Source organism: Ruditapes philippinarum, unplaced genomic scaffold (assembly GCF_026571515.1).
Source record: "Ruditapes philippinarum isolate M1 unplaced genomic scaffold, ASM2657151v2 ctg2742_1_1_1_1, whole genome shotgun sequence".
NCBI lineage: Eukaryota > Metazoa > Mollusca > Bivalvia > Venerida > Veneridae > Ruditapes > Ruditapes philippinarum.
The window spans coordinates 7,379-79,467 of record NW_026855240.1 but is presented as its reverse complement, the minus strand read 5'-3'; the positions used below and the strand labels follow the sequence as shown (position 1 = coordinate 79,467).

The window sequence follows — 72,089 nt, the reverse complement described above, 5'->3', positions numbered from 1 at the left end:
TTTATTACTTTTTGAGTTATCACTGGGTCCAGTTTATGCGTCAAATTTGCCATATTTTCAGTCTATTTGTTGCCATGGCAAAGAGAATTTTCAATATAGGAAAAAAAGAAAATGACGTGCATAATTTCCATACTGCCATTTATCCATGTATCAAGTTTCATAAAAATATTTTCAGTACTTTTTGCGATATCGCGGGATCCAGTTTTGTGGACGGACGGACGGACTGTCAGACAGACAGACGGACGGAGGGTAAACCTAAAGTTTCCTCCGGTTAAACCGGTAGGGGACTAATAATCACCCTTCGGATATGTTGCATGCTTTTCAAATTTGTCTTTTGACGTCTTGTCTGTGATACGCAGGCTTCATCACCTCAGATCCCCTTTCAAAATTCCATTTTATTTAGTTCTGCCCATTGTTTTCTCGATTAGTGCACACACATTTTTATACTCGAGGACCATACACCGCTTTTCATAACCTCTAGGGGCGTGGACGGTAGTTTGTACTTGACAGTACCGTCCATGAAACTGGCTCAATTAAACCAAGCCTGCAACAATATTGCCGTGTTGGGCTTTAAATTACAATTAAATTTTAAAATTAAATCTGAATTACGATGGTAGAACATTGAAATATATTTTAGTAATTGCCAGTAATAAATTGCGTTCATTATAATCATCCAAAAGACTTCACACCCTTGCAAATATTTTTAACTTGGAAATATATACAATAACCTTTTCCTAAAACTACAAGATATACCTTCTATATTCATTGTATGAATCATTAAGACAGGGGTGCTTCATAAATTGCCTTATGTCAATTGTCGTCTCTTGAACATAATAGTCGTCTACAGGGAGAGGGTGTTGCCTCAAATCTAAGTTTTAATGTGTGTGCCATAATCGAAGGCACATGCACTTTTTTACTTGGGAACCATACGCTGCTTTTCCTGGAATGGCACTAACGTGTCACATTGAAGGTTCCATGATAACGCCGTATGAACACATCTGCGGATGTTCCAAAATTCTAAATTTTACCAGTTCATGTTAAATGTTGAATTCTACTTAAGCCGGCGCTAGGGGGCGTGGACGGTAGTTTGCACTTTACAGTATCGTCCATGAACAGGCTCAATCAAACCGAGCCTGCAACATTTTCAATTTTGCCGTGTTGGACTTTCTTTAGGGATTTGATTTCTCTCTATTTTAAGACTCTGTTTACATATTATATTCTTTTTGACATATCAAACTAAAACAGATTTGAAAGTCTTGTCTCTCTGATCTACATATTTTTGGCTACAAAAACATAATAATGTGACCAAGACTGACCCTCAGTAAAGATGTGTTGCTCTACCAACTAAGCTTGATGTTGTATGGTAACGGACAAATGTCTACTTACAGTCTTTAGGAAAATGCTTTACAAACATGATTAACCAATTATTTCAAAATTGTGTGGATGGGAAAATAATGTTATACAAAAAATACCGAAACAATTGGATATATTATGTTGATGAAATTATTTAATTCAATTTTGTTCAGTTCCGCCAATTGTTTTCTCATTAAGGACACGCGCATTCTTTTATTTGGAAATCACTCGCCGCTTTTCATGGAATAGATAAATACAGAATCCCTAAAGAAAGCCCAACACGGCAAAATTGAAGTTAGGTGTGTTCGGTTCTACAGCGTAACAATGCAGTTTGGGCGCCGAAACTGGAAATATGACATAGGTTAACATAGGATGTAACAGTCTATAAAACAACACCAAGGGTTAAAAATCCATCACCTGCAGGAGCTCAGAGATACATAGACAAACAATTTCTGGTCATAAATGTAAATGTCTATACTGCAGAAGGGGGCGTAAACGGTATCGTGAAATTGCTACGACTGTATATGGCCATGTTCATTCAATCCAAGCCTGAAAACGTTTCAATTTTGCCGTTTTAAACATTCTTTAGGAATTATACTTCTTTGTCGCTAATTTATTTTTAATTTTAGTGAAAATTAATTTGGTATCATTCCTTGTAATAATACAACATCATAATATTGTAAATGATTCCTCGAATGTAGTTTTGATATTGTTTACCATGCATAATGAACTTGGTTTTGACAGAGAAATAAATGTCCCAAAATTTAAAGACTTAAACTAAGCTATTTAGATGCATGCCAGACTTTTTCAAATTTGAAGGGACTCCACTGAGGTTTAAATGTCTAAAAACATAACATTTGAATTTCTTACTTAAATGAGCTGGGGCACTTTAAACAGTAATATATGCAAAGATAGTTAAGAAACGTACTTTGAAATAAATTGATAATCGTATTTTTATGCTTTTCTTAGCCTAATTTGAGTAAAAAGCGTTTGAACGCTTTTCAGTTTGGGTCAGTTTTTTACAATTTGAATATTAATTCCGGAAAAACGGAGTGCGCGAATGATCTGAAATTTTGTACAAAGATTAGTGGTCTAAACCTTCATCAAATGGTACAATTATCTGGAAAAAATATTTTCAGTCCCATCATGTCAAAAAAACCTCAGTGGAGTCCATTTAAGACCTCAATGATTATGAAATTGGTCACATCATTGAATCAAAAGTGTAATGTGCGTAACTAAGAATTACTATTGTACATATACTCGTATTTTGAGAAAACATGGTTTCTTTTGTTTAGACAAAATGAGTGCCCTATTGTATTATTTTAATCATAAGTTTTACCGATTGGTATTAATCTTTAAAGAATCTTTAGTGAACATTACACCTTATTTATGTTATTTCTGATTCAAAATATCGATAGGAAAGCTTGAAAGTGGGATCTTACAATTTACTTAGTCGTACAGAATTTTTAGTTCTCATAACCCTACACATTTTAACACTTTCGGCTACATTATTCGACCAACACTACAACACATTCCTACAAACCATATTTTACTTTCGAAATACGACCCTTTCATGTTTTATTTTTTAAAACGCCAATTTCATCGCGCAAAATTGTAAATTGGAGTTCAATTTTTGTAAATTGATAAGTTTTCAAGTTTATAACATAAAAGTTAGCATTAAATACCACGTACATGTAATGCAATGACATTTTTGGAAGTCCATGTATATATATATAATTCAGCGGAAAATTCACATCTTACAAATCGCCTTCCAACATCTATCATATTAAAATGAATGGGTGATTTTGTTGCTGTTTCAGCAAAAAAAAACTTGTTTGAGCTTTTTAAAATTTCTGGTTGTGTGTTTATATTTCAGTATGTATTTGATTATGAATTTAAATTTTTAATTCACATTTTTATTTTTAAGGCCGTTGTTTTGTATTCCTTAACAGCTCTGCATGCCTCAAGATGAGGCAAAATATTTTAAGAAAATTAAAAATATTTATCAATAAGATAAAAAAAAATCCGTTTAAGCGCAATAAATTACCGATTTTGCAGTATTACTCACAATATTTTACTGCGTTACTAACGCAGTGTTCTATGTTTTGCACTTTTACACCTCTTATCGGAAAGGCCAAAAAAAAGTTTTGTTTCTGGCCTCCTGCCAAAAACAGTAGGGTAGGTAGGTATTTTGTTTATGTTGATAATTTCAGTGGACAGTAAAGTTATAAAAGCAGCAAAGTCTCAAATGTTCCCAAACATTCGGTAATGTGAAATCAATGACTTAAATCCAAAAGGTACCTTGATACCACATTTGTTTTTGAAAAAAGGGGGAAAACGCAACAAACAAACAAAAACAATTACATTTGTCAACAATATGAAATATTATTTTCGTATTAATTAACAAGCATATTTCTGTCTGTTTCGTGTATCTCTGAAACAGAACAATCCAGCAGGTTGTCTTTTCTAGTATTTTTTGTTTGTATTTTTTATTACAAATGCAGATTTTTTATTTAGTCATATTTTAAAGAAACAAACAGTATTGCATTGATATTTGAAAATAAGGCCAAAAGTAAATTGGCTGAAAGTCAGATGATATGTCTTTTATAAAAAATTATAATGTCCAAAAAAAGTTATTCTCCGTTTATCCTTTGTTGTTGTTTTTGTTGTTGTATCGAGCCATTTACTTGTGCTCCTGTCGTGTATTAATGTATATGCAAGTAAATTTCCCGCTCGATGTGACGTTGCGTGTTGTTACTGTCAAATCAAAGGGGTACGGATTCTAAGTTTATTCTCATTTCATGAGAGAAAAGAAGTTTTACCTTGGTTCGATAGATAAATTATTAGGCTACACATTGCATAATATCTTTTTATTAATTCTGAATTATTTTTAAAAACTGCGAGGCGAAAACTCTGATTGGGCATAAACACCCTCCTATGGGGGTTGTTACCCTTCTTTATAACTTGGTATATATAGTGTAATTGAACTACTTCTTTGTGTCAAATTATCTCAAATATGGTTTAAACTCGCTGATTGAAAAAGTGAAAGATGTCGAATAGATTATGCTCAACTTATTACGATGTCGTACATGTACAGAGGCGACTCCATAAAATTATGGTGTATATATTGAGGCCCAGTCAGGTTTCAGGCAAAAAATGGGCACGGTAGATAAATATATTTGTTTTGCATGGTTTGATTTCTCATATGATTAATAATGGTAAAAAAAATATATTTTCTGATTTTACTGATTTTAGCAAAGCCTTTGATAATGTTGTTAGAGACAACTAACTACTAAAATTTTGATGACACTCAAACTTAAATACCTTATAACTTTAACAGAAAAACTTTTTTGAAGGTATGGTTTGAAATTTTTAATGACGAAATGTTGACGTTTACGAATCGTATGAAAAAAAGGATTAATTATCATGAGAAAATATAAGTTTGTGTGACTTCAAACTAAAAATACCGCATCTCATCGGATAGTGTGGTTATTTTCAGTCGAAATTCATGTGAAGTAAAGCTTGCACAGGGCCCGAAATTTGTTAGCATGCTCCTTGGGATGTTGACTATGAATCCATAACATTGATTTACTCGAATACAGTTGGGATATGTTAAAATAGATGAATACTTACCGTACTTCAATTGTATTCCCCGCGCCGACATGTATATACTGGTACAGCTGTGGACGCTGGAACAGCTGTCTGCCCATTTGATTGTACGGTGTTTATAAACATAGTGGTATGCAAGGTATAAATGTCAATATGTTTAAAATATGTCTTATTTAAAATGCGGATGATATTTTTTAAATTGCAAACACTGAAAATTAATAATAATGGAATTGTCTAGATATGTTATATAAATATTGTAATAAGTGGAAATTAGTTGTTAACACTGATAAAACTGATTTATCGTTGAGGCGGCCGATTGTCTACTGATACTATGTTTTATTATAATAACTGTCCTGTTTAAGTTGTAAATAAATTTACATACCAAGGTATTGTATTCACTACTGGAGGTTCTTTCTTCGGGTCAAGCGCAAAATGAACAAGTACTTATATATAAATTTACAAATATCTCTGTGCAACATAGATTAGAACTATTTGATAAATTAGTAGTACCAATTTTGAATAATAGCAGCGAAGCGTGGGGTTTTATACACGGTTATGCTATAGAAAGGACTCGTTTGTTATTTTGTAAACAGTTACATAGAGTTAAAAATTCAACACAAAATATTTTCATATACGGTAAACTGGGAAGACTCAGTCCAGTCATTACGTTATTTCAACATATTGGACAAAAATTATATGTACAAATGAAAACACATATATAGCAAAGGTATATCTAATGTTGAGAAATGATTACGACCAATTTCCTTATAGGAAAAACTGGTGTTCGTTGGTAAGAGATTTATTATGTAACCTTTGTCTTAATGATGCATGGTTTTATCAAAATGTCGGAAACGCAAATGAATTTCTTAGTTTAATTAAACATTAGACCTTAAAGAATAATTTATTCAAAATTGGAAACTGGTAGGACTAAATGATTCCCATCCAGAGTTTATTTAAACCAGATGTAATTTGCCGATTTCAACTACAGCCATATTTTAAATGTATAATGTGTAAGAAAATTCCCTGTAACAGTATTGGACAAAAATTTCGAATGCTCCTCGCATAGATTATTGTATTGAAAACAGGAAGAATGGGCAAGACCGTCAGTGTACCTAATAAATGCAGGCACAAATCTCATTTGCAATGTTTTATAAAGATGAATATTCCCCATTTTGTATTACAAATGTAGAATTTGTACTGTTTAAATTTAAGATTCAACAATAATTCCAGTTTGTCTCTGGAGGTCTCCAAATCGTTTAAATTTTAATAGGGAAGTAAATGAATATTGAATCAATTGTTAAAATTAGAAAACTAGGTATACTTATAATATATTATATCAAAGCATTCGTGTGCGCTCAGATTTTTTAAAAATGGGGCTGATTCCCACGGGGGAGATCACCGCCGTTCGTTAAACCCCAAAAACAAACAAGATGGCGGATGCAGCCAAAAAAGTAGGTGTTCCCTTTTTTTCTCGCTGAAATTCGTGAATGTTCTGAATGTTAAAGTACAATATAAAACCTTCTCCACAATTTTCCTGGCCCACAGGATTTTTTTCATTGATGTTTCGTCCCGTTTTTCACATCTTGAAATACGCGTCCACCCGAGATTCTGAGCGGAGAATTTTTTCCACCCGGTTTGATCGGGGACGTAACGGCTTTTTTTCCTAAAATTTCACTGTTTCGTTTACAATTATATGTATAATTAACTGAACCCTGAAAGTTGTAATATTCGTTCATCTAAAGCATTCATGCCCATTTCTTGGGCTAGAATTTAAACGTGAAAATATTAATTTATCCAGGGGCATTTTCTGGAAATGATAAATATTGGCGCACAAATATCAATGATAACGTAACGGCGCCTTTTTTTTCCTGATTAACTGAGTTTTTTCTTTTATAATAAAAAAATTTATGTTAAACAAGAAACCTAAGGGGGAATGTTAGAAACCAAATTAAGAAACTGAAATAAATAATTTAGGTCCGCTTTTAAGTCATCCAATTGAAAAAGCGTTGTATTTCTTAAAATTTTTTTTGGAATTTTTTTTTAGAAAAAAACAAAAAAGTCGTAATATATCAAATTCGTTATAGCCAGCCCTTTTATTTTTCATAGGCTTTCATTAATAGGACCGGCGGTTTGTGGGATTGGACTGGTAAAAGTGACCGAAATTTAAAGTTAAATAATTATGGGAAGGGTTTGACACTGGAGTATGTTCCGTATTCATCCCTGAAAAAAGAGATATTATTCTCCAGTCCCGCTATCCGCTTCCCAGTCGAATTTCTAATTTCTGTAAGAAAACACGGTTAACACTTAACATTATACTTCGTTTAAACAAATAGTTTAAGAGTAGCGTTAAATTTTTTAAAACCCGGTTCTTTCATAAAATTACGCATGAGCGCCATGAGCGGTTCTGGCATTAAAAGGTTTCAGACGGGTTTTTCCGGCATGGATTAAAACATCGAAATCCAAAATCCGATTTGGAAACCTTTTATAAGTAAACTGAGAATTAGCAAATTTTCCCAATGTTCCACTTTTTAATTGACTGATTTTTTTTAAAAATAGAAAATTTATTGTTTTTTGGGGCGTTCCTGTGGAAAAAAAACACGCCCCAAATATGATAGGGCATATTCTTTGCATGGTAATTGTTTTAAATTTATGGATCCAAATTATGAGTTCTTCCTTTCATTTGCCCAATTTATGGGGGAAATCCGGCAGTTCGATGCGAAGGGATTTATTTTTATAGGTATATGTGGCATTTAAACATACGGTAATTGCGTTTATGTGTGTTAAAAATCCGATTTATTAAAACAACAAATTTTGCCATTTTTTAATGTATGTTTTTGTAATGTTGTACATGTATATTATGTATGTATATGGTATATAACAAGAAGACCATAAGTTACTGGGTTTAAAGATCAATTTTGAAAATTGTTCATTTAAAATTTCGGCTGGTATTTTACTTTTAATCAAATCAAATTTGATCTTCTCCAAACCTTTTCATAATTTTTGATATTATGTTTATACGAACTGTTCGTTATAGTGCATGTTTTATGTCCTCATCGGCTTTAAAGCCTATTGGAATGAAATAAAATGTATACTGTCTACTAAAAAAAAAAAAAAAAAACTGTAAGGCTATATCCCCCGCGTTAAAATATCTGACGTCATAGTGGCACAACGTCACGGTAAATGGTAGCGGGTTCATATTAACCCGCCCGTCAAATAAAAACAGAAAATCTTTTTATTTACTAAATTCATTGAAGTTTTCGGATAACATTATTTTCTAAGTCAATTCAATAAATTCATTATAGAAACCTACACTCATTCATTTTTCCTCTGTGTATGTATTTTTCTGTCAATGAGCGACCAGATTGAATTTAACACACAGGCTTATCTCATCTGGGTGTAAGCTAGTCACAATTTCAATTTCGTTTTTGTAAATGTTTGACGGGTTCAAAATATTAAAGATTTTCCTTTATCAGAAATTTGTTAGGAATGATTTAGACTTTTTCTTTTTGGGAACAAGCCGTACGTACCTTTTTAACATTTTTGTCTGTTGAATGCGTATCTTTCTTTCCGATTAAAGGGATAAGGACCATAATTATCGCACAACACTGGCGATATTTTAATGTGGAAGACCCAACACTAACACAAATGTTTCCTGAAATTGGGAGGCTTTTCTTTCCATTCTGCATTTGGATACAAAATATTCTCAAACTAATACACGTGTGTTTTAAACTTGGTATATTAACAACGGATATCTATTATGCACCAGCTAGAAAGATATTTATTTCCGATGGTTTACACCATTGTTCAATTAATTTATTTTCTGACCTTGACCAACATTTTTTTTTCAGATATCTATCATTTCCCCACCCTTTAAAAATTTAAATTTATTTTTAAACTTTTTTGGAAAAAAATGGGGAAACCCCCAAATAGTAAAATATTTATTTTATATTTTAGGGGCCCATACGTTATCATTTCCCCGAAAAAAGCCCCATGTTTTAAAAATTTTACAGCAAAAAAATCTTTGTTCCCAAGGGGGTGATTGCTTAATGACACATTTTTTACAAATTTTTAAAAAATTTAGTGGTTTCAGTTAATATAAAATATGTAAACGAAACCCCTGAATTTTAGAGAAAAAAACCCTACGTTTCCCCGAAACCCCAACCCACGGAAAATTTTTTTTCTCGGGTTTTGAAATCTGGGGACCCCCGCATTTCAGAAAAATAAGGGGGCGAAAAAAAACATGGAAAAAAAATTCCCGAGTGCCAGGAAAATTGTGGGAAGGTTGTTTTTATGGGAAATTTTTATTTGAAAATCAAGAAAATTTTAGGAAAAAAAAAGGAAAAAATACTTTTTTGGCTGCATCCGCCATCTTGTTTGTTTGGGTAACGAACGGCGTGCTTCTCCCCCGTGTGATTAGTATAATATTGATTTTTATATCTGTCTATATTTTTGTTAAAGCTATACTTATAGTACTACAGCGTATTTTTCTCTTATTATATCATTGTTCTAATTTACATGTTAGTCAATATAAGTTAGTCATATAAATACGTGATATTTCTTCTATATCAGTCATGTAAATGTGTTATACATCCTATATAATATAATTTTGACAGCTCAAATATATGTATTGTTTGGTTTTATTAACCTGTCAATTACATACTGATTACACGGTCGATGCACACAGTATATTAATCTTCGGTAGATGTTCGGTAAGTTTTCCGTGAGACTGTACGCTGTACGATGGAATTTAATTTAATGTGTATCTCTAAACTAAGTGTATTTCAGCGTTATAGCGCAATAGGGTAAAATCACGAGTTTTATAATCATAGTGCCACACATGTTTTGAGTTCGAGGCCGCGTTGGTCCATGTTTTTTTTCTTTATTAATAGTTTTTCAAACATTATTTATTCTATATATGATTATTTTATGTTGTTCGTTTTGTTTGATTATGTTTTACTTAATTTTGTTATGTATAAACTCTTTTTAAATAACATGATTTTTTTAAGAATTCATGTTTAAAATTAAAACGGATTAAAATCAATAATTGTCTTTTCAATGCCGTAAAACACACTACAAATCTGTTCCATTAAAATACTGCAAGAATAAAGAAAGAGTATTAAAACAATGGCAACAGTAAGGATCGAACCACAGACCTCTCAGTTATCAGGCATTCTCTTTACCGACTGTCCTATTATGAATTAACGAAAACCTTCACATTAAGCTGGCGTGACTTTCAATCCATGACTAATATACTCCACATTAATTCTCGTAAACTACACGGACCAAACCGAAGTGGGATCGAATATTTAAATGAGTCCTATAATGTATTCATAATTGACAGGTCAATAAAATCAGACTATACGAGTATATCTATATGCTATTGTTGTTTAATGCGTTTATTTAAGGTCGCCGCCGGAAAGCCCATATGGGCGACCGTACACTCAAGTCGGGCCATCCTAGAGCGTCCCGCGTCGATTTTTTTTCCAGCTTTATTGATGGAGGAAGACCCCAGGTGCCCCTCCGGGCATTATTTCAGGCACGAGCGGGCACCTGGGTAGAACCACCGACCTTCCGTTAGCCAGCTGGATGGCTTCCTCACATGAAAGATTTCGACCCGAGTGAGGATCGAACCTACAGCGGTGAGGGACCTGTGATCTCAAGTCAGCGACCTTAAACACTCGGCCACGGAGGCCCCTATATGCTATTTTACAAGCGAAACTGCTGTTATCTAATTGTTCCTCCACATATCTTGTCAATGATGGCAAGATCTGGGAATCAGAAAATACATAAATAAACATACATCTTTAGACTATAGATCAATTTACCGGGTGATTAATCTTGTATTTCGCTTTTAACAAGATTATGCCCCTTAAGTTTTCATACAAAGTAGTTCAGTAACATCATAAACATTTGTTTGGACAATGCACATAAATATAGCAGTTTAATCCATTTCATTATGATATGTCAGTGAATCCAGTTAAGAAATATATCATATTCCATCATATCGGTATAGCAGTGTCTATATCTATACTTTCACAACTGGATGATATGACATATTGATTATTTCCCAAAATATCGCACAACGCACAATATGTAAAGTTCGCTATCAGTAAGGACAATACACATTTATATACAAATTTGCTCCATTTTATTAGATAACTGCAGTTAATTTTGTTAAGAAATTATATTGTATGTCAATATATTGTTAAAGCTATAGTGCGGTGGATGCTACATAACTCGATATACTGGTCGAGCGATAAGGCCATAGCAATGATCTCCCGTGCACAATCAAATAAATGTTTTAAATATTACTATTGTCAAAATAGTGTATGCAGTATGTAAAAAGGTATGTAAAATTAACACTTTCGTTATCAACATGATTTAATAAATTATTTGAATACGTAATTGTGTATTTCTACGTAAATAAAGGCTTGACTTGCAAAAAAAAACAATCTGAAAGTAATTTAAGACCCTTTGTCTAGGTCTAAAGTAACAAAACACACCTCAGCTAGCAGGTCACATATTGTAGTGACTGCGACGTAAGAAAAAACATGTAGCAGCAAACCTGTATATTCAATTTTGTTATTTACCTAAAAAGAAATATTGAGAAAAATTGATGATATTTTAATGCGTATTTTCATATTCCGTATTTTCAATTAAAACAATATTTTCACTGCAGTGAAAAATATTTTCCGTATTTTCACTGATGTTTTCCGGACTTTGTTCTTCTAAATTCAACCAGTAAACAAATATAAGTGGAAGTAACGAGAAAAATGTATGTAATAAACAGAAAATATTGTGCTATAAAAATTATCATATTTCACTGTGGCTACCCCACTCATAAAATATTTATTTTCATATCACTCACACAATTTGAATATCCTCTTATTATTTTATATAAAAAATTGATATATGAAGCATAAAATATATTTGTTATAATATTGAGAGGCTTTGTTCAACTTTAATATATTTGAAATATGCAATTTCATGAAATTGTATTATTTTTTTTCAGGGTACTGCCGTATAGTGACTACGTTTCTATTTACATATACCACGATAGGTTATATATATTGCATATTTGTGAAGGGCATATTTAAGATAGATTGTCATAAATCAGCACTATCAGGTGAAACCACTTTGGTTTATATAAGAGTATTTTATTTACGACGTAGTTTGATAATAAGGTATTTTTCAACATTTTAAACTCCCTTTCATATCAGTCAAAAGTCAATTGTACATGTTAACTATCAGAGCAGTGTTTTAAAGACACATTCGATAATTTTTTAGGTTTATCTGAATGTAAGTTGAGTTAATCTGATTTTAACTTGAGATAATCTGATTGTCACTTGAGTTAATCTGATAGTTACTTTATTTTATCTGATGGTTACTTGATTTTATCGGATTATTTCTTGAGCTCATTTGACAGTTAATTGACCTACTCTGATTGTTACTTGCGCTAATCTGATGGTTACTTGAGCTAATTTGATAGTAACTTAGGATAATCTGATAATAACCTGGGTTATTTGAATGTTTCTTGAGTTAATCTGATGGTTACATGAGTTAATATGACAGTAATTTGAGCTTATCTGAGAGTTATTTGACTTTATCTGACAGTTACTTGAGCTCAGTCGATAGTTACTTGAGTTTATTTGATGGTTACTTGAGCTAACTTGACAGTTACCTGACTTTATGTGATAGTAACTTGAGATAGTTTTTGGGACCTTTCTTTTGAAAATGTGTCAGAGTTAAATCGTATACATATACATACACAGTGCGTTAACTGGAGTGCAGGTATTAGCTACCCACATTCCAGAGCATGTCCATTGATTGGCAGAGAAAGGAAAAGCGATAGAAATATCATATTCAGTTGTCCGTTCATTGGTTACTTTAACCTGGGGTTCCATATTGTGATAACAGGGAATGTGTTGTTATGTTACAAAAGGGAACATCAAACAATTGGCAATCAACACCCTCCTCGTACAAATCAGATAGCCTCGTGTTTTTTGGGGTTTTTTTATAATTTCAGAACCTCTGATCCCTTTTCAAAGTTCCACTTTACTTGGTTTCGCGTTTAGGGCACACGAATCTTTTTACTTTGGGACCATATGCCGCTTTTCATGGAATGACACTTGCGTGTCACATTAAAGGTTCCATGATAACCGACATGTGAACACATTTGCGGACGTTTTAAAATTCAAAATTGTACCAGTTCATGTTAAATGTTGAATTATCCTCAAGCTGGTGCTAGGGGGCATGGACGGTAGTTTGCACTTGACAGTACCGTCCATGAACATACTCAATCGAACCAAGCCCGCGACATTTTCAATTTTGTCGTGTTGGGCTTTCTCTATCACTTATACTATGATCTAATAGTCACTCAAGTTTATCTAAACGTTACTTCACTTCAGTGTTGTTATATTTTCTGGTCCTTCGGGATCATTGATGTCAGCACTATTAAGTGTTGAGAATTGAGTACCGCTCAAGCCGCTGCTAGGGGGCGTGAGGGATGTTGCACTTATTCATTATCCCTCATGTACAGACTCAATCAAACCGAGTCTGCATTTTTTATGTAATTTTGTTGCGATTAATGCTTCCGAGGGGTCACTTTCTTTCCAGATTTTGAAATTACCTTATTGTTACTTGAGCTTATTTGATAGTAACTTGTGTGTATCTGATAATTATTTAGTGTATCTATAGTTAATTGCGTTTATCTAAGAGTTGCATGAGTTTGTCTAATAGTTACATTAATTTATATGATAGTAACTGGAGTTTAACGGATAGTTTCTTCAACTTATCTGCTAGTTGCATGGGCTTATCTGAAGTTAACTTGAGTTTATCTGATAGTTACATGAGTATATCTGACAGTTATGTTAGTTTATCTGACAGTTATGTTAGTTTATCTGACAGTTATGTTAGTTTATCTGACAGTTATGTTAGTTTATCTGACAGTTATGTTAGTTTATCTGACAGTTATTTTAGTTTATCTGACAGTTATGTTAGTTTATCTGACAGTTATGTTAGTTTATCTGACAGTTATGTTAGTTTATCTGACAGTTATGTTAGTTTATCTGACAGTTATTTTAGTTTATCGAATAGTAACTTGAGTTTGTCTGATAGTTACTTAATTTTATGTGATCGTTACATGAGTTTTACAATAGGAGAGCAATGTAACATTTTTCTTCTTTGCAAACTTGAAAGCTCAAAATAAAGGAAAAGGAAACCTAAACTTGTTGGAATCGACTTTTTCGTTATTTCATTTTCAGTCCTAGAGGACCACTCAAGATATATCTCTACCGTATATGAAAGATATCAGTATTTACATTTTGTTTTATGAACAAGTTTAAACAAATAAGTACTTGTAACCTTGACCTTGATCCCACTGCCCTTAAAGTCCATTTAAATATATAGGACCACCCGAGATATATTTCTAAAACATCTTTAAAAACATCAGTTGAAAAAACAAAATCTGAATGCGCAAAGGTATTTGGACTATTTTAGCATGCATGACCATAACCTTGAGCCGACCAAATTTCACTTTATAATAAAAACCGTTCTCATACAATGTAAATCTAACTCGTTGTGAAGACATTAAAGCCTTTTTTATTGTTCGACAGTGTCGAAATGAAAATAAGAATTATCATACTCAAAATTTGCATTACGTCCATTTATCCCGACTAAACTTGATCTTCATATATATTTTAAGGGTATTTTCTGCTATGATGTCTGATTCTTGTGAAAAGAATTGATGTTGCATTTGAAGCAAATAAAAGTAAATTTATGCATGCCTTTCAATGAGTATGTATTGAACTGATTTTTCATATGTATCGCCATTATCTTCTTACCATTTGATATCAAAACATATCGTAAATATCTTGATGATTATAACAGTTCTATAAAGTTAGTAAGTATTATTATTTTACGTTCTTAAAACCGTAATAAAATGACATATTGATATGTTTTTCATTCGATCTTTCCTTGTAAAATTATTTCCTGTAAGATTAGTTGTACTTTGAACGCACATAATCGACTTTTCCCTTATATTTCTTTATATGGACGTTATCGGAATAACACGTGTAGTATGCAATTCTTAAAGCTATTCTTTTAAGATAAGCAAGTTTTTTTATTAATGGTATTACAATATATGTTATGCATATATGTTGATTAAAAATGAAAATGTATTTTATAGCTTCCTAGAAGTCCTGAGGTATTTTTGTCATTTTACTCAGTGATTTTGAAATGGTACCACCAATAGATTGCAAACCCCTATTGATGAAGCATAGAACATGTGTGATATTCAAGATAGGGTCCAAGAGGACTAAGACGACCTCCAAGAAAGTTATCATTTCAACCTAAGACATTAAAAGCGACTGTTTTGAAATAGATTTGTTTATCTATTTGAACAAACAATCATCGCAAATGTTTACAGACATTGATGTCCTTTGGAGGAAATATTTTATTATGGTGCGAAATGAATATTTTTGTCTTTCATACCGTTATTTTACTTGTGTTTCATTTTATTATTAAGTAGTAATTTTAGAAACTTCTGTGAGTAAAATTTGCTAATATTTTGCTAAATTTTATCGATTTGTACATGTAATCCCTGTTAGTTATACGCTCCGTTGCGTCCGATTTGACCACTGCTTACATGGTGTGTAAAACATTATTGCATAACAGCGGCGATAAAAAGGAAAAAGTATCGAAGCAAGTGGGGACCAACAACGTAACTCGTCATTCTTATACTTGGTCCACTGTGCGCAGGAATAAGTATGGATGTTGATTTAATTATATATAGAGAACGTACTGGTTTATATCAAACTGGTCGCAAGCAAGTATTGAAAAAAGAGCGGTATAGGACATACACTACTTCATCCAGTTCTGATATACACTACAGAATGTATATTAATTGTTATTATATGTATATGGTGTGTAAACTTGATGCTATCGGTATTTAATTGTTATATTAACACAGAAGAAAATTGTTCACTGCTGGAAGATCAAATTATTGTAGGCTCACAGAAAATACCAATTTTTATAGAAATATTCTTCCTTGGCGAGTTGATTTCGGCACATACTCCAGTCCATACACAGCTTGGTCACTATTCCAAGGTATACAGAGAAAACCTTTACTGATTTTTGGTAACATTGAAATAAACCCTGCTCCAGTTTCTGATGACAGCGGGACGAGAATATTAGAAGCCATTAGTGCTCTTGATCATCGTTTAATGAGAGAGCTGCGTGATGTTAAGGATGTTAAGTAAAAATTATTGTTCATAAACTTTGATGTAGCTTTAACAAAAAGTGAATGTATCGAAAATAACAAAGAATCATCTAAACTTAAATTGTATTACAGTGTGTTTGAAAAAGAAGTGTCAGAATTAAAAGGTGAGGCCGATTTTTTTAGAGGGACCAGAGAAAATCTACAGTTACATGTTAAATTCCTTAGTGATAAAATTGATCGGAAAAATGGAAGAGTTTGAAAAAATTGGTAATGATATTGATTATGTTGAACACGAAGCAAAGAAGAGCAATAGAATTTTTGGCTTAAGCGAAACCAGGTAGTCTCAAATCAAAAGTTATTAAAGAAGGGCTCCATGTTGAAGTCCTGGTGAATCTTGGATACCTGATTATCTGCAATTTGTTTGAAGAAAAGGTAATAAAGCGGATGGAGTTTGTCGCATGGTGTTAGTCACTTTCAGGTTTGATGATGATAAGTTTACAATTTTCAAAGGAAGAGATATGCTTCGGAATAATGGGATGATTTGACGAGAAGGCAGATTATATACTCGGAGCTATGTAGACGCTTTCCATCATCAATGTGGAGGCAGATTCAAGCGTCTGTATGATACTGAGTAAATTAGTCTCAGAAATATAGCCCCTAATTAGTTTAACGCCCGCATAAGATGGCTGCGTAAGAGTGATCAGCTTTGCACTGGATACCTTTAGAAGAACCGGAGACGAATGTCTGTTTAGATGTGCGCAGTTGTTGAAGTTAAAGAGGAAGTGTGACGACACGAAGCTTTCATCATATCGTACTAGTAGTTACTCGTTTAAACTGCAACATGACGGATACGCTTTAGTCAATGTCGTATTATGCTAAGAATCTAACACTGAGTATCTTATTTATATATAGACAGAGCTGACACGCTCGTAATGGTTTATCCTAATGCCCTGGACGTTATTTTTATCCAAAATAAACGATATATAACTTCTAATAAGCAAATGACCATTAATAAAACTTCAAGTGTTGGCAGAAAACATAAGTATATATGTATAAGACATTAAAGGCATCAGACCCGTTACCAAATCTAACCAAAATTATAAAAAAAACAGCACACTAGTGGCATCAATTTACTACATTAAAGGAAGCTATCAACGTTTTTGACGCTGCAAATCACTATCCAAACCATCTCAAAAGAAAATACAAAACTTAAAAACTTATATATTTATATTTATCTAAAATTCTTCTAAACGTACTTGATTCCTTATTTCTTAAAGTAAACAAACGGATAGATAGAAACATCAGATGTTGTATTAAAATGCAATGCAACAGCTGTTACACAAATGCCTTGTGATTGCCTTTTCATTTTAAGAAAGTGTAGATAAACATGCTTTTAAACAAAAATGAATACTTATTGAAACATTAACATAGTTGCTGAGTTTATAATAACCAGTGAATGGAAATCATTAAAAGTTATTTCCAAGTATTTCGATTACTAACTTTATTGATAGGGGTGAGCAAGAATCTACTAATTGACCTGTCACCAAAGTCAGCGCGTGATCACGTGATTTTAGTTGGACAACCTCTTAGACGGTCCAGTGATACCCGTCTTAAGGGACATCGCAAAAGAGAGCAAGTAAATTTTGGCAGTAAATTATTCCATAATCCGGACATAAAGGGCTATTTGAAAAAAAATGCACTAAAAATGCAAATTACTATTCCCCTAACACAAGTTTTCACTTAAAGTGAAGATGTTCTGAAAGCTGTCGTTTTTTTTTTTCATGAAATGATGACGAATGGAAATACTTATCTTTCATACAAACATATTTCCTGTCCCATGTTTTCCAAGAGGAATCCCCATCAAATTTGTACAAATTTGCAAAAGAAGCATTTTCGCCATTGCTCTGGTGTTACCCAAATGTAATACATTTTCATTCCTTATCATTATCACTCTACATTTGTAAAACAGTTTGCAAAATATGTAAATAAATATATTAAAATAGATACATGTACCATTATTGAACAATTTTTAATAGAATTTGCTTCTCTTGCAATGAATGTGACTTATTTGTCTCTATATGACAAAGGATGACACATCTCGTTTTGTTCAGCTCGCGTTAAACCGAGCACATCATGCTGTCTCCCGGCAATAAATCTTACCATGTATATCATGTATATGATCACATATATATATTCTTATTTGACGTGTACCTTTCATAGATAAGTTCAACTCAAGTTGATTCAGATCTTAAAAACAAAACAAAATATGATTATTTTTTTTGAAAGTGACGATATCAATACATATGGTAGAAATATTACTGAAACCTTATATATGACAGAGCTAAAAAATCAAATAATATAGAACACTGGAACAAATACAAAACATTAAGAAACAAAACAACTCACCTACTTAGAAATGCAAAAACGGATTATACTAAACAATTATCAGAAAAAATAAAAGGAGAAAATTTAAATACAACAGATTACTGGAAAATTCTCAAACAATTCATTAAACCAACATTAAATAGTAAAATTAAGATTTTGAATGATAATGGCACCATATTGACTTCTGACACTGAAAAAAACAAATTTACTTAACCAATTTTTCCAGTGACAATCCTCACTTGATGATAAAAACAAGTCTTTACCAAACTTTCATGTACATCAAAATGTTAATAAACTTGACACAATAAATGTAACTTATGATGAGGTACGTGATACTCTTAAAACTCTCAATGTTGTTAAAGCATCAAGACCTGAAAATATCAACAATAGGATACTGAAGGAATTGTCAGAAGAACTCTCTGTACCTCTCTGTCATCTTTTCAGAAAATCATTAACAACTTGTAAAGTCCCTTCACAATGGAAGCATGCCAATGTATGTGCAATCTACAATAAAGGTGACCTCTCATTTTTTCTAATTACAGACCTATTTCACTTCTTAGCACGATCAGCAAATCTTTAGAAAAAATTATACATAAGCATATATTCAATTTCTTTGTTGCTAATAACACAATAACTTCATTACAATTTGGGTTTGTTCCCAATTACTCAACAACCAATCAACTTGTTTCTATATATTATACATTTTGCAAAGCCCTTGATGATGGAAAAGAAGTGAGAGCTGTCTTTTGCGATATTTCAAAAGCCTTTGATCGTGTTTGGCATAAAGGTCTCGTATTCAAGCTTCAGTCTGCTGGAATAAATGGTGGGCTTTTAAATTGGTTTAGTGACTATCTCAGTGATAGAAAACAAAAGGTGTTTTTTCCAGGCGGTTCCTCTCAAACCGTTTTTATTTCAGTCGGAGTTTTTCAAGGGTCCATTCTAGGCCCTCTTTTCTTTTTAATCTATATGAATGACATTGTTCTTGTCATTAACTCATATATCAGACTCTTTGCAGACGATACAAGTTTATATATTATTGTTGATAATCCACTTCATGCTGCGGAGACTCTTAATTCTGATCTGAAAAAATACAGAATGGGCAAATGGTTGGCTAGTATATTTCAACCCAAGTCAAACGGAATCAGTAAAAATCTCTCGTAAAGTACACAAACCATATCATCCCCCATTGACAATGAACGGAGTGCAAATAAATGAAGTGACCTCACACAAACATCTTGGAGTAACATTTTCAAATGATGGAAATTGGCATTCCCACATACAAAATATTACCAAAAAAGCCTGGCAAAGAATTTATATTATGAGATCTTTGAAATTCATTCTTGATCGTAAGTCAGTTGAAACTATTTATCTCTCTTTCATTCGGCCCCTTCTGGAATACTCGGATGTTGTTTGGGACAACATAACTCAACAAGATGAATTTGAACTTGAAAAAATCCAACTTGAAGCCTGCAGAATAATAACCGGTACAACAAAACTAGTTTATACATGTATCTCTAATCTTTATGAAGATACTTGCATCCAACCCCTTAAGGTAAGACGCTTCAAACACAAACAATTTGTTCTTGATAAAATGTTCAATTCTCTTTCTCCTCATTACCACTCTTCATTAGTTCCCGATACAGAAGTAGAATCTTCAGATTATAATTTACGAAATGCAGACAACACTAGAAATATATTTTGTCACACACAACTTTATTCTCATTCATTTTTCCATCATCAATTAAAGACTGGAACAAAATTCCTGTTAATTACTGAAATTCACCATCCATTTCAATTTTAAAAAATGACTTAATGAAGATGTCCAAAGTGTGCCTTCTCATTATTATGTAGGTGAGAGAAAATACCAGATTATACACACAAGACTTAGAACACATTGTAGTTCTCTAAAAGAACATTTGTTTTCAAAAAACATAATAGAAAGTCCCCTATGTGAATGTGGCGACATAGAAAACACATCTCATTATTTCTTCTCGTGTCCAAGGTACAAAGATGAACGAAATGTCATCCTTAACAATTTAAGTGAAAAAACAACTGTCACACTTAACGTTTTACTCTATGGTGATAATTCAATTGTTGAAGATTTAAATGAAGCAATAGTCCTTCATATAAACTCAAATTTACACAGAACAAAACGTTTTGAAATGTAATAGAAAGTTATTATTTCGACTAATATGAAATAGAGATTTAAATGCATAATATCTTTGTGTTTTCTTTCTTTTTCTTTCTCTCAAATCTGTCTCTAACTTCCTACCTCCTATTACCCAACAGTTTCAAAAATTAACTTACGTTTCCATATCTATATTTTTCTTTAATTTTATTAAACATGTTTAAATGTTACATTATTTTTCTTGATAAGTTTAAACGTGCTAATTTGTGCATTTATCACTTACGTGTATTCACGCTATAGAGTTATTGGGTTTTCCTTCACATTATTATGTCTATATTTCATTATTAAGGTCGTTTCGATTAAGGAAAAGCATAGTGCAAATTGCTAACTTTTTTGTACATGTAAAGAAGCAAGTTTATAGTGAAAATGTTATGTATATTTAACACAAAAATGCATATAATTGTTACCATTTTACATACTCTTTGAGATAGTGATTACGGAAAGAAATTCTAAAAACGCTTTTCAAGCTTCCTACTCAATCCGTACTGTGTATTATTTGTCAATTATCATATAAAAGTAATGCTTATAAATAAAACATTGTTTAAACTAAAAATGCAAAGTGTTATAATTAAATAATAAAACATATATGACCTGCACAGCCAATTAAATTATAATGCAGTGTTTTTCTATTTGAAAGACCTTGCATAATCGTATGACCGATTAATATTATTAATTATCGCCGTTTCTATGACAAATTGAATCATAAGATTACATTATATGATATCGTAAGGTATCAATATTATAAGAAAAATATTTGTAACAAACTTTACAGAAAAGAGTAATATTGGATACTTTCTAGATCTAGGTAAACAAAAATCAGTGTTTGAGGTAGTTTGATCCATAGTAAATTCTGAAAACAAAATATCTATATGAAGATGGGAATCGGACCAGAGAGAAAGAAGCCTTTGTTGGACTTCCATAGTTTACCTGTGTTTCTAATAACTGATTGGTCAAAATCTACCGTGTTGAAAATTACGTCATGTGTAAGATTGATACAGGTAATAGTCAGTTTAAAGTGTGTTATTTGAGCAGACGCTCGTGTTTACATTTTATGGGTAGAAGAGTTACAATTACAATTTATATTATTATTTAATATGGACCGTACATTGTCAAACATTAATAAGCTTTAGAGGATGACAGAATGTCAGGCACATACTTGGAAGATAGGTGAGTTTATTGCTCATGTATTGTTTATCATTTTGATAAAAAAAAGAACAACCAAAAACGAAACAAAAACAGTTATTTAAAGAAATAAAGGGGGGATTTTTCTTTAGTAATTATGCCATTATTCTGACATGAGACATTACATGTTTTATGTGTAAAATATGATGGGGAAAAACAACAATATTCAAGTGTTATTTCAAAATTAAAAGTAAAAATGTACATCATAACTGAAAACTTGTGTTAAGGAAATAGATATCAATTCTGAGTGCATTGTTGTAGAATAATACACGGTTTGAGTTCAAATGCGCAGTAATATATAATCACGAAGGCCGATAAGCCTGAGTGATTTATTACAAAAGCATTTGAACGAAAAACGTGCGTTATTATACAATAATACACGAAGAATTAATATCTATTTCCATTCTAAAACGTCAAGAAAAAATAAAATTATTATTATAAAATTGGACTTTATGTTTGGTGGTTAAATTTGTTTTTGCCTCAGAGTTTCCAATAGAAACGTTCTTTAAAGGTTGTTCCAGTGGGTTGAAAAAAACTGTCATTAAATCTTCCGTTTGTAGAAACATTTTGAGAATATCGAATTTTGAAAACGTTGATAATACTTTGTGTGTTTATTTTATTCCACTCTATAATTTTCAAGCGAAATACAAATTATCAAAAGTGAAATAAATGTAAAACTTAACTCGTTTCCGACAATAAAATAGCGTTCTTGATTTGATCGTTTCGCTCGTGCTTTTTGGCGCTACATGGTGACGTCACGTTAACAACACTTTAAACGTCTTTACAGCGTTAACGACTGAATTAAAGATATTGGTGTTCGGATTCATTTTCTTAGTTAGACCATTTTCATTCATTCTACATAGTTTTCACAACAACATTCGACAAAAAATTGCTTTTTATTTAAACAAAATGGCGCCCTCAATGTGAAAATACACAGGGAGATAATAAGAAAAGCGAGTGCATATGTTGTAGAATAATGCACGCTTCGGACCTTCTATGTTTAAATAGAAACATTTCCGATAGTGTTAGAATTTAGTTTTTAGATTGGTCGCAATGTAATTATACGAGTACAAACGCTTAAACTGTAACAATACTTGTATACATTGACAAACATAGGCACAATAGTTATTTTAGTGACATGTAATTGGACTTAAAGTTACAACTCTTAATCAAAAAGAAATATTAAGAGTTATTTAATGTATCATTTCTTGTAAACATTGACAAACATATACATATTTAATTGTTTATTATTTGATTTGCCATGGGACTAAAACTCTTAATAAAAAAACAATTATTTAGAACTATTTAATGGCAGGTACAGGGGATAAATTCATGGAAGGGTTTACATTTGATTTTTTTATTTATATATCCGTATATACTTCTGGTATCAGTCTTCCTTGGTATAGTTGCTGCTAGTTTTAAATTTGTCATATCTAGCAACGCTTAGCTTGTCTTATAAATATTTCCAAAATATATATATGGCATATAATGGCACATAATTATATTAATTCGTTCAAATCATTATTGTTAAAAAGCCTATTCAACTTGGGGATGTTTGGATGTTGTTGATAAAATATTTATATGTGTTTATGTCTTGTTTCGTTGGTTGCATTCAAGCACATAGTGGAACTCATTTCAAGTTTGATTTTCATTACATAAAGTCCTTTTCTATCATTAATGTGGGTACTATTCCATCTTGATTTATAGTTCTAAAGGCCATACATATTCAACTAAAACTATGTGGTAAAATGTGAAAATATTTACTAATGATAAAGTTAGGTTTAAATATTCTGTAGTTTTATATGCTGCTAGTAGATTTTTAGTTACTTTATTCCAAGGCTGTATATATTGATCATTTACTCTCTGTTTGAATGACAAAGCAAACCATTTACCATTTATATTTTTAGATCAGTCCAAAATTACTGTATCCATTTTTACAAATAACTTCTTTTACAATATGTATCAATTTTGAATTAAGAGGCCCTTGTTCTTGAAGATTTAAGCTGATCCTGTATGATATTATTTTTGTTTTAATTTATATATCCTAATTCACCATAATGCATATGTGAGGGTGTTGATTTTTTAATTGCAAACAAGTTTATAATATTTTAGCTGTACCCTTCCACGGTGTCAATATTTCCTACTCCCCAAATTTTATATCCATATATAATAATAGAATTCGTTTTATAATTTCATTGATCGATTTTTAGGTCATATGGTAAATCCAGGTGGCCTATTTTTTTTCAGAAGTGAGAACATAGTCTTATAAGCTTGTTATACAATGTATTTTTTGCCTGTAGAAAACGTTCAAGCTTTTTTGGAGAACATCACTATCATTACTAATTAGGACAGTATCATCAGCATATAGAATAATAAAAAGTTTAAAAAGAATTGACATATCCATATGATATCCATATGATTAATTTTTCATTCATTACCATATAGGCCACTTGCTTCAAAATAGATTTTTAAATAATTCAAAATAATCAGAACAGAAAAGGTTATGAATTTTCACCTAATCTTACGCTATTTAAACATGAAAAATATGCAGATGTTCCGTATAAAAGGCATTTTCCATTGATTTTACTATTAAACATTTTCATCCATTATCACATATATCTAGAGATAATAAAATGTCTACAACAAAATGATATTTTTCATCATATTAACAAATTTATCATCATTTTTGTGTCAAGCAACAATTATAAGAATATCCAAATGATACATTTCTATGGTTTGTATAAATATATAAAACTGCCCATTGTATTTGTATCCACCTAAATATTCAATTACCCTTTTTTCTAAAAAACAACAACACAAATAATACGGGGTTGTAAAGCATGGCGAAACGGTATATATTTAAAGTTTCAATGTTAAGGTAATATTCGAATCACAATGATATATTACCTTAAACATTTTATACTCTCATCATTTGCGAAAGTTGACTTCTATTATGTTTGCATGAAATTGCATCGTACGACTTACAATATCCAAATTAACGAAAAATTATATTGTAAACAAATACGAAATTGAAAAAATAAATTAGACAACCAGAGTAATGAAAAAAACCTATTTGTTGCGCGCGACTTTCAAAAGACCTTGTATTTCCTGATGCTAAGGCAGAAAGACGGACAGATATATCTGCATGTTTTTATCTTTACACGTGTTTATACTCGTATAGTCTTTATTTCCGCTTTTCAACGATTACCACGCATACAACATAAAAACAAACATGTGATTAACATATGATACATTATATGACACATGTACATTTATATAAAGTCAAACAGATATAATTAAGATCAAGTTAAAAAAAGTTTCATATACATGTATAAGCTTCTATAATTATGATTATATTTCTATACAATTATATTAACAATATATCTAAGGTTATCTTCGACAATAATAATTTAAGCATAACATCACAAACGCATTTATACATGTATATTTGTTTACATATTTCAATTTAATCGAGCTATCATACTGATAATGGTTAAGATGTCTCAGTATTTAACCCAGTATCAAACAAAATATAAGCTTTGTTAATTTGGCAATGCTGCCTAAACATGTCATTGAAGTTTTTGTGTTTATTTAGATAAAACGTTTAATTATTAAAGACTTGACAATCGTATATAAATTTACAAGCACTTTTTTGGAAAATTCATCAATGCCATATATACCCAGAACACGAGGACTTAAGATAGTTCTTTAAAACTACTCGCTGTCACGTCCATTCAGAAAGTGGTTCGCGACTATTTTGTCTTTCAAAACTATTAAGGAAAGGTGTTCGAGTCTTTTTATGTGAAATACAATTTTAGATTACATGGAAATTTAGGTCACTTGTTTGAGAACCACATTTTTTGCGTGTTATTACATCACTGCTTTGCTTCAACAACAACTTTAGCAGTACATAATGCATGTTTTGTTGAATTTAGAGAGTCGGAATTTCTCCATAATATTGATAGGCTTTTATTTGTATGTAAAAGTTTGAAGTGCACAAAATCATGATCGCTGTTAATTCTTTCTGACCATTGATGTGTATGATATTTGCGTATAGTGTTAAAAACTGTTCGTTTCCATAGTAACTTGTTAGGAAAGATTGCTATTTGTAAGTAGGATTCAATTATATAGACAAGGTTATATTTTTTCTAAGAATTCTACAGACGTCAGGTAGATATCCGCTTTGTTCACTAAACTGTCTGTTTGCATATAGGTGTTATCATGTAACGAGTAGACATAATAAGAAATGCAAATAATCTTTAAGAATGGAGACATTGAGATTTCAAAAATGTAAAACAATTTTAAAACATCAGTTGAAAAATGTATGATTTTACACGAGTCGTACTGTCTGAGATAACTTTAAAACGATGCATGAAGCTCAAGATCTAGTTACACTGTTCAAACTTGAGTAAACAGGAGGTATGTGGTAACATTTAAAACTCACACATCAAAATGATGGTCGTACATAAGTCTAAAAATATGCCGATGTTTGCTTATAGTTTGAACGCACAGTAGGATATGTTTTATTAGTACGAAAGTGATTTATACGAGTCCTAGTAACAATCAGAGATAAGACACCTGGGATAATGTTATCAGCGGTTTGACAAAATTTACGAGCAATTTGATATTATTTGAAGAGATATTTACGATACAGACACAGACGATTTTGAAAAAGAGTTGGCCTTCGACATGTATCCTACAAAAGAAGAATCATGATACGTCAATGACAGTGTGATTTTTTCAACAAAGTCGTATACTTTTGATTTAAACGTCCGTTGGTATAGGCACGTTGCTTACAAACTTCGTTATAATGTGACCAATCATAATCTGCAAATTATTGGCTAGCGTTACAGTACCGGAATAAGCAGCGTACTGCCCGGGAGCCTTCTGAAGCACAAAAAGTGTTTTTATGCCCGGGCATATAGTGATTGAACCGTCCGTCCGTCCGTCTGTCCGTACGAGGTTAACCTAGAACGGCAAGTTGGATTTTTATTAAGTTCTACCTGAACCAATGGCTTCTAAGTTTACACACTTACTAATCAATACAAAGTACACGATCTTGGCAAGTTTCATAACTCTGGCTTTCATATTTACCAAGTAATTGCCCTTTTCAGCACTTAGAAAATGAATAATGGTTAACCTAAAACGGCAAGTTGGAAATATCTTAAGTTCTATCTATACTAATGGCTTTATAATTTCCACACTTACTTATCAATACAAAGCACATGATATTGCCTAGTTATATAACTGTGTCATCCATATTTCCCAGTTATTTCCCTTTTTTCACTTTGAAAATAGGGCCTTGTCTGGTTAACCTATTTCGGCAAGTTGGATTTATCTTAAATTTCTCCCAATTGCTTAATTTCTTTACTGATATCTTTCATATTTAGTAGGTGGATACCTTTGATGGTCCTCTAATTTTTTTTAGAGTAAGCGGTCTCGAGGGTCAAGGTCAAGGTCACTGGTTTAAAAAATAAATATAAACCTTTTTGCTCATACAGCCTTTATTTTTTAGTTAATGTCATAGTATAATACAAACACCTCCTTCTTTGGGTGTAGTATGGGTTCATTTGGGTCAAGGTCAATGTTACTAATGTCAAGGGCAGCAATGTTGAAAATAGATTTTTACATTTTTACAGGTGTATTGACCTTATTCTATAGACAGATGTTTTTTTATAATTGATAGAAACATAAACTTTGATGGAGTTAGTGGTCAGTTGGGTCAATGTCACCAGTGCTAAAAAAAAGATTTTTACACATTTGCTCATACAGCCTTCATTAAGTGACATGTATATTCTGTATTTGGTAGGAAGATAACTTGCATGGTATTCATCCTTTTGATTGGGGTAGGGATCAGTGGGTCAAGGTCACTTGTGCTAAAAATAGATTCTTACACTTTTGCCCATACAGCTTTTAATTATTGACAGTTGTATTTCATATTTGGTAGGAAGATAACTTGCATGGTATTCTTCCTTCGGATGGAGTAAGGGTCAGTTGGGTCAAGGTCACAAGTGCTAAAATAGATTTTTAAACTTTTGCCCATACAGCCTTTATTGATTGACAGATGTATTTCATATCTGGTAGGAAGATAACTTACATGGTATTCTTCTTTTGGATAGAGTTAGGGGTCAGTTTGGTCAAGGTCACCAGTGCTCAAAATAGATTTTTACACTTTGCACATACAGCCTTTATTTAATGACAGATATATTTCGTATTTGGTAGGAAGATAACTTGCATGAAGTTGAATATTTTTCAACTTCACAAGTCAGAGCAATGACTTGGCAACTTATATTTTTCACAATTATAAAATGCCATGACTTTGTCAAGCTATAAAACTTGTGTTTACAATTTTTTGGTGATTTTCTGTCCATAACTGAGTGAATGGGTAAACATTTATGAAGTATTGCTACTGACAAGAATCTGAGCCGGGGGCATTTGTGTTTAACAAACACGTTCTTGTTTTTTTTTATATCATTCTTATTTATTATAAATCTTGTTGCAAAATAAGAAAAAAAATGAACACATTATGTCAAGGTTTCTGGACAGTACGAAGATCAAATTTTGTATTCAACGAGGTGTTGTCTGGGACCAGACATTAGAGTCAATGTGGGTCTCCCTATTTACCGACAAGAACCGACAAAAACCGATAAGAACCTATATATTGCAAAACACATATAGATGTTATTTATAATATGTAGTACATGCAGAGCATTTTTTATATTTGAGAAGTTTTTTTTTTCTTTTTTATATAGAAAATTAAAAATATGAGTACCGACATATATACCGACAATAAATCAATCGGGTGCAACGCGTATACTGAACGTTGAAACCGACAAGAAAAGATTTGTTGTTATACATTATCTGTTTGTGCTGAAAATATCCTATGAATTATTTGTAGTTTCTTTAACATATTGAAGCCATAGCTTAAATATTTATGACTTCCGACCAGACAAAAAAAAACAGGTATCCTTTGTAACAAATATTTACCCACAATAACCTTTTAAAACGAGCTGTAGAAAGAACAAGGAACACATTTTTGTATTTTTATAACTTTAAGAGGAGCACAGAGGCCACATCGCTTCAAACCAGACAACATTTAAACAAATGAACGGACTAATTTTCACAGCATACAGACAGAAAATCTGAAGGAATTCATTAATTAAGATGAACAGAAATCTACTGAACTACTGAATACTCAGAAATGATTACTTCATCTACGTCGACAATCTTTTTTTAAAGTTATTACTTGTTATATTTGTGTGTGTACACCAATATAATCAAATATTATGGACAGATATTCAGGCCTTTCGTCAATTGATACTTACATTTGCCACTAATATATGTAGACCTTATGATTCATTAAGTCATAGTTTGAACTGAAATGATACCATGCAAATTGATAATGTTCTCATTTTCCCTTGACAAGAGTTTTCGCGTTTTATTCGTGTCATGGATCAATTATTCCTTTCATTACTACCAATCGTATAATGATATCTCTCAGTTCTCGTATGTTTTGTTACCACTTGTCTTCTATATTATCATTGTGGCGCCGTTATAAGTCGCAACACCGCTTAATGTCGCATTAGCCACTGAATGTCGCACCTGTGCTGCTAAATGTCGCAACCGCCGATATATGTCGCAAAATCATGTTGAAAATGAGCACAATGTAAATTACCCACTTTAAATTAACGGGTAACATGGCCTTTTGTCCAGGTGCGAAGTGATCTAGCTTACAGCGGCCAAAGGAAAACGTTTTCATTCTGACTCGGATATAAGAAAATATAAAGCTACAAATGTGAAGACTTAATTAAAGAAAGAAATATGATACAACGCATTCATATATTTTATTATGGAGAAAATGATTTATGAAACATAAAATCATCAAAATTATAAAGAAAATAGCAAATGTATATTAAATTAAATGTAAAGTACTGCCAACGTTTCTATTTACGTGCATCATGTATGTAGCTGATTTAAGTGATTTAGTGAAGAACATGTTTAAGTTGAATTATCACAATTGTCGTAAATCAGCACTATCAAGTGTTACCCTGTTAGATTAAATTATTTTACTTACATCGTTATTGCTGATGTTTCAGTGCTTTGGCATAAATCTTTTTTATCTTGAGTTTCAGTTATATTAAGGTATACAAAGGTTATCAAATTTGACTGAGGACACAAAGTGGAATGTACTAGATACCAAACCACATAAATAGCCCATAGTTTTAATAATAAACAATCTTATTGAACAAAAGGCAAATGCCTGTGAGTACATACATATAATATAGGGGGTTTTTTTACAAAATAATCAGTTGCGGTCCAATTCTATATAAATCATCATAAATGTATGTAATCGTAAAATAAGATCAATCATCACAGCATGCAATAGAAATATGAAATAAATTTTATCAAGAATGATAAATATTATCATGAAAATAATAAATATCATACTCATGACCACATCGTATCATTTTGCAAACTATAAGAGGCAATTGGTGAAACGTCAGGAATATTAATGCTTTCATGTAAATGTTCTCATTTAAAATATTTAATTTGACTGTTGTAGTATTTTCAAATAGTTATACACCTATAATAGACATCTTAAATAAGTTTTTGAAAAAAAGTAAACGTAAGTATTCACACACAAAATAATAATATGTATATCAAAATATCTTCCACAAGAGAAAGATGTAAAATTATACTATTATGTGGAGGAAAGTGACCCGTGTTTAATAAAAAATATATGCTACGGCGTTCCATGGCTTTAAATAGTATATCGCAAGATTGGTATTTATTTGATTTTGGTCGCTGGAAGAAGTTCAACAACTTTGGTATGTTCGGCCTTTTTCGAAAATACTAACCTATCTTAAATATAAGGTACAAAGAAATAAATAATTCTTCAAAATAGTTTTAAAAGTTTAAATCATAATTGTGAAAACACCTTTAGTGTTACTTTAGTGTTTCTTTCTGATGCATCCGTAACAACTTCATTTTCAGCCGGTGGCTCTTTACACATGTTGCCCTCTCGCGCTGAGCTCGACTGAGTCGCAACGTTTGGCGTATATTTCGGTGTATGTGCGTCCGTGATTCCGCCCGGATTTGTCAAGTCTATATCTTGCTCGTTCCCTGAAGGATCACAAAATAATTTGTGACAAATGTTCACCATGATACGGTGGTACACACGCGTTCAACACGTGTGGCTCACAAAACCCGGGTCCGCCGCTCAAAATCACAGGGTTCAGCGCAAAATCCGTGTCCGAAGCGTAATTTCTTCATGCATGTTCTTCATTTAGAAAACGGAGTTTCGTGCAAAACATCAGGTGCCTGTGGTAAAGGTGAATGTCACACTTAGGGGTCAAATGTCAAATAACAAATAAAAAAAAAAATTGTAGTCAACACTGTATCTTGCTTATACTTTGAAGTATTATGCTCAGTGGTCAAAGGATTTTTGTCAAACCCGCTTTTGCTGGGCTCGACATAGTTGTCAAATGGCTGTTCAGTGTTAGTGTGTGCGTGCGTGTATCCAAACTTGTCCATGCCATAACTTTTTTGTGCGCACACCGCCCAAATATGGAACAATCTTGTTAACACTCTAGTGGTCACAGTTTTGACTCAATTGTCATCAAACAGACTTGCAATTTTGACCAGAAATGTAACTTCTGATGCCGAACACATCTTTGAAGAAACGACTGATTGATAGCAAGAAAAAAGGTAAACGTTTATACATGTCGACTGTTTCCGATTGTATTTGTATGCGTATAGTTTATTACTTTTTATCATATTTATGAGTGTACCTTGGTCTTATTTTTAAAATGTTAGGAAATAGAACGACTTTGAAGGTGAAATTGATTGCAAAAGAAATTTATGATATGTGTCCAAGAGCTTTACAATTCACTGTAAAATTATCATTTCAGTGGAGGTAAAGTAAGGTATTTGAAATGGCTGGAATTCACTTTGATAAACAACTTGTTTACTCACGTAGATCTTTATTTCCTAATAAAGCGTTTGTGCTCATGTTTTTGATAAGAGACATCGTTTCTATCTGAGACAGGGTACTTGAAATGAAGTGTTTGTTAGAAGCCTTTTGGAAAAATTTACGATCAATTTGAAAGTACTTGTACACGAACGTGGATATATTTTGTTTAGCTTAGGAAATGAAAAATATCTTACAAAAACACCTGAATGAGAATTGCAGTGTTGGTTTTGATATTTTAAAATTTGGTTTCAATTTCCAAACAACAAAATTAGATTCATCTCGTGCAATGCACTTAGTAACGGATCAAAAATGTTGTACATAAAAAAACAACAAACTGAAAATGAAATGAAATTGCAAACTTGGGTTGACATTCTTACATTTGACTCTATACATTAGGAATGACTAGATGAACGTCCTCCTATACTTTTATTGTTTAGCTAGTCATAACTGGGACCAACAGTATACTAACTTTTAGTTCCAGGTCATAATTAGAAAGTATCCGTGGACAATAGTGCCTACTAAAACCATGTGGACACATATCAACTTTATGAATTCTAAATATCATTTTCGTTAATTCAAATTATAACTTAGTGAATTTAAGTTGTTCAACATACAGAATTATTTATGAATTCACGATTTCATCTTTCAAAAAGTTGTAATAGTGTATTCGTAAAGTTGAAATGAAGTTTAAATCGTGAATTCGTGAAATTGAATTCGTAAATTCGCGAAGTTGAAATCGTGAATTCGTGAAGTTAAAATCGTGAATTCGTAAAATTGAAATGAAATTGAAAACGTCAATTAATGAAGATGAAATCTTGAATTCACGAACTTGAGATTGTGAATTCATGAGGCTGAAATTTTGAATTCGTGAAGTTGAAGTGAAGTTGAAAACGTCAAGAAATAAAGTTGAAATCGTGAATTCGTGAAACTGAAATCGTGAATTCAAGAAGTTGAAATAGTGAATTCGTGAAATTGAAATCTTGAATTCACGAACTTGAAATTGTGAATGCATGAGGCTGAAATCGTGAATTCGTAAAATTGAAATGAAGTTGAAAACGCCAATTAATGAAGTTGAAATCATGAATTCGTGAAATTGAAATCGTGAATTCAAGAAATTGAAATTGTGAATTCGTGAAGATGAAATGAAGTTGAAATCTTTAATTCATGAAGTTAAAGTCGTGAATTTGTGAAATTGAAATCGTGAATTCCTGAAGTTGAAATCGTGATTTCACGAAACTGAAATGAACCCGATAATTTCAAAAGTTTAAATGTCACCACCTGTCTTTCGTAGGGTTCCCTTTCATTACTAACAACTGAGTGTCACAGGTTCAATTACACGCATTTGTTGATTTTGTTGTGTAACATTGTCGATCTTTTTGTTGTTACTTGTCTTCCATGGTTGTCTTGCATTTATTGTGATTTTGTCGCATACAGTATCAAATGGCCTTTTTAAACATACGATTTATTCATCCTTATTCAAGCAAACATACAAACTGCTGTAAAGGGGCTTCTCTTGTGACTGATTACCTATACAACAGGTACCAGGTAAAAGCCTTTGATTGCAAGAGCTGCAATAAATTATTTGAATACGTAATTGTGTATTTCTACGTAAATTAAGGCTTGACTTGCAAAGAAAAACACAACATGAAAGTAATTTAAGACCCTTTTTCTAGGTCTAAAGTAAATAACACACCTCGGCTGGCAGGTCACATATTGTAGTGACTGCGACTAAGAAAAACATGTAGCAGCAAACCTGTATATTCAATTTTATTATTTACCTAAAAAGAAATATTGAGAAAAATTGATGGAATTAAATTGGTATTTAGATTTTCCGTATTTTCACTTTAAAAAAATTATTTTCACTGCAGTGAAAAATATTTTCCGTATTTTCATTGGTGTCTTTCCGGACTTTGTTCTTCTAAATTTAACCAGCAAACAAAATATAAGGGGAAGTCACTCAAATGCCAAAAATGAGATAAATGTATATAATAAACAGAACATATTGTGCTATGAAAAATATTATATTTCAATGTGGCTACCGCCACTAATAAAATATTTATTTTCATACCACTCACACAATTTGAATATCCTCTTATTATTTTTATATAAAGAATAAAAGATTAAAATATGAAGCATAAAATATATTTGTTTTAGTATTGAGAGGCTTGGTTCAACTTGAATATATTTGAAATATGCAATTTCATGAAAGGTATACGGTTTTTGCAGAGTACTGCCCTATAGTGTCTACGTTTCTATTTACATATTCCACGATAGGTTATATATTATATCTGTGAAGAGCATATTAAAGATAGATTGTCCTTAATCAGCACTATCAAGTGTACAGCCATTTTGGCTGATATAAGAGTATTTTATTTACGACGTAGTAGTTTGATATAAGGTATATTTCAACATTTTACTTTTGCGGCGGAAACTCCCTTTCATATCAGTCATAAGTCAATTGTACATGTTAACTATCAGAGCAGTGTTTTAAAGACACATTCGATAATCTTTTAGGTTTATCTGAATGTAAGCTGAGTTTATCTGATGGTAACTTGAGATAATCTGATTGTTACTTAATTTTATGTGATAGTTACTTGATTTTATCGGATTATTTCTTGAGCTTATTTGACAGTAACTTGACCTAATCCGATTGTTACTTGCGCTAATCTGATGGTTACTGGAGCTATTTTGATAGTACCTTAGGATAATCTGATAATAACCTTGGTTATTTGAAAGTTTCTTGAGTTTATCTGATAGTTACATGAGTTAATATGACAGTTATTTGAGCTTGTCTGAGAGTTATTTGACTTTATCTGACAGTTCCTTGAGCTAATTCGAAAGTAACTTGAGTTTATCTGATGGTTACTTGAGCTAACTTGACAGTTTCCTGAGTTTATCCGTTAGTAACTTGAGTTTATCTGACGTTTACTTGAGTTTGTATCATAGTTTTAGGACCTTTCTGTTGAAAATGTGTCAGTATCGTATCGTATACATATAACTACACAGTGCGTTAACTGGAGTGCAGTCATTAGTTACCCGCACTCCAGAGCATGTCCATTGATTGGCTCATTTTTGCTGATGTTTACTTATTGTGACTGCAGACTTTATCTTAACGTTACTTGAAATTACCTTATAGTTACTTGAGCTAATTTGATAGTAACGTGTGTGTATCTGATAGCTAACTAGTGTATCTACTTAGTCGCCGGTAGAAACCGGCGACTATATTTGTAACAGCTTAATATTATACCTATGGTAGGAGAAGCCCTTAAAATCTGAAAATAAAAGCATATCAATTATTGAACAGTTAAAGACCACAACTATTTTTCAGTAATCTCAAAAATTCAAACATATGATAACTTTGCTAAATGAAATGAAATATACACATATTGACATCTTAAAAAGCAACATTACAATTTTCATAAAATGAATTAATAATGTATCCCTAAGGATCAGTCATTGAATATTTGGGTTACTTTTACTTTTTTCTATATGTCAAGCGTTGCTATTTTATGATATATAAATCATGAATGATATTTGAAATGACACTTTTAAATTATTTGGTTGTTTATATTTTATGAGAGTCATATATTTCATTATTTTATCTAATTTTAAACAAATTCTCCTTGTACTTTTGTAAGAATCACGTGACTTCATGTTGTAAGGTATCGTTATAAAATCTATTAATAGTAACAGTTTGCTGATAAGACATACAGGCAACTTGTTAATGGTTGGCAAAAGGTATGGCAGCTGATAAGACGCAAATCATTGTAATTTTGTATAGATAATTTAAATGTACATAAGTTATTTTTCATTAATCAGTTTCAAATTTTATATCATTAGAAAAACCTGTATACTCATATTTTACACATTAAAATAAATTTTCAAAACCTTTTCCTTTTTCTTGGTAAAGGGTTAAACTTGGCCCTTTCTGTCAAGCTTTTGACAAGAAGGTTCAATAGTTTAGTTTAGGTTGAACATCACAAAATAATTTTATGCTTAAGAGGCATATATTGAAATATCGTTGATTTCGTTATGTTCGTCGGTTTCCATCGGGCAGGTTTCCAAAACGGTTTGACACTAGGGGTCCGGAATCGTATTAGATACATAGAAAAAAAAACTATCTTTGTGTTGATAGTTTATCACACTGAAAGGCAATTAAACGTTAATTTTATATATCGTATGTAACGATGGGAATACATGTATTGATTTCAACTAACTTATATATATTTCGATAGCGCATAATACTTTTACAGTAGAATTGCATTGTTTCATGCAATTATTAAACATATATATTTTCATACTCACTTTGCAAATATTCGATGATCGGTAATTATTTGTCGGTAATTATCGGAATCTGAACTAGTAACTCGTATGTTACAACAGTATATGTATAAAGTACAATTACAAGAAGAATTACCAGCATATCACTTGCCTCAGTGGCAAACATTTCTCAACTTTTTGTTCCTCTTATTTTTATACTTGAACCATTAAACTGATATTTTCTTATGTTTATGATAATACAATCCGGCGGCGACTTGATGCTTTAGCATCAAAATCCCTTCTTGTAGTTAATTGTGTTTACCTAATAGTTGCATGAGATTGTCTAATAGTTACATAGTAACTGGAGTTTAACGGATAGTTTCTTGAACTTATCTGCTAGTTGCATGGGCTTATCTGAAGTTAACTTGAGTTTATCTGATTGTTACTTTAGCTTATCTGATAGTTACATGAGTATATCTGACGGTTATGTTAGTTTATCGAATAGTAATTTGAGTTTGTCTGATAGTTACTTAATTTTATGTGATCGTTACATGAGTTTTACAAGGAAATAGGAGAGCAATGTAAACTCTTCGTAAGAACATTTCTCTTCTTTGCAAACTTGAAAGCTCCAAATAAAGGAAAGGGAAACCTAAATTTGTTGGAATTGACTTTTTCGTTATTTCATTTTCAGTCCTAGAGGACCACTCAAGATATATATCTACCGTATATGAAAGATATCAGTAACTAAATTTTGTTTTACGAACAAGTTTAAACAAATAAGTACTTGTAACCCAGTGCCCTTAAACTCCATTTAAATATATATGACCAACCGAGGTATATTTCTTTAACATCTTAAAAAAACATTAGTCGAAAAAACAAATTTCTGAATGCGCAAAAGTGTTTAAACTAATGTAGCATGCATGGTTATGACATTGAGCCGACAACTTTTCATTTTATAATGAAAACCTTTCTTATACAATGTAAATCTAACTCTTTGTGAAGACATTAAAGCCTTTTATATTATTTGACAGTGTCGAAATGAAAATGTGAATTATCATACTACGTTCTAGTCATCAAAATTTGCATTACGTCCATTTATGCCGACTAAACTTGATCTTCAATATAATTTAAGGGTATTTGCTGCTAAGATGTCTAATTCTTGTGAAAATATTTGATGTTGCATCTGAAGCAAATAAAAGTAAATTTGTTCATGCGTTGTAATGAGTATGTATTGAACTGATGTTTCGTGTGTATCGCCATGATCTTCTTTCCATTTGATATCAAAACATATCGTAAATATTTTGCTGATCGTAACAGTTCTATAAGGTTTGTAAGAGTTATTAAAGGCCGGCATTTTACGTTCTTGAAACCGTAATACAATTATATATTGATATGTTTTTCATTCGAGCTTTCCTTGTAAAATTATTTCCTGTAAGATTAGTTGTACTCTGAACGCAGATAACCGACTTTTCCATATATTTCCTTATATGAGCGTTATCGGAATAACACGTGTAGTATGCAATTCTGAAAGCTATTCTTTTAGGATAAGCTAGTTTTTTTTATTAATGGTATTACATTATATTTTATGCTTATAGGTGGATTAAAAATCAAAATGTATTTTATAGCTTCACAGTTGTCCTGAGCTATGTTTGTCATTTTCCCCAGTGATTTTGAAATGGTACAACCAATAGATTGAAAACCCCTATTGATGAGACATAGAACATGTGTGATATTCAAAATAGGGTCCAAGACAACTTCCAAGAAAGTTATCATTTAAACCTAAGACATCAAAAGAGACAGTTTTGAAATACATTTGTTTATCTATTTGTACAAAAAATCATCGCAAATGTTTACAGATATTGATGTCTTTTGGATAAAAATAAAACATCTAAAATTTGTACTTTACGGTACAATAACCAACCCGTTACCTTTGAAAATCAATTCATATACTCCAAAAAGGAATAACATATTTCTTTTTACTAACGACCAGTTTCAATACTTGAACACTTGAACAAAATTTGATCTTCATCTGGTGGATATGCAGTCAGTGCATTTTTTCCAAATGCATGTTCGAAGATGTTTTCATTTCAAATTTATTGGAAAAATTCTGGTGTTGTTCTTAACGTACACAACTAAGGTGCAGCAAAAAGTGATTTCCCAACCTTTGACTACCAAACACGTCACCGAGTATTAGACAACATACCAGTGTCTGCATTAACACTATACCATCCCCTGCATTATTAAGAACCACATCGACTGTTTTGAATTCAATACAAATATCTACAGTTGACTCACAGTGGAACAGTTCCTTTTCCGATTCCAAAGTAGCCGACAGTTGTGACAACACCTGATAATAAATAGGCAAATAGAATATTAGGTATAATGTCTTCATTGGCCTATCCTGTCCCAGTAAAGTAGATAACAGCTATCTTCTGAACATGAGATTCCATAATATTTTTTTTCACAAAATGGTCAGTAAATGGTACAAGGACAACAGAAAAACATCGGTGTCATCCGATATTTCTGAAATGTCTTTTGTGGTGTCTGTCTTTGGCGATGCGAAAACTTCGTTTATCAAGGATGTTACTGCCTTTTAGTGTTCTCAAATCATGTCGATAGACTTTGATAGGCATTTCATTTACCCCCATCCACAACAAGTTTTCATGAGGGGTTGCATTGTCTAGAATGGCTAGGTTTGTTGTGAGGTGCTCATCAACTAATAAGCTGTGTTTTGCTGACAGGTACTTAGAAGAAATTTTTCGTGATTGTAAAGTGTCATGACGAACAATTGATGTATGCTCAAATGTTACGAGCGGTCCCGTTTGTCCCGGGCGGCAGACTTTGTGCCGAAAAGTTGTCAAATATTTAAAAATAGAAACTATTACCTTTTATAACTGGTAGCCGGTTGACACGCTTTTATGTACTCTTAGTGTAATTCAAAATTTTAAGTTTCATTCGAGTTGGAGGAAATATTTTATTATGGTGTTAAATTTTGAACTTTCATACCGTTATTTAGTGTTTCAATTTATTACTGGATTTTAGTCAATTCTGTGTGAAAAATTTGCTAATATTTTGCTAAATTTATCGATTTGTAATCCTTGATAGTTATAACTCCTTTGCGTCCGATTTGACCACTGCTTACATGGTGTGTAAAACATTATTGCATAACAGCGGCGATAAAAAGGAAAAAGTACCAAAGCAAGTGGGGACCAACAACATAACTCGTCATTATTATACTTGGTCAACTGTGCGCAGGAATAAGTATGGGTGTTGATTTAATTACATACTAGAATATATAGAACGTATTGGTTTATATCAACCTGTTTGCAAGCGAGTATTGAAAAAGGAGCAATACAGAACATACACCACTTTATCCAGTTCAGAATACACTACAGAATGTATGTTAACTGTTATTCATACATGTGTATTGTGTGATGCTATCGGTATTTAATAGTTATATTAACACGGATGAAATTGTTCACTGCTCGAAGATCAAATTATTGTAGGCTCACAGAAAATTCCATTTTTTCATGGAACTATTATTCCTTGGGCAAGTAATTTCGGCACATATTCCAGTCCATTCACAGTTTGGTCACTATTCCAAGGTATACAGAGAAAACTTTTACTGATTTCTGGTGACATTGAAAACAGCCCTGGTCCAGTTTCTGATGACAGCGAGACGAGAATATTAGAAAAATATGAAAAACAAGATCAACAAGGAAAGGCGGCGTTCAATGAACGCAACCCCCATATGACCCAGCAACAAGAACCAATGGCAAGGAGCCCAGGCGGACCCCAAACATAAAAAGGACAGGGCAACGACACGTTAATCATTAAGTGATAAATAATTTGTAACTGATTAGGAATTCAAAGAAAATAATAATAGGCCCACAAAGGGGAAGGGGACAGGAGACCGGGCGAAGGGGGGGGGGGGTTAATCAAAGAAATAAAAACTAGAGGCAATGGGGAAGATACTTACCGTAGACGAGAAAACAACAAGGGACACAAACAAAAGTGTCACCAAAACAGTATGAAACAACATAGACATACATCTGAGGAACACAGTGGGGCGCCGCCTTGGAACGGTCAGCAGCATAACAATGACTGCTGGGGAGTTTAAACCGGTTAGAAGCCATTAGTGCTCTTGATCATCGTTTAATGAGAGAGTTGCATGATGTCAGAAATGTTGTCAATGAACTCTGATGTAGCTTAAACAAAAAGTGAATGTATCGAAAATAACAAAGAATTATCTAAATTTAAACGGTGTTACAGTGTGTATGAAAAAGTAGTATCAGAATTAAAAGGTGATGCCAATTTTTTAGAGAGACCAGAAAAAATCTACAGTTACATGTTGAATTCCCTTAGTGATAATTTATCGGAAAATGGCATAGTTTGAAGGAATTGGTAATTATATTGATTTATCTTGAAAGAAGAGCAATTTAAGATTTTTTTGGCTTAAGCTAAACCAACGGTAGTATGAAATAGTGAAAAACAAAATTCCTAAAGAACGCACAACACGGAAAAATTAATTTGTTGCAGGCTCGGTTTGATTGAGCGTGTTCATAGTCAGTAGTTGTAATTGCAAGCAACCGTCAACGCCTTGATCCCTAGCACCGGCTTAAGCAGAATTCAACATTTAAACACAAAATGGTGAATTTTGAATTTAGAAACATCCGCAGACGTGTTCATACGGCGGTTATCATGGAACCTTCAATGTGATACAGAAGTGTCATTCCATAAAAAGCGGCGAATGGTCACAAAGTTAAAGAATGCGTGTGCCCTAAACGAGAAAACACAATGGGCGGAACTGAATAAAATGTAATTTTGAAAGGGGATCTGAGGTTATGAAGCCTGCATATCACAGACCAGACGTCAAAAGACAAATTTAAAAAGCAGGCAACATATCCTAAGGGTGATTATACAGTATTCAAAACCACCCAAATTGAAAAAGGCCAAATACAAGAAACTAAAAATACCATCTAATATGTATACACAACAATAATGTCGTGCTGAACGATCTTCAAGGATCGAAAATATAGCATCATTTATTAAATGTACGGGAAGACTTTTTACAGCCGCCACACGGCACAAATAACACGGGTGTGACAATGAAATAGTGAAAAACAGAATCCCTAAAGAAAGCCAAACACGGCAAAATTGTAAAATGTTGCAGGTTCGGTATGATTGAGCCTGTTCATGGACGGTACTGGAAAGTGCAAGTTACTGTCCACGCCCCTTAGCACCGGCTTAAGCAGAACTCCACATTTAAACACAAAATTGTGAATTTTGAATTTAGAAACATCCACAGATATGTCCATACGGCGATTATCAAGAAGAAGAAGAAGAAGAAAATTTTATTTAACTTATACATTTACATGTATCTCGTTATACATCAATACATATAAAACATTTTGTCACGGTTGGTATTCAAATGAAAGAGAATAATTAATGTTTCAGTTTATACAATATGGAGAATAAGCTCTAATAAACATGAATTAGATATTGAATAACAGCAATTGTTCACTAATAAAGTGTTTAACAGTGAATATAATTAATATAGTTATAGTATTAAAGTCTAGGATATGAATTCAATAAATCATTTCTTTTCTTATTGGCTAAATAAATAAATTTGCTAAGATTGTTAAGAACAGATTTATTGTTTGTCTTTAGCATTTCTATGAATTTGTACATACTGGGTCTATTATAAAAATAACGTTTAATTAATCGAAATCTTAATTCATGGTAAACACTGCATATAAGAATAAAATGATACAATTTCAGAGCATTGACACACTTGGCATAATCTTTCCTGTCTATCTATTCTATTCCTACCATATCTACCTGTTTGAATTCTAAGATTATGCGAAGAAATTCTTAAACGCGTAATACTACTCCTTACATATTTAGATTTGATAGTATTTAAATAATTTTCAAAATTTAAATATGTTTTTAGATGAATATAATGAGTGTTTAAAACACTATTATTGTTTAAATCTGCTTGCCATTTTTGTTTAAAGCAATCCAAAACTCTTTGTTTAAAATGTACCAAAAATGCATTTATATTTATTTCATTTGGTTTCAAAAATACATCTGCAAAACCATAATTTTCTAATATTAGTTTAACATTGAATGTCCAATTTGACACCATTTAAACATTGTTTTTAATGAGTTATTATATATCGTTTTTAAAATAATATTATTTGTATTTGAAATTTTCAACCAATATTTTATCATTTGAACATATCTGTTTATATATAAAGGGTATCTTCCTAATTCTCCGTATACAGCACTATTGCTGGAACTTTTCTTAACGCCTAAAATATACTTGCAAAATTTGAGATGTACACTTTCAATATCTTTTGACTTAGAAAATCCCCATACAGGGCATGCATAATTCAGAATAGAGCCAACAAAAGAATCAAATAATTGTAAAGAAATATATGGTGATAATTCTACCTTATTAATATTATTTTGTAGAACGTTACATGCTTTTATGGCTTTTCCAATAATATATTGATTATGTAAAACAAATGAACCCGTATAATTTAAAACTACTCCTAAATAGTTGAAATCATTAACTATGTCTAATTGTTCATTATTATAAAAAAGTTTTTCGTTCTGTCTCAAGGGGCCCCTTTTTCTAAATATAACGACTTTTGTTTTTGAAGTATTAACTTGTAAACCCCAGTATGTACAATATTCATATAATAAGTTTAGACTGGATTGTAAATCTTCTATAAAATGTCCTACTAACACCATATCATCAGCAAAGAGTAAAATAATGATACAAAGTTCAAAAATTGACAAACCACAATCTATTCTGTTTTGTAAATATAGTTCTAAGTCCTCTAAAAAATGCAAACATAACCGGAGAATTATTCAGGTCTTGACGAAGACCAATTGAAATTTCAAAAAAGTCTGAGAATGTGTTGCAATACTTAATACATGATTTAACAACAGTATACATAGCCTGGAACATTTTTAAATTTTTTCCATCAAAACCCATGTTAAACAATTTGAACCATAAAGCGTTTCTATAAACAGAGTCAAACGCTTTCGTGAGATCTATAAAAGCGACCAGAATCAAATATCTTATTGAATAAATCTGTAATATGCCCAAGAAGTATATCAGCCGTAGAGATAAAATATTCGTTTAACAAATTATCGCTTGGGCAAGATGATTTGTTACTTTTAAGACGTTTAATTGCTGACAGTACCTCATTACATGTAATAGGAGTATTTAATTCCTCGAAAGTTGCATTATTGATATTGAAATCATTGTTGCTATTGAAATTTTCTACTTGTTCGATAAATGTGCTTTGAATGTCAGTAAAAATCCCTTTAAAATAATCGCGGAAATCATCAATAGGAATTTGTGAGTCAGTAGTCTCTCGCTTGTTTTTAAAATGCTTCCAAAAATCTTTAAGTTTACTGTTTTTCAGACGGGTAAGTTCATCTGCCATTTTAATTTTATATGCGCGTTTCTTTTTACGTATCAAATTTTTATAAGATTTCTTTTTATTGCAAAGTGAAAACCTAGATTCAGTCGATTTATTATTATTAAATATAGCTAATGCATCTTTATATATATGTTTCGCCTGAGCGCACTCAGAATCAAACCATTTGCTCTCTGGATATGAACGGTTGTTACCATTACTAAACATATGCTTAAATAATGGATCTGCTACATCGGACACTAAATTTGAAAAATCAAGAACCATTTGTTCTATTTCAATAGAATTTGCAATCAAGGAACCTTCAATGTGACACAGTAGTGTCATTCTTTTAAAAGCGGCGTATGGTCACAAAGTTAAAGAATGCGTGTGCCCTAAACGAGAAAACAATGGGCGGAACTGAATAAAATGGAATTTTGAAAGGGGATCTTAGGTTATAAAGCCTGCATATCACAGACAAGACGTCAAAAAACAAACTTTAAAAAACAGGCAACATATCCTAAGGGTGATTATACAGTATTCAAGTAGGAATACTGGAACCACCCAAATTGAAAAAGGCCAAATACAAGAAACTAAAAATACCATCTTATATGTATACACAACAATAATGTCGTGCTGAACGATCTTCAAGGATCTAAAATATAACATAATTGATTAAATGTACGGAGAGACTTTTTACAGCCGCCACACGGCACAAATAACACGGATGTGACAATGAAATAGTGAAAAACAAAATCCCTAAAGAAAGCCCAACACGGCAAAATTGTAAAATGTTGCAGGCTCGGTTTGATTGAGCCTGTTCATGGACGGTACTGGAAAGTGCAAGTTACCGTCCACGTCCCCTAGCACCTGCTTAAGCAGAATTCAACATTTAAACACAAAATTGTGAATTTTGAATTTAGAAACATCCGCAGATGTGTTCGTATGAAATCAAAAGTTATTAAAGAAGTGCTTATCAGTGTAGAGGCAGGTTCACGCGTCTGCATGGTACTGAGTAAATTAGTCTAAGAAATATAGCCCGTAATTAGTTTTACGCAAGCTGTGCACTGGATACCTTTAGAAGAACCGGAGACGAATGTCTGTTTAGATGTGCGCAGTTGTTGAAATTAAAGGTGACGACACCTCGTACTAGTAGTTACTCGTTTTAAACTGTTACATGATACGCCTTAGTTAATGTCGTATTGTGTTAAGAATCTGACACTAGGTATCTTATTTATATACGAGTATATGCTCGTAATGGTTTATCCTAATTGCCCTGAACGTTAATTTTATCCCAAATAAACGATATACGAGGGATGATCAAAAATTTACAGAATTTTGTACACGATTCTGTACCTGTTAAAAGTATTTACATAAAAATACTTGGAACATAATTCAGAATCTATCCCCTACATGATAACAAAAATACCAACAAAAAATATTAACAAATAAAAAGGTTATGATGTTATTGACATGTACATGTAAAGCAATGCAGCGCACGGTAAAACTTTAAAATCGACGTTAACGACGTCACAAGCGTACTGTCTTTAGCGGAGCAGCTTTTTACTCATTCCCAAAGTAGGTCAATACATGCTCCACGTGTTGATGGCGAAGTAGGCCAATACATGCTCCACGTGTTGATGGCGAAGTAGGCCAATACATGCTCCACGTGTTGATGGCGAAGTAGGCCAATACATGCTCCACGTGTTGATGGCGAAGTTGGCCAATACATGCTCCACGTGTTGATGGCGAAGTAGGCCAATACATGCTCCACGTGTTGATGGCGAAGTAGGCCAATACATGCTCCACTTGTTGATGGCGAAGTAGGCCAATACATGCTCCACGTGTTGATGGCGGCGGATTCATGTTGTATTGTAATAGAATGAATGATGATAAAGAGCTCCTGTAATGACGCAAACTTCCGTTTTTTACTTCTGTAACTTAATTGCTGGACAAATCGCACATGCAATCAACTATATTATGCCTTGCATTCATATAATGTTGCTGAATGATTATGCATCATACATACGAGAAAAACACAACTATGAACAAAATTGTTCTTATTTTGAAATAAATAAAACGCATAGCCGATTTTGAACCGTGACTATTAAATTGTTGACATATTTTCCCCATAAAATTACTACAAAAAGTAATAAAATAATTACTAATTAGTTAGAGTTGACTAAACCGTCACGTAGCTACTGTCGAACATCGTTGACAATGTCGGCAGTCAATCAACTTTCATTTTCCAACGTCTCGGCGATTGACGTCCCTAACGTCCTTGAAAATTTCTTCTTTCTACTCTCCCTTACTTGGTTTCCATTTCTCTATTACCCTTCTAATAGTTTATGCAAATCAAAAATATGTCGTTGCTTCCTGAAACTTTTTCCTTGATAGCCTTATTTTGTGTTTACGTTTTAAACAGTTTCTTGCCTTACTTTTGACAAACTTTTCTTATTGATCGATTTTCGAGACGTTCGACGACATAGTTTTAACGCAAGTATTTCTTTAACAAGTGACATTTGAATTGTGATTGCAAATATAAATATGGTTTAAATGAAGTCATTTTTTCTAACAACGTCAAGGATATAGCTCCTGCCTTTTTGGCAAACTTTGAAATCTAAATGTACCATATTGCAAAATATACAAATCATAAAGTGCCCGATGTCAGCGTAAATGTATGCACTGCGCCGTGTGTACGTTACCACGGTTTTTAAATTCGCTGTTACGGACAAGCTATTTGCGTTATCAAATTAGATATAGCATCAGTTTGCAGGTATTGTTTTCTGATTAAGTGTGATATATAACAATGAGTGATAGGTTGAAAATTCTTGAATTGACAATCCCATTCCGGTTTATTTGTATAAACTTCACCTATGATAATACTTCAAGTGTTGGCAGAAACATAAGTATACATGTATATTACATTAAGGCGTCAGATCCGTTACCGAATTGATTTGAGAAAACTTTAGAGATATTTTAAATAAGGCCCTCCAAGTTGAAAAATGATCAAAAGGGTAACATTTATATACATATTAAAAATCATTTATGTTTGTCTGTCCATCATGGCATGTATGCTTCTTATATAAACTACAGTTGCAAATATATAAATTATTATTTTTTAACAAAGGTAACATTTTGACAGTTTTTTGTGTCTAGAAAAAAAGGCCAACACAACCTTTATATGATTGAAGAAACAGTGCACAAGAACCCAAATCCTTTTTATTGAGAGATCAGGTTGACAGTGTGAAGATGTAAGCTCAATTTTGTGTAAACGATATTCTGACATGATTCACACTATTACAGTATCAAACAGCAGTGCATTATTACACAATATATGCATACCACAAATATGACGTCAATAAATTACTTCTACGCTTAATGATTTCAGCATGCATATTTTTACACATTCAGCACAACATTCAGCTCGACATTCGTTTTTTGTCTTCTTTTTGAATGTCTAGTTAGGATGTAAAGGTGGCTGGTCATTCAGCACAACATTCAGCTCGATATTCGTCTTTTTTTTTTTGAATGTCTAGTTAGGATGTGAAGCTGGCTGGGCGTTAAGCACATTATTCAGCTCGACATTCGTTTTTTGTTTTCTTTTTGGATTGCAAGTTAGGATGTGAAGCTGGCTGGACATTCAGGACAACATTCAGCTCGATATTCGTTTATTGTTTTCTTTTGGACTGTCAAGTTAGGATGTGAAGCTGGCTAAACATTCAGCAAAACATTCAGCTCGACATTCGTTTACGATTTTTTCTTTAATGTCAAGCTTGGATGTCAGGCTGGCTAGACATTCAGCACAACATTCAGCCCGACATTTGCTTTTTGTCTATATTTCGATGTCAACCTTAGATGGGAAGCTGGCTAGAACTCCAGCTTCACATTGCAGCTTGACATTCAAAAAGTAGACAAAAACGAATGTTGAGCTGAATCTGGGACTGAATGTGAAGCTGAATGTCTAGCCAGGTTCATATTCAGTTCGACATTCGTTTTTTGTCTTCTTTTTGAATGTCGAGCTGGAATGTGAAGCTGTATAGACATTTAGCTCAACATTCAGCTCAACATTCAGCACGACATTCGTTTTTGCCTTCTTTCTGAATGTCAAGCTGGGTTGTGAAGCTCGCTAAACATTCAGCATATAATTCAGCTCCACATTCGTTTTTTTTTTGTCATGTTTCTGTATGTCGCGCTGGGATGTGAAACTGGCTAGTCATTCAGCACAACATTCAACTCGACATTCGTTTTTTTTGTCTATTATTTATGTCGACATTGGATGTGAAGCTGGCTAGACATTTTCCCCATAACTCGTAAACCATACGGTAAACTTTGTTTAAATTTTGCATGATTGTGTCTTTTATCTATGTTATCAATTTCGGTTGATCAATTTCAAAATAGTCGCCGGTTTAAAAAAGGGCGACTATATTTTTAACAGGTTAATAGTATATCTGTGGTAGGAGAATTCCTTAAAATCGGACAATAGCAAATTAATTATTAAACAAAGACCACAATTATTTTAATTAATCTTATAAATTCAAACATATAATAACGTTGCTTAATGAAATGAAATATAGAAATATTGAATTATAAAAAGGAAACATGAGTCACCTTACAATTTTTTATGAAATTATTTAATAATGTATCCCTATGGATAAATCATTGAACGGGATACTTTTCTCTTAGTGACAAACGTTGCTCTTTATGATATTAAATAAATTATGAATGATATATGAAATGGCACTGTTAAATCATTTTGTTGTTATTATCTTATAAGACCTATTTATTTCATTATTTTTGTTAATTTCTTCCTGTTCTTTTTGTAAGAATCACGTGACTGCCATTAGGCACATTACATTGAAGTGCTATGAAATCCCATTTATAGTTACCTATTGCTGATAAGAAATACAGGTAAATTCAGGCGTTGATATTTTTGCTTATTCATAACATTTGCGCTATTTCATACACGTTCGTGTTTTTGATAATGTCCCCTTACAGGATTAGATCTCTGCAATCACAACAAAATCGTCAAGAATTTTGATGATATGTTTTTTTTTTAATTTTAATATTTATTTTAAAAAGTAAACACGGTTGGGCTAATTTTTCGAGACCGTAAGGTGTTATATGTTTACTGTAATAAAACAAACTTTCGAAAAAGAAATTATTCAAGTAATTAATAACTTCGATTCTACACTTTCTAAATATGAAATGTGTCCAATCATATCGGCATACTTGACAAAAGAGCTCAAGTTAACATGCCACTGTTTCTTACAGATAAAACAATTTTCAAAGATTTCTTTGACTGATCTGCAAAATTGACACAAACATGTGATAAGACCATTATCACGTGATTTGTGTCACGGTTTGCCGGTTAGCGTGTAATGGCATTTGCATAGTATTTTAACAATAAAGGTATTACAGCATATAATTAAAAATGGTGATGACCGCAAGTATTTAAAATTAAGTTAGTAAACCAGTGCTATCAGCAAATCTAGTATTTGTAACTTAAATGAACGGCGGTGAAAAGATAAATTTTAACTAATTGAGCCGAAGGTGAGACTTCAAAGAACGGTTAAACAAAAAGACAAAGGGCGTCAGTGGCCGAGTGGATAATGACGCTGACTTTAAACCACTTGCCCCTCACTACTGTAGGTTTGAAGTTCGTCATGTTTCTTTCAGGTGGTGAAGCTATTTTCTTACCTCTCTGCCCCATCCCATACACACATCATTTTGTTGGCTTTCTTTAATATCCTTGTCGGTTTCTATAATTACCTATTTTGTATAATTTATAATAACTCCCTGTCCGTGCTTTGTCCTTTTGCCCTTCCCTGTCCTTGTTTGTTGTCCTGTATTGCTGAATTGTTTAAATGTCGAATTCTAATTAAGCCGGTGCTACGGGACGTGGACAGTTTTTTGTACTTTTCTGTTTTTTACATTTACAGGCTCATTTAAACCGAGCCTGCAACATTTGGAACATTGCCGTTTTGGAACTCTTTAAGGATTCTAGTTCACACTTCTGTGTTGGAGGATGCGTTTATTGAATGCTACCCGTCCTTGTAGATCTTATGGGATTTTGTTTTCTGGCATTAAACACAGGCACTCTTTTATGTGAATTTACTTACGTATTGTGGTCAACGAAAGGCAAATAACTGCGGACTGATTTTCGCAACAATCGTAGACTTGTTACAAGTATTAGCCGGGTATTCGATTTTTTTTTGTTAATTAGACTGTTTCTGAAAAATAGATCTAGAGTAAATGTTTCTTATTTAATGGGAAAAAATCCATATATTGTTTACCCTGTATGAGCCTACTACACACTGGTTTCGATTTCGAATAGAAAAAAGTGTCTCATCTCAATATATATAGGTACATGTAACCGGACAAAAAACCATTGCGGATGGCGTGCCCCCCTAGGCGCCCCTTTTTGAAGTCTTTGTTCGTCCATTATGTTATTAAATTGTCCATTTTGATCGGCTTAAGCAGGGTGGTTTCTTGTTAATTGTATATGTCGCATATTTCTTTTCCCTTTTTTCTTATTTAAATCTGATTAACATTAAATGGGCAAGTGAAGTTTTGAAGATTTTGGTTATTTCTTAGAAGGTTTTAAAGTATTATTTTATCAAGAAAAGTTTTCTGAGGGAATTATTTGGACGTACAGTATACTAGTAAAAGCCTATAACGTTTGGTTTTTTTTTTTGTTTTTTTTTCATAATAGATTTTCGGAAAACCTCGTTGCGTAGTGTAGTCCGAAGTTATCTGTTTATGCGCACGACACTACTTAATTTGCTAAGGTTTGTGCAAAATTACATAGCATATGATTAAAGCCGTGATTATATTACGGATATTTAAGATTCAAAGTCATTTTTCAAATAGCTTGGATGTTCAAATCATTATTTATATCAATATGTAAAACATTTAAAAGGCTGGAGAATGTAGTAAACATTCAGTGAGTATCTCCTTTTTTTAAGTGTTCTCGAGCCAGAACTTTTATGTTAAGTCCTGTGTCGGTTATTCATTATAAAAGTGTAATTAATAATTCATTTTTCGAAATGATTGTTTCTTTATCAGGGTACTTACTAAAGTTCCCTTAAAAGATGGAGATAGTCAAGCGACTGCCGGGCTGTTGTGCAAGGGAAGCCGACCAGGGAAACGATAATACGAGTTAACCATTAAAAAAGAGTAAGTGCAAAATTTACATAATTCGTGTTTTTTGTAAAAATTGTTTTGATACAAAAAATTAAGTGTTTGATTTACCTTAATGTACATTGAGAAGACCTAAATTTTGAAATTTATAATAGTGTTTTCGTATAACTGTCTTCAATAGGGCGTATTTAACCGTTTGTTCACACGTTGCATCTTTCTTAGATGCATACGAAAAGTAGGACAACTAAATAGTTTGACGTTAATAAGAAACATTGAAGCGTTTTAAATAGCTACCGTCGCAAACAAGTTGCTCCATTTGAGCTAGTTTAATCATCGATATTATTCTTAACGTCTCACTGTTACATAGATGTAGCTTATAGATGAAGTTAACGAATAGAAAGTCATAGCTCTGAGTGTCTGCCAAAAGCAAAAGTTAAAAGTGTGAAGCATATGAAAATGTGTCGTATTTTCACACACAAAACATACTTTATCAGATACTTTAACTTTAACAGAAATTCAACTTAAAATTACTTGTCTTAAAATATTTTGCCGGTAAATCTTCCATTTTATCGGTAACCAAATACTGTCAAAAATATTAATAAAACCATATCTTCCAGTATGCATTTAGAAGGGGATGGTATAAAGGTTTGTGTAGGTTCTTGACTATTATTGTCTTTATATATGGAGGATCATATTTTCGTTAATAAGTAATGGTGAGAGAAGTTACGAATTTTCAAAACTTAGTAAACGTTCATCTTTTTTTTTGGGGGGGGGGGTTGTTTGTTTGTTTGTTTTTCTTGGGTGTTTTTTGTTGTTGTTGTTTTTGTTTTAATTAAAGAAAATAACTTTGGCATGTGCTCAGTTGACTACAAATTGGACAATATTTTCACGTTGAATGTTGTTATTGTGAAAGCGGAAACTGCCGTGAGTGTATTACATTACAATAGATGGCATCCTGGGATTTGTTATACAAGCATCACTCAAATCAGCGTCAGTGATTTTCCTCATTTTTGGATTCAAATATTATGTTTCGGTGATTGCATAACATATACATGTATTATATTGGATAATAATACTTGTATATTTGACAATGTGATTTGAATTACAAAAGATTGTTTTTTTTTATTCTTCAAATTCTTTAAAATTTCATTATTTGTGATATTAAAGAAAACATATGAACTATTTCAGCAGGTATGTCTCATCTTGAAGACCCACTCTACAAGGACTGGGTGCGTTCTGCCCTGAGTCTTAATTACCTTAAAGAAGGCATATATGGCTTTGTTGACCAATTTGCTAAACAACATCATAGCAACCTTCTTCAAAGTTACATAAAGGGTACCGGGTCCCCTGCGACCAGTTGCACTGAATGTACATCCGAAAATCTCATGCCAGATCATCCAAGACATCGATGTATTCAAAAATTTAGATCAAAGTGTTTCTGTAACAATCCTGTTGGACGACGAAAATGTCCTAACAACTTCTGCAGCAGATTGTATGACTTAATTGTCATTGCTCATGACGAAAGAAACCCTTTATGGATCAATACGGACCCAAGAAAATGGTATAGTGATCATTGGGAAATCGCTAAGTGTTATCTATCAACTACTGGTTATTCAGAACAAGGGACAGCTGCAAACACAGACGCTGCTGGCCTATTGTCAATTATTGTGAATAATATTGAAATCCGTAATTATGTTGGTTGCGTAGATAATATAAGAAAGGTATTTTTGTATACTGTTTAATTGTATTTCTATTTATATTTATGATAAAAATATGTTTATGCGAGAGTCCATAAAATGTCACACTCTGATTCATATCAATACCTGATTTTCTTTACGTCCTATTCTTAGCTGTTTATGCCGTCGCTAGTTCTTAGTTTTTATTTTCCAATTTGTTGTCGTTCTTAAACAGTCTTATTTCCAACAAATTCGCCATTTACTTCGATTTTGTCAAAATTCATCCTCAGTAAATAAATTTGAACTTAAAGGAGCTCCACACTGTTTTGACAAGAGTTAACTGAAAATATTTTTTTTCAAAATAAGTGTAAAATTTGATAGCAGTAAAACATATATGCAAAATTAAAGATTACGATTTAAAATTTGCTGATTATATTTTGCAGAAAGAGTATTATAAATGTGCAAAATAAGCCACACATGAAAGCTTAAAGCAAAAACATCAGGCTAGTAACGTCACAAAAATATTGAATTCATTTGTGAGACTATGTTTTAATCAACTGTTGCATTTTTTCCGTTTACATTTGCCCAAATTAATCGATACAACACTTTTAAAGTTTATGTTTATAAGCTTTTGGGCCTCAGCGGAATCTTTTGAACGTGTTTGGTGTTAACACTTTAAATGGATCTGTTTCAACATAATTTTTAATATGAATGCACAAAGTACCTGTAGACTTAACGATACATTTTATATTACTTTGAATCATAATCACTTCATTTTATTTAAAGGCTCGGGATATCCGCAATGATATTATGCATTCAAAATCCTTCCAAGTGGATCAAAGTTCTTTATATCAATATATCGATCAGATGATTTTAGTTCTTCAAGATCCCAAAACATTAGTCACAGACGTAGCTTCTCAAAATGCCGTTTTAAAATTGGAAAAGGTCACTATTATATTAATTCATTCTGTTAATTTATCTTTATAAATTACTTCTGTTTATCAGTTATTACACGGTTATAATCCTACATATTTCTTTTAATATTTACGTGTTATATTCCTATAAATATTTAAAATAATCTTCTCTTTGTCATTTTAGAATAAATTATTGTAAAAAAGCAACCTCCAGGTTAAGGCGCATTTTATAAAACAATAAAATGAAAAGCCTTCAGTCATATATTTGAAGTAATTATAGTAAAAACGTGACTAGATATTGATATAACCTAAATTTAACTAATTTTTAAAATTCTTATATGTATTTTCTTTTTCTTGAGTCTTGTAGTTTTAAAGGCATTACTTATATCTCAAATTTAACGTTAATATATGTGTTTTGTTTCCATGTATTCAGTTAAAGAGAGATCAGATATACATTAGCTTAGAAGATGCTTATTAAATGCGAAGACAAGCATTAAAAGCTGTTGAAGATGGTTTAAAAGCTGTTGAGGATGGTGTAAAAAAGATCGAAAAAACTAAAGACGAAGCCATTCAACAAATCGAGACAAAGAGAAAACAAACTCATGATAATTTAGATTCACACTTTGACCAGCGGCTACTGGAACAAAGCAAGAAAATCGAAGCTGTAACGATACGTATGCAAACAGAGAAGAATGAGTTCGAAAGTAAATATCAAACAGCTGTGAACGAAATTGAAACAAAGGGGAAGCAGGTTACAGAAAACATCGATGCATACTTTGAGAGTCGAGTGAATGACTATGAAAACAAAGTCGAAGATCAGGTTAAACCTTTGTATTCCTCCTTCTTTTATTTCCTGTTATTAGATTAGGATGAAGATAAAAACTTCAGATAATTACATATAGTTGGTAGAATTTAAAATGAGTAACGTAACTATTGCATTTTTAATCATAAAAAGTAGTACGAATTACACAGTTAATTTATTTGACCAAATATGAATCATAGTTCTTTCTTTTTAATATTATTATCATAAATAAATACTCCTGTTGTGTTGTTGTGTATATTACTCTACAAGTGTTACCACTATCTTTCTATTAATATTCCATATTTCCTATTCAAACCAATTTTCTGATATAATTTTAGTCTAAAGAAATTTCTGATGTTGAAACTCTGAATTCTGGGCTGACAGAAGATGAAAAAGGTAATGAATTGCGTTACAAATATTGATTTTTATCAAAGAATGTCAAGTCCGTCGTGTCTAATAAAGTTAAATGTATAAGATCAAATTGTCCATCAATCTATGATAAGTACTTTTTGCGGAGTGGATTTCAGTTTCCGATTCTGTTTATATAGTATACCGGCCATACTTAAACTGTAACATTACGTTCAAGGGAAACGGAAAAATTAATACGGGCATTTAACACTGAAAGCATTTTTCCGGACCTGTATGCCATCCACTTCAACACCAATGCACTAACGTCCTTTCCATACTAATTGACCTCCTCCTTTACGTATAAATTGATATTACATTTTAAAATATCAATGGTTTTGTTGTTTGTATGTTTCAGCCTGCCTAGAAAGTTATCGGTTAACATCAATGAACGACTTTTATCACTTTCATGTCATATAAAATGTGAACAATATTTGCATTGTTTAAGAATTAAGAATATTAATGTTACAAGTCAGGGAGACATGGAAACATGGTTTGAGTTATTTTTACATGCAACCAATTTGATACCATTATCCACATTCTAGAATATTAATAAGCATATTAGCCTTATTATGTCAATGCATCTTTCAACACCAATACGAGAGGCGTCCGTGGCCGAGTGTTTAAGGTCGTTGACATCAAATCACTTGCCCCTTACCGCTGTGAGTTCGAATCCCGACAGGGATATTTGATTATTTCATGTGAGGAGAGGAAGCTATCCAGCTAGCTTACGGATTGACGGTAGTTCTACTCAGGAGCTCATTTGCCCCTTAACTAAAGCACGGAAGTGCACCTGAGGTCTTCCTCCGCCAGTGAAGCTGGAACGTCGCCATATGGCCAATTATGTGTCGGCGTGACGTGAAACCCAATCAAACAAACCAGAACGATATTTTTAATTATAAACTATATATACATGTATAACACTATTATCATGGCTATTATTTTTTGACAGGTCTCCAAAGATATTTACTGGAATTTTATAGACAAGAATATGTTCTGATACCAATTTCTCCTCTTTCTACAAAGTACAGGAAAAGCGTTGAGGAGCTTTATGTCCCGTTACAGGCAAAGATATTTTGCAAACAAAACAATAACAATGTACCCGCGACCAAACTAGCTGATGTGTTTCAGCAAGACAATAAAGTCAAGCGCAGCATATATCTTACTGGAGAAGCAGGGATAGGAAAATCAACTTTTTGCAGGAAACTGATTTCACTATGGTGCACTGCTGGAGAAAATGAAGGAAAATTACAACACAATTATACTGCTGTTTTTGATCTTGATACCCAATCTTCAACAGAGAATGCAGAGATACAGGTCGATGATGGGTTCCATAATTGCACGGATGATCTTTACTATGAGTATGATAGTGATTCATACAGTGATGATAGCTCACTATGTAATCAAGACCTAAGTACAGATACAACAGCAAATGCGGTCCCAAGTTGTACAAGCAATCAAGATCCCCTCAACACAGTCGCTAAAAAATCACAAATCAACGATAACGACACAGATAATGCATCAATCCAAAAGTTTGATTTTCTTTTCTTCATATCTCTTCGCGATACTAATCAAGAGGTTTCCATTGAAGAAATGGTAGAAAAACAGCTTCTTTATCAAAATTTAAAACGTGTCGAATGTTTCAAAAACACCATTGAGAGAATTCCAGAGAAGTGCCTTTTTATTCTCGATGGATTGGACGAGTGGACACCGCCCAAACCTTTGCCAACACATCCCACTGTTACAAAAGGTTTGCCTTTAAGCTCTGTTAGTGGAAAATATGTCAAATTGTTCACGACTAGGAGATGGAAATACGAGAGTCTCAGTCCATGCATTGAAGAACATGAATCAGAAGTAAGACTGACGGGCATAGGGAAGACAGCATCAAGGGCACTCATTGAAAATATGTTAGTTTCAAAATATCAAATCTTTGCATTTGAAACTGCCGTTAGCTTGAGCGACACATATGATTTGACGTCCACTCCTCTTCTGCTCAAATTACTAATTTGCTTATGGCAAGAAAATTCTAAACTCGAAAGATCTAAAACAGAGCTGTATTGTTCAATTATAAATATTATGCTTCATCTGGCTGAAAGAAGAAATGATTTGAGTACTGATATTCCAACACATCAATTACCAGAAATGTTGAAAGTGTTTCGATACATTAAAGACAATAGCAACCTTGTCTTCAAGCTTTCACAATTTGCATTATATTCATTGTTTGAAGAACCCTATGGGTCTTCAGTCGTTTTTTCTGAGTTTGATCTTTTGCAGCAAGGTTTGAGTTCCAGAGAAATTCTTCTGTTTCTCCAAACGGGAATTCTTACACAAAAGTCTATATCTAGTAAATTAACATTTATCCCGAAAACATCATTATCGTTTATCCATAAAAGTTTTCAAGAGTTTTTTGCTGCCGTGTATATTGCTTCTCATGACAGTGACTTAAATTAAATAAGAAAAATTATTGCCTGCAGATGCGGTAAAACTTATCAAATTGTTGAGATGGCAAATGTCCTTTACTTCTTAGCAGACTTACGCAAAGAATTATATAAAAAAATATTAAAAGAAATAGCATCAAATTATTGTGACAGGGGCATCTTCTTGAGCCAAGAATTGGTTCTCACGTTGAAATTAAAAGAAGAAGATTATGATAGTTGTCTTATTGATATATTCTTAAGAGGCGATCCAAAAGCCGTTGTCATAGAATCAATAAATTACGGCATAAAGTGGAATTTATTTCCAAGTCAAAATCTGCAGCTTCAACTTTTAGAGCTCCGAAGTGTAAGTATGACACATCTTGAATTCAAGAGAATGCTAGAAAGTATTCCTTTGTCAGGAAAAGGAGTTGATGTCACTCTAATATGCATAGGTTGGATAGACGAATACTTTGAAACTGAAGAATTCCTTGTTCAGGTACGGAACGTTAGAACATTGAAAATTGAATTCACAAACCTTACTAAAGTGGAATTTATGTTGCCTAAAAATATTTGTTCTGTTGAATTGATGGAGAATGATATGACAGTGAGTGGTTTGAGCACAATGATAAATTCTGTTTCAGAAACAAATGGTGAAATTGAAATGGCCTTGCAACGTATAAATCTCAGTAAATCTGAGTATACACAAAGCAATTCTGATTTTCCACTTTTGAAATTTACTATTGATACTTTTCATGTTAATAAACGCATTGAAAAAGATGTAATAAAATTTTGTAAAAGTAATATTACGTATATCGGAACATGTTCTGGTTTGCATTTGGGTATCAGTAAGTTAAAAATTTCAAGTCAAAATCACCAACTTCGGGTTTTAGAGCTAGAGTGTGTAAGTGTGAAAGTAACAGCATTCATGTCATTGCTAAAAAATATTCCTATGTCGGAGAATGGTGTTGATGTGACTCTAGTAAATGTCATTTGGATCGACGAAGACGTAAACCGATGGTCTTTGATTGATGTAAAAAATATTAGGAAATTAAAAGTTCAATCTACAAATCTTAACAAAATACAATGTACGCTTTCTAAGAATAGTCTTACTATTGAAATGATTGATACTACACTTACATCCAATAATCTGTCTAAAATGATCAACTCTTTTCAAGATGTTGAACGGAACTATTATGCGAGGGACTCTGTATGCAAAATATCCAAAATAGTACTGAATCGTTCCCAGATAATCGATAATGTGACATTAGGGGCAACCATTAAAAGCACAGAAAGCGTGTCCGAAAGAAACAAGTGTAAGATTCAAGGTTGTCCGCTTAACGAGTTTTGGATTAAAAATACCAATCTCAAGGATGTGTTCTTAGGTTCAAGGGAATTTGACATTATTAACTTTGTGGATGTAACGATACGAATTAAAGAATTAAAGAAAATCCTAGGGAAAAAAATAATTGGGCATCTTTTTACGGTCTTAGGAAAATTCAAACAAGATGATATCGTTACATTTACAGGTAGCAATACTGATGAAGTACTTATTAGTGATAGATTTAACCTTCGACACCAAAAGTCTGATACTCCTCTTGAGATAAGTGTGAATGATAATAAAGTGGTAACAGTGTTGACAATATCAAATCGTTTTGAATATGTGCAAGAACCATTGTTTGGCTGTTTCAATTTTCCTAGCGTTGTAGCAGAATATGAAAAATATTTCAGTAAAGTATTAGAGTTCATTCCCCAAATTGAGCAAATGAAGTTGAATTTACATTTTGAAAATATAACTAATTTATCTACAAACAATTTTAAATGTTTAGTAGACAAACTAAGAAACAGTGCTTTCAAAATATTTTCTGTAACGATGGACAATGATGAGGGAGATATACATGTGAAAGATCGTGTGACATATGTATATGACACATTAAAACCGGAATATGTACAAGGTATAGGAAGACCTGTGTTGGTTTAAATCTTAAATTAACAATATGTTCTCTAAGAGGCTGTAGCCACATATAGATTAAAAGTAGAAAATGAACGTTCGAGTTTTTAAAACTTGACTCACTGACTTTGTCCTTCTATATTAAAGGAAATATATAATTTGCATGCACTGTCTGCATGCTTAGTGATATAACATATTGGTGGTACTTGTATAAAAAGAGAATGAAAACTGTTTTACATCTAATACCTCTTTAATAAATATTCTCTTGAATAAATGTTCTTTTATACGTGCAATAAATGTTTTGTATTCCTGCCATATCAGTCGGCGGCTTTTCACAATGCAAACGAACGCATTTTGTTCTTACACACTACTTTTGGTTCATATTTCACTAAATTTCATTTAAGCGAAATTTAATCATTACGGATTTTCATATCTAAGCTTTTGAAAATGTTTTTGAAAATTTTAATATATCTTTGTTTTGAGTATAGAAAGATAGTGTGGAATACATTGTTTTGCAGAGGCGTCATTGGCCGATGGTTAAGGTTAAGGTTGCGTTGACTTCAAACCACTTGAAGCTCATCGTTTTTTGTTCGCATTCCTCCAGGTACTGGATTTTTTTTTATAAACTTTGAAACATTTTAGCTAGCTTAGAGAACGTCGTTGGTTCTACTCAGGTGTCTGTTCGAGGATAGTTAAATGCACGAAAGGGTACTTGAGGTCTTTCTTCTCCTGTAAAGCTGGAACGTCGTCATGCTGTTGTGTCGTAAAACCCAGCCAAAAAGAAAACAAAGACAAAACATTGTTTTAAACGAATAACGCTTTCTATAGATATTTACTTTGTTGAAATTATATAGTTGTACATTTTATTTGTAGCAACAACTGGCTCGACTTTATCGAAACTTTGGAATTCACATTCCCAAGAAATGTTCTTAACATTTATTTATGTTTCGTTTGAAAACTATTTGCAAATATATGACCCTTGAACTAATTTTCTGCTGTTATTGTTTGTCTTGACTTAGCCGCAGTTATCATTTATTGGATCAAATCGAAACTGCTAATTTTGCACCATTGCGTTTTATTTTTCATTGTGACGCCGTTTTGTATCACAACGCCGCTTAATATCATACCATTGTCGGTTAATGCGCAATTGCCGCTAAATGTCGCAAAGAATTCCGTTAAATGTCGTTTTGATAAAGTTAAAAGTCGCGCTGTTTTCTCTTATAATATAAACAATATGTTAGTTATCTGGTAAAACCTATCATATAGGAAGGGTTTGCTATGGTGGCTGATTAATGCCATGTCGTATTTTCGCTCAAAAGCACCCACTTTGTCATATTTTTGCTTTGCGGGCGCCAGGTTTGTCTTTTCCTTAAATATTTTCATCTGACGTCTTCACTTTGTCATATTCTTAATTTTAACTTTGTCATATTTACTTGTATTTGCGTGGCGCCAAGCGGAGTGAAAATATAACATGGCACCATAATCAGTCAATGTAATTTTCTAATGTATCTTCAACAATTGGATTTTGAAATTACTTATGGCGAATGCTCATGTTAATGGTTTTAATCAATTGAAAAGTGCGTTATGTCAATTTAAACCTTCAAAATAAACATTAATGGTGTCGGACCCACAGCACTGCGTTTCAATTGAATCCACCGCCGTCTGCGTTGTAATCATTTTTGTCAATTCTTTTATAAACAGAAAAAAACAATTTCAAATAGTTCAGAAATAAGTTTTCCTTTGTGTGTCATCCATACGATGTGATACCGGTGTATTAATGGGTCGTTTTATACACATCTGTACGTGTTTTGACCAAAATTAGGCAAAAGTGGGGTCCCATCTTCAAACTGTACAAAAGTGTTTGCATAAATGTCAAAAATTACATCGTGTGCGTGTAATAAGTTGGAAGAGTACATACGTGGTCTCCAGTCTCACTAGGTGTTTCTCGTAAAACATGAAAGCATAAAACAAAATTCAGTCATAAACTTACCAACAACAGCAAACGGCCATATTTTAGCCACCGCATCTGCGACGAAAACTCCACCGCAGCTGCAATGGATACAACGCTTCTGCGTGTGAAAGTGCTGATACCTTATGAGAAGTTAAAACAAAAATATAAGGATGAAAATTGCAGACTTGATATTATTGTGTATATTCATGAGAGATAATGTAAGAGGAAAATATAAACTGTATAAAACATCTCCGTGTATGCAAGCTTATAAGAAAAAAAAACTTGTAAGGTATCATTTATAATATATGTGACGCACGTATTAAATGTAACAGTGAAATGAAGATCTAATATGAATTTCAACCTATGTTTGTCTGTGCTTTACAAAACTAAATTCTATCTCAAATAGCAGAATTTATTAATATGCGTCATATTTGTTGTATTTTGATTATCTTATCTACTTTCGTTTCGGTATGCGCCCAAGGAAAAGTTTGTTTTTGCCATCGAATTTTGTCATCACAAATCATTCTTGATATTTTGTAAAGGCATTTATGTGAGGGTTTTTCCAGCGATACGGTCAAACATATTCTAATACATTGCTGCGAAAAATATATAATAGGTAATAGCTTATTTGAAATATTGAAAGATATACAACTTAGTAAGTGACTAATAAACATAACTTTTATTTATTATTTCTAATGTAAATTTCACAAAAATATGAGTTTAAAAAGTTAAATATCGATATTAAAATGTATTAAAAGATTCCTTATATTTACTTTTTTTTCCTCATTTTAATAAATGCTGATATATAAATTTATATATCATGGCACGTGTGGAAAAAGATGTAGATTTTCCTGACTTTTCCATTAAACCAACTGACAAGATATGAAGAAATTATTTATGAGAAAAACACAGTTAAACAATAAATTGTGGTATGGTACAAGTATGAAAGTTGTTTCCCCTTAACCATTAAGTTTTATATTTATTAACAGGTTACACCTGTTACATCTATTAAAAACTTTATTTGTATATGATAAATGTAGTTGAATTATTTCGAACATATTCAAAATATATAGACTGAATTCTTTCGCAGGAAGAGGGTGTATTGAAATACGAAATGCCATGAAGAATTATATACAAATTACATTGTTCATCGTATGAAGTGAATTTACAAAGGAAAATAAGTCTGTATTTACTACGTCATTCCCTGCTAATTTATATATTGATAAGCAATGTTTGCTAAAGATAGATATCATTATAAGAGAAAAATAAAGTGTTTCATATATTTAGATCTTTAGAAGTATTTTAATTTATATAGATACTTAATTATACATGTAATTACGTTCTACAATAGGCAGGTTTAATTTCAATGGCTGTTTAACTTCGAACAATGTTTAAAGATAAAATATAATAGTTTATTACTTTGGGCTTTGTAATTATGATCACGGATTCATATCTTTTGGAAACAAACATCATGAACATATGGGCAAAATTACATATTGCCATTTAAAATGACCGAAACATGTTAATTTTCAGCAAAGAAACAAAATTTTGATAATGCAACGTCCGTTGCAAATGATGATGAGTAGTCGAAAGTACGATGATGAAATGATAAAATAACTTTTTGTTATCATGATTTATATATTTAGATTTTTAAGAATATCAAATGGTGATCTAAAATATGTGTACATGCGTAAAAGGTCGAAAGTTCGATGGTTAAAAGTCGAAATATCGAAACCAAAATGGCGAAAAGTCATAAGTACGGTGGTGAAAACACGAAATTATAACTTTTTTTCGATTTTTGATCATCTTACCTTCGACTGTTCACCATTGAGGTTTCGTTGTTTTACTTTTCAACATCGTAGTTGCATGTTTCCCATGGAACACTTTGCGGGTTGCGTTGTCGATAGCGACAACACAACCTAACTCGTTATCGCCTTGTGGTCTTGTCGTCTTGTCGATAACGAAACGGGCCAAACGGTGCGCTGTCGCATTGTCGTCTTGTCAATCTGTCGCTAGCGAAGCACGTCAAACGGCGCGTTGTTGTGCGGTGCGATGTCGCCCTGTCGCTTGGCTTTTATATATCCAAATAGCTTATCCATCAATTTAATCTGAGCGTCAATGTGACATCGCGACAACACGCCGCACGACAAAGCGCCGTTTGGCGTGCATCGTTAGCGACAGGATGACAAGACGATAGTGCGACAACGCGGCTTTGTTGTGCTGTCGACAGCGACAACACGACGCACAAAATGCTCAAATTCAGCCACCATAGTTTTCGTTGTTTCAAATGTGTGTCGCGATGGCCCTAACAAGACACCGTTTCTAAACCTAAATCAAACGGCACATTAATCTCGAAAATAATTCAGTCCATGTAAAAAAACCATCAAGGTTAATATTGATCAATCTGTGTGGTATTTAGAATGATTGGAGAATATCAAATTACAAAGTGACAAAAAAGAAATAAATCTTAAGATATTTAAGCTATTGTATTTCCACATATTGTGTATGTCAAATCTTTCTATCTTTGTATGCTTTTTTGGTTATCTTAATTCGATTCCCTGCTTTATAAACAGATCTTTAAATGCTGCTTTAAATGTTATTACGACCACGGTTTTGTAACGGAGAGTAACGTTGCAGATCGGTAGTGTCCGGATCGTGAGAGCTTAAAACAAACTTCATTAAAGATCGTAAGTAGGGTAATGTTATCAAATATATCAAATGTCTATAGTATTCTTAAAGAGCGTTCTTTTTAACAAATACTTTTTCATTATATTCTACATCTATAAGATGTTCGATAAAGACATGCGTTGGAAAGCGCGGTAGGGCGGATGAAGTTGATGTAAGTTAACTTTTTCAATTCACTCAGAGTATTGATCATAAATTATTCTTTGTAGACTTATTGTTTTTAGCGTTTATAAACTTTATGTGCAATTAAATTGTATCATTTTCAGAACATAATACAATTCCAAAAAAAGGGCCTCAAAAATATCACAGGTTCCATTAAATATATTTATCATACAGGCATGACTATGTTTATCAGATAAAATCTAATAACAAACCATCATTTTCGCGTGACTTGAAAATATCAAACGCATATTTACGTCAAAGATATAGTGTTCTAGTGAGTTTTCGGGTTTGATAGTTTTCCGTCTACAAACGTTTCAATTAATTTAAGTGTTGAAAATTGAGGCGTGAGGAATATTAAACTTTTTCATTATCCCTCATTTACAGACTCGATCAAACCAAACCTGCATTTTTATTTTTATTTGTTTTGATTAATGCTTCTATTTGAAAGACCCTGGTGTAACTAAAGACAAAAATATCAAAATAACAATAGAAATGTAAATTTGTTTCAGTCGCTTGTTAACAGTTATTTATTTTCATTTCGGGGTGTGTTACACAACTCTTGTTCTCACACTGATACAAAAAATAACCCTTCGGTCATCTTTCGCACATACTAGTATTACTTGTTTTGGATCGTCTTTTGAATGGAGACTGAAAATACAAATACGAATCTACAAATTTTTTCATTTGCGTTTTATATTTGATTATTATGGCACTAAATACAAAAAAACATTATATTAGGATTAATTATTACATCAAACGATAGTTCTGTCCACACAATTACAAGTAATAATATTGACGCAAAAAATAATAAGAATAGGTTTGCAACCAGAAATGCTTGAAGTTCAAATTGCCACCAAAATGCGCCTGACCAAGATAGTTTTGTACACTTAAATTTTATTTGGAACATGCAAATTAAAACATTTACACAAGATTGACAGTAATATATTTTGTCTATTTATTTATTTATTTATCTATCTATTTATTTATGTATTTATTTATTTATTCATTCATTCATTCATTTATTCATTTATTTTATTATTATTATTATTATATACCACATTTCTATAGCACTCTTTTCATAAATAATAAATGTTCAAGAGTGCTTTACATAAATCCGATAAAACATAATCATATATATATATATAAGACATAATGTACAACATTAATTAAGTAAACCTATTAAACAATAATGATAATCTAAAACCAGTAAAGGATGGTAAGAAATACAGACACATTTAGTTTAAAATCAAGGCACAATTAAAATTAACACTGATAATATAGCAAAAGTAGTACATGTATGATGATTTATGAACTAACGTCCATAGAACTTTATGAAATAATGTGTTTTGAGAGCTCTCTTAAAATATGGCAAGGTATTACAGTCTCTAACGTCAGGTGGTAACGCGTTCCATAATTTCGCTGCGGCTGTCTGGAAGCACCTGTCACCATATCGTACTGTCCGAGATTTAGGCACAACTAATGTCATTGAGTTATTCTGGGACCTCAGATTTCTGACTGGGATGTACACGTCTATCATGTCTTTTATATAGGCTGGTGATTGATCGATGAGGGATTTATATGTATAAGTCAAAATTTTTATGTTCGACGCGATACTCTACCGGAAGCCAGTGAAGTTCACGTAAGATAGGTGTTATGTGGTCATATTTGAGTGTTTTGGTCACAATTCTAGCTGCTGTATTTTGAACATGTTGTAACTTGGTCATTGACTGCTTAGAGACTCCATATAACAGTGCATTACAGTAGTCTAACCTAGAAGTAACAAAGTGAATTTACTAGAGATTTGGTTGCTTTAACAGTAAGATAGGGTCTGATGTGACCCGATTTGTCTTAATTGTGCATAACAGTTCCTAAAGACATTATTTACATGTTGTTCCATCCTCATGTTCGAGTCAAGAAATGCACCAAGATTGCGCACACTAGATGATTGGCTAATTTTTGAACCATCGACTGTTACTGTAACATCTGAAACAGGTTGTGCGTTATGTTCAGATGAGAAGATGATCAACTCTGTTTTGTCGCCGTTTAGCTTCAGCATGTTGGCATTCATCCAACTTACAATATCTTCAAGACATCTTTCAATGCGGTTTATATTCTCTTGAATTGAAATATTAGTCACTGGTTTGAAGGATAGATAGAGTTGTGAGTCATCTGCGAAGAAATGGTTGTTTAGATCATGTTTACGGCAGATTTCTCCGACAGGTTTCGTATACATCACATAGCTCTTGGGACCCAGACAGACCCTTGAGGTACACTGTACTCCATGTGGACTGACTGTGATAGTTTGTTGTTTATGCATACAGTCTGGTATCGGTCGGTCAGGTATGACGTCATCCATGCGAGTGGCTTGCCTGTTATTCCAAAGTTGTCGTTCAAGGCGGCGAAGGAGCGTTCCGTGATCAATTGTATCAAAAGCAGCAGACAAATCAAGCATCACGAGAATAGTCACATTGTTATTATCCAAAGACCGTAGAATGTCATTTTGAACTTTTAACAATGTAGTCTCGGGCGAATGGAACTTGCGATAAGCAGATTGGTTGACCTCGTGTAGATTATTTGTCTTCAGATGGCTCTCAAGTCGTACGTCAACGACCTTTTCCAAGATTTTAGACAGGAATGGCAAGTTAGACACAGGCCTATAGTTTTTCAGTTCGTTAGGATCTAGATTTGGTTTCTTTAGAAGTGGTCTTATTCGTGAGTGTTTGAAACATTTTTGGTACATAAGCAGCATCCAAGGATACGTTTATAAAACTGGTTATCACTGGTGTTAGTTCATCTAGGCATTCTTTTAACAGCCATGTTGGAATGGGATCTAACTCACAGGATTTGGTGGCTGATTTTTTAATCAATGCTTTCACTTCTTGCTCTGTGGTTGGAGCAAACACAGTATATTTGACACCCGTATATTCAGATTCCATATCTACATTATCCGGTACCGATTGTGTTTGAGAACGTATGTTATTCCTTATTCTTTCAATCTTTCCCGATAAAGAAGTCACTGAATTTCTGGGCAAGGCGCTCTGAAGATGAATCAAATTGGTAGAATCACTTTCATTTGTATCTCCAAGTAGACCTTTGGTAATCTTAGATAGACTTTTATGATCATTGCCACAAGACTCTATTTTACTTGTATAGTATTCTACACGAGCTTGTTTTAACAGCTTGTTAACACTAGAACAGTGTGTTCTGTAGATCTGATGGTCTGTTGTAAGTTTAGTTTCACGCCATTTCCGTTCTAGTTTACGTTTTTCATGTTTGGCTTTGTGGAGTTGCTCTGTATACCACGGACAAGCAGGTCTCAATGTAATAGTCTTGTTAATCATCGGAGCATGTTTATCCAAAATATAGAGGTTAGACTGTCTGAATATTCCATCATAAAAACCATCTATGTCAGAAGGGATACACTCTTTGTTGAAGAATTCCATTTTCCGTATGTCATCTCGAAAAGAATCAATGTCAATTGCGCGAAGTTTTCTGTAAGAAACCAATTTCCGTACCGTTGCAGGTTTTGAGGCTTTGACATCAAATGTAACAGCAAAATGGTCACATAAGATTTTTCCACTAGAATCAGAGAGTCCAGGATCTACGACCTCTATGTTTGATACAATGTTGTCTGTTTCCCTTGATATCACTACGTCCAATGTATGACCTGCAATAACTTCGTCAAATCAGAAGCTAGGAAGATGAAACTTAAAACCGATTGTGCCATAAACATTGTCTTAAGAAATGGACATATTAAAGAATTTCAAAATAACATGCAAACCCAATTTACTCTAGAAAATACGTGCCGTTGTTGTAAACATTGATGAACCATTTTTCCAAGTTTACAACCAATTTCCTCGCTCTAACCAAGTGTGCAAACCACTTCACGCCCTGTGGTTTGTTAATAGAAAATATCAATTATAATGTTACGGAAACAGGTTTCTAGAATCTGAAAATAAATAGTAATTACAACACATATAATTACGATAGAAAGGTACGGGTCTGTGCTCTAAGATTATGTTTATCGTCTTAAAATTAAAATGGTGTACGTTTTTAGTTTGTATACATCTTACAGGAAGTCAAGCAAAGTCAAATAGTCAATTGTAGGTACAATTTTACACCTGTTACAAGTATTAGCATTGACAAAAAGGCTAGAAATCGCCGTTCAGCCATTTGCTTCCGTAAAATAGACTCTTCCTGAAAAATAGTTATAGAGTTAATTTTCCTTCTTTTAATGGAACCATGCCAAAGATTGTTTACCCCATATTAGTATTCTAGCTAACCTTGCTGATTAATGTAGTCGGAATTTTATCTGAGATCATCTGTTTATGCGCACGACACTACTTAATTTGCTAGGGCGTGCAAAATATTACATATGGTATTGAATTATACTTAATTATATTGTTGATATCTCTCGGTTGTAATATAAACATTATTTGCTGCAAGGTCATGCCGTGACCTTGACCTTCAAGGTAGCGACCCAAATGTTGCGCGCGACACGTTATCTTAATATGGTGATCATTTCTGTGAAATATTTTTAAAATCCGACTTCAAAAATTAATAATGAAGTTATGGACCGGACACGATTTTGCTGCAAGGTCATGCTGTGACCTTAACGTTCAAGGAAGCGAGCCAAATGTTGCACGCGACACCTCGTCTTAATATGGTGATCATTTCTGTGAAATAGTTTTAAAATCCGACTTCAAATAACAAGGTTATGGGCCGGACACGAATTCGGGACGTACGTACGGACGAAATTTTTCGGGTAGCATAATTAGTAGAAGCTTATTTGAAATATTGAAAGATACACAATTTTCAGTAAGTGACTTGTAGAAATGACTTTTATTCATAACTTGTTAATGTAAAATTTCACTGAAAGTCAAGTTTAATGTCGATATAAGAAATACACTAAAAGATTTCTGATCTTAACTGCTTTTCTAATTTTGATAAAGTGCCGACCAAATAAATATAATATCATGGTTACAACGTCAATTGACTTTGTATGAATAGAAAAAGATGTATATTTTCCTTTTGTTTTTCATAACACAAACTGACAATATATATTTAGAAATTATGTATGAGAAAATAGATAACAGGATAACAATAAATTGTGGTATGGTACAATAATGAAAGTAGCTTCCCCTTAATCATTGACTTTTATATGTATAAAAAGATTACATGTGTTACATCTAGTAAAATCTTTATTTGTATATGATTGTTGAATGCAAAATACATCGACTGTATTGAAATACGTTATGTCATATAGAATTATATACAAGTTGCATTGTCCATCTTATGTAGTGAATTTACAAAGGGAAATACCGTATAACTGGTTATTTCTGCGGATAGCTTATTTCTGCGATATTTTGCGGGTCCCTTTCGACGCAAAAATTAAAATCGCAAATATTTCGTAGTTTATAAGTAATTCACCCCGTTTGTCACCTCAATTTAACTGTTAAATTAATCAATACACACTACCGCTGGTAGCTTCTAGCTATAGTGAAAATCGTCTATTATTATGCTAGAAACGTTGCAAAATAAACTGTATTGTATTGTACAACAACATTGACCTGGCACTCTTGCATTTGACCCTGTAGTCGGTATATTCCGTAAACTTTACGATCTACCTGTAAATCAATATAAATGTAAATATCGAATTGATAAAATTGTGTAAATTAAAAATCCATCTTAGCGCAGTTGGTAAAGGGGTTTCACTTCACTTGAAGAATGTAGACGAATTCTGGTAGGTTCGAATCCTATTACAGCACCTTATTTTTTATATTTAAAATTTAAAATTGCCATTCTCTCAAAACTTTTGCAAATCTTTTATTTGTGTGTACCAACAGTGTAGTATTTATAATAATTGCCTTTATAGCGCGTATGTGCTAACGCATAAACGATTTCATAATGCCACAAAAAGAACCGTTGAAAGATACTGTTATAAAAAATATTATACTGTTATATAAAAAAAAATAATATATAATTGTGTATAAAAACACCACTTAAAGGGTTTCTAATACTAGGTGTAGTAAAACTATTTCAAATAAATTCTTGCGAGTAAATTAAAAAAAATCATAACGGAGTGTAGGTTAAGGACCGAACCATAGACCTTCAGATCGGTAGTCCGACATCTATACCAATACACCACATCTCACTGACGAGTGAAGTTAGCAAATATATAAATATATTTGATAGATACTGGTCAGTGTTTATTCAAATGACCTTTACGAAAGTTAATGAGGTGCCAGGTCAATATTGTCGGACAATATTATTGTATTGTATTGTTTTGATAAAGAAATGTGAGATGTTTATAACGCGCTCTCGGTATAGTCATTTATCACAAAGGATTTCACATTAGGCCAGTCATAATAGAAAATATGGTAAAACTAATTCCTTCACAAATGTTTTCACGATTAAATAAAAGATAAACAGTATCTACATTTTGACAATAAGTCCTCAAAACATCTCCTTGCAGAATCCTGAAAAATCGACCATAAAGATATAGTAAAAATCGATATATACATGTGTCTCTTAAATTACACCATACTTTAATGTTATGCACGTTCGGTGACGTCACGTTTATTATATTTTCGTTGAAAGATCTGAAGTTACTTCAATTCCAGCATTCCTAGTGCAATGGTGAGTAATTTTAGTCATTTTTATATTCTTCTGTATAAATTTTAGGAAAAATATGTCAGTAGGTAGATATAATTGACCACCAATCAATCAATCGATTATGCAGATGACAAAATGTGTCATATAATTTCGCGATTTTTAAACACAATTTTGAATGAAGTAAATCATTAAAAGAGAGTTTATCTTTTACTCACTGTTCTTTATTGTACAATTATCTAAAATGACACAGAATTAACCACACATCTTACTGAGTATTTAAAAAAAATGTATATGCACAAGATATGTAAATTTTTCTTTTCTACGGACGCGTGTTGTGACCAAAATCACGAAAATATAGGGATATTTTTAAAATTTTAATTTGACTTATTTCAAAGAGTTGGCATGTTATATGAATTGTGGAAATCATAATTAAATCAAATAATATGTTAACTTGATGTAGACAAACGTATTTTGTAATACATAATGCATTTCTAAGCGAAATGATAATATCCAATAAGGTATATGAAAAATAGACAGCGTATCCAATAGGGTGTAATCTAGCTAAAACTATAACCTATTAATGTGGAAGTTGTTACTGGAACTTTATTCATATCTTTTACTTCTTAACAGAAGACTTGAAATATTGTAAAAGAATTTTAAATGTTAGAGCCAATACAAGCAATGTACGTATATACGGCGAACTCGGCCGTTACCAATTGTATACAAATCGATACGTAAGAATAATTAAGTTTTGGTGCAAATTGATAAATACTGACAATATAATTTTACGGAAAACATATGAATTAAGTTTATCAGATTGTTATAAAGGTTAAAAAAAACTGTGTATCAAATGTTAAAGAAATGCTAGATATATATGGTATATCCGAATACTTTTTTGAAAATAATATCGTAGATAGTAATTTATTTCCAAAAGTATGCATGAACTTCGAGTTTTTAATGACACTGCTAACGTATATATTGACAAGTAAAAAATTGCTGGGAAATGCAGCAATGTGATTGTCACGGCGAAAAAAGGAAAAAATACAAAAAAAACCAGTTAAGTATAATGTTAAGGTATCTCCAAATAGCACTGAGTTTAATTGACAGGTTAACTTGTTAAGAAGGTTTTTAAGTATTGTAATGTAACTTGTTACAAGAGCCATGCATATGTAGTAGAGCAGAATAATTTACCATTCTTTTGTACTGCATACCTCTTGAGTGAGATCTATCCACATATGAAGTTTCATGTTGATATCTCAAAGGCTTTTGTAGTTATGCTCTGGACAAAATTAAGTATGAAAATTAACAAAGGGCAATACCTGAAAAATAATGCACGGTAGGTGTAAGCCGCACTCCTCCTCAATGAGATTTATCCACCTATGAAGTTTCACGTTAATACCTCTAACACTGTTTGAGATAAGCTCCGGACAAAAAGTTTGAAAAATAACAAAGGGCAATAACTCAAAAATTATAAAGGGTATCATTCTTGCGCACAACATTCCTCCTCAATAAGATCAATCCACCAATGAAGTTTCATGTTGACATCTCAAAGACCTTTTGAGTTATGCTCCACTCAGGTGAAAAATTAAGTACGAAAAAGTACAAAGGGCAATTACTCAAAAACTATGAAGGATAGAGTCATCACTCTTTTGCACTGCACACCTCCTGAGTGAGATCTATCTTGTAACCTATGAAGTTTCATGTTGATATTTCAATGGCTTTTGTAGTTATGAAGTTGTAACCTCTAACAATTTTTGAAATAAGCTCCGG

The 72,089-nt window shown here is 32.5% G+C and overlaps 1 protein-coding gene across 2 annotated transcripts; it reads left to right on the top strand.

The window, feature by feature from the left end:
- The first annotated feature begins 21,783 nt into the window (after positions 1–21,783).
- Positions 21,784–56,992, top strand: LOC132742574 (uncharacterized). 2 transcript variants are annotated; one of them, XM_060731016.1, is made up of 7 exons: positions 21,784–21,920; positions 50,670–50,780; positions 51,936–52,465; positions 53,207–53,365; positions 53,768–54,154; positions 54,475–54,532; positions 55,494–56,992. In XM_060731016.1, exons 5-7 carry the CDS (start codon positions 53,813–53,815, stop codon positions 56,990–56,992), a joined length of 1,899 nt encoding a protein of 632 aa, XP_060586999.1. In that variant the 5' UTR covers positions 21,784–21,920; positions 50,670–50,780; positions 51,936–52,465; positions 53,207–53,365; positions 53,768–53,812. The 2 variants fall into 2 exon arrangements, with proteins under 2 accessions (XP_060586999.1, XP_060587000.1); XM_060731017.1 differs by having other exon boundaries at positions 51,933–52,465.
- The last annotated feature ends 15,097 nt before the right edge of the window (positions 56,993–72,089 follow it).

Coding starts and splice junctions, on each gene's coding strand:
- LOC132742574 (XM_060731016.1), top strand. CDS start 53,813: ATGCGAAGACAAGCATTAAAAGCTGTTGAAGATGGTTTAAAAGCTGTT. Junction 54,155..54,474: donor AAAACAAAGTCGAAGATCAG/GTTAAACCTTTG, acceptor ATATAATTTTAG/TCTAAAGAAATTTCTGATGT. Junction 54,533..55,493: donor GCTGACAGAAGATGAAAAAG/GTAATGAATTGC, acceptor ATTTTTTGACAG/GTCTCCAAAGATATTTACTG.